This window comes from Triticum aestivum, chromosome 5D, assembly GCF_018294505.1.
Source record: "Triticum aestivum cultivar Chinese Spring chromosome 5D, IWGSC CS RefSeq v2.1, whole genome shotgun sequence".
Taxonomy (NCBI): domain Eukaryota; kingdom Viridiplantae; phylum Streptophyta; class Magnoliopsida; order Poales; family Poaceae; genus Triticum; species Triticum aestivum.
Window position 1 is genome coordinate 393,482,320 of NC_057808.1, and position 72,089 is coordinate 393,554,408.

General features: G+C 44.8%; 2 protein-coding genes and 1 pseudogene across 4 annotated transcripts; 2 read left to right on the top strand and 1 right to left on the bottom strand.

Annotated features, from left to right (window-relative positions):
- Window positions 1-9,701: 9,701 nt before the first annotated feature.
- LOC123125098 (FBD-associated F-box protein At3g49020) lies at window positions 9,702-13,848 on the top strand. Its single transcript, XM_044545632.1, has 5 exons — window positions 9,702-9,963; window positions 10,500-10,600; window positions 12,182-13,054; window positions 13,163-13,315; window positions 13,395-13,848. Exons 1-5 carry the CDS (start codon window positions 9,903-9,905, stop codon window positions 13,803-13,805), a joined length of 1,599 nt encoding a protein of 532 aa, XP_044401567.1. The 5' UTR covers window positions 9,702-9,902; the 3' UTR covers window positions 13,806-13,848.
- Window positions 13,849-21,161: 7,313 nt separating this feature from the next.
- On the top strand, window positions 21,162-25,991 carry LOC123122066 (uncharacterized). 3 transcript variants are annotated; one of them, XM_044542199.1, is made up of 6 exons: window positions 21,162-21,593; window positions 22,783-23,613; window positions 23,781-23,887; window positions 24,315-25,127; window positions 25,243-25,395; window positions 25,480-25,991. In XM_044542199.1, the coding sequence occupies exons 4-6, from the start codon at window positions 24,696-24,698 to the stop codon at window positions 25,852-25,854; spliced, it is 960 nt and encodes a 319-aa protein (XP_044398134.1). In that variant the 5' UTR covers window positions 21,162-21,593; window positions 22,783-23,613; window positions 23,781-23,887; window positions 24,315-24,695; the 3' UTR covers window positions 25,855-25,991. The 3 variants fall into 3 exon arrangements, with proteins under 3 accessions (XP_044398134.1, XP_044398135.1, XP_044398133.1); XM_044542200.1 differs by lacking the exon at window positions 22,783-23,613 and having other exon boundaries at window positions 24,315-24,459; window positions 24,589-25,127; XM_044542198.1 differs by lacking the exon at window positions 22,783-23,613.
- Window positions 25,992-53,644: 27,653 nt separating this feature from the next.
- LOC123126401 (uncharacterized) lies at window positions 53,645-53,783 on the bottom strand (annotated as a pseudogene).
- Between the last annotated feature and the right edge of the window lie 18,306 nt (window positions 53,784-72,089).

The window sequence follows — 72,089 nt, forward strand, 5'->3', positions numbered from 1 at the left end:
CTTGCAAGTCATATGCACCTATTATGTGTTATGATCCGTAAACCCCAATGTGACAACAATTGGGATACTTTTCGGTGATGTTCGTAGTTTGAGGAGTTCATGTATTCACTATGTGCTAATGCTTCGTTCTGATTCTTTATTAAAAGGAGTCCTTAATATCCCTTAGTTTCCTTATGGACCCCACTGCCACGGGAGGGTAGGACAAAAGATGTCATGCAAGTTCTTTTCCATAAGCACGTATGACTATTTACGGAATAATGCCTACATTATATTTATGAACTGGAGCTAGTTCTTTGTCGCCCTAGGCTATGACTGTTATATGATGAATATCATCCAACGAATTCACCGATCCAATGCCTACGAGTTTTCCACATATTGTTCTTACTAAGTTACTATTGCTATTGCTACTGTTATAACTACTACAAAACTATTACTGCTGTTACCGTTACCACTGCTATGGTTATTACCACCATCAAACTATCATATTACTGTGCTACTAATCACTTTGCTGCAGATATTTAATCTCCGGGTGTGGTTGAATTGACAACTCAACTGCTAATACTTATAAATATTCTTTGGCTCTCCTTGTGTAGAATCTATAAATTTGGGTTGAATACTCTACCCTCGAAAATTGTCCTCGAAAACTATTGTGGTCCCTTTACTTGTGGGTTATCAAGACCTTTTCCTGGCGCCGTTGCCGAGGAGCATAGCTATATTTGTTGAGTCACTTGGGATTTATATTTATTGATCACTATGAAGAATCTGAAAGATACCAGAACCAAGATCGTTCCCTCTAAGACGAGGGGAGGTAAGGAACTATTATCACACTCTGCACTTGATTCACCTCTGTTTTGAGTAGACTTGCAACACCACCACATGCTATTAATCCTGATATGTCGCAAGTTATTGATGATGCCACTTCTGGTATGAATCATGCTAGTACCTTGCTTGATGATAATGTGCCACTAGGTGAATTTCTTGATGAACAACTTGCTAGAGCTAAAGATATTGAGAATGTTGAAACTGATGAAATTACTGAAACTGATGAAGTCTTTGAAACTAAAATTTTGAAACACCTATTAGACCTAGCTCTCCTAGATTTGAAATGCCTAAGATACCTGAGGGTTATGTTATGGATGGAGAAGTAGCTAGAGACTCTCTTGCTTGTAAGCATAGAGATGATCTAAAGAAACTACTATGCAAGTTGAAAGAAAAATCCCCGAATGCTAGAATGAAATGTGATCCTAAGTTTGCTACTTCACCGATCTTTGTTATTGATAAGGATTATGAATTCTATGTTGACCCAGAATTAATAACTTTGGTTGAATCTGATCCTTTCCATGGTTATGAAAATGAAACTGTTGTGGCACATCTTACTAAATTAAATGATATAGCCACCCTTTTTGCCCATGATGAGAAAACTCGCTACTATTATATTCGTATGTTATTTCCGTTCTCATTAAAGGTTGATGCTAAGATATGGTAAAATACTCTTGCTCCTGGTTGTGTGCATTAGTCCCCAGGATATGATTTATTACTTATCTGAAAAATAGTTTCCTGCTCATAAGAAACAAGCTGCCTTACAGGAAATATTTAACTTTGTGCAAATTGAGGAAGAGAGTCTCCCACAGGCTTGGGAGAGGCTTCTCCAATTGCTTAATGCTTTGGCTAATCATCCTCTCAAGAAAAATGAAATACTTGATATCTTCTATAATGGACTAACTGATGCTTCTAGCTAGGGACTTCCTAGATAGTTGTGCTGGTTGTGTTTTCAGGGAACGAACTGTTGAACAAGCTGAGGAATTATTAAGGAATATATTGAAGAATTATGATGATTAGACTCTTCCTGAACCACCGCCTAAACCCACTCCGAAGAAGAGAGGTATCTTATTTCTCAGTCTTGAAGATATTCAAGAGGCAAAGAAATGTATGAACGAAAAAGGTATTAGAGCTGAGGATGTTAAAAATTTACCTCCCATTGAAGAAATACATGGACTTGACACACCACCGCCACCGGTGGTAGAGGTAAATTCTTTATTAAAGTTTGATGAAGGTGATATCCCTCACAATAAATATCCCAGTCAATGCTTATATGAATTTGATAACTACATTATGAAACTAGAACACTTCAATGCATATGTTATGAAACAATTGAAACAAAATTCTAATATGATTGCTCGCTTGAGTGACTTGTTAATTAGAATCACAGATGATGTTAGAGGTGTAGGAAAGCATACCTCTATGGTTCAAACTCAGTTAGAACAAGTTGCTAAATCTCAAAGAGAATTGCTTAGTGAAATAAACAATAATATAAATGATTATGCTGTTAGAGTAGCAACTAGAGGAGGTAAAATGGCTCAGGAACCACTTTATCATGAGGGACACCCTAAAAGAATTGAACAAGACTCTCAAAGAATTAATATTGGTGCACCTAGTCCTTCTGAAAGAAAGAAGAAAAAGAAAAATGATAGGACTTTGCACACTTCTAGTGAACCCGAAAAAGAGAAACCTCCTGAAGATAATAATGATGTCTCATCTTAGATGCTGAAACTCAATCTGGTAATGAACATTCACCTGGTGATAATGAAAAAGATAATGATGATGTTCATGAAGTTACTCAACAAGACAATGATAAAGAACCAGATAATGATGTTGAGATAGAACCTGTTGTTGATCTTGATAACCCACAACCTAAAAATAAAATATATGACAAAATAGACTTTGTTGCTGGAAAACATGGTAAAGAAAGAGAACCATGGGTTCAGAAACCCATGCCCTTTCCACCTAAACCATCTAAGAAAACAGATGATGAAGAATTTGAACACTTTGTTGAAATGCTTACGCTAGTCTTTTTGCGCACTCGCTTGACTGATATTTTAAAGATGGCCCCTTATGCTAAATATGTGGAAAAAATTGTCACTAATAAAAGAAAGATACATGAAGCTAAAATCTCCACCATTCTTGCTAATTATTCTTTTAAGGATGGAGTACCTAAAAAACTTGGAGATCCAGGAATACCAACTACACCTTGCTCTATTAAAAGAAATTATGTCAAAACTGTTTAATATGATTTAGGAGCTGGTGTTAGTGTTATGCCTTTCTCTTTATATAAAAGACTTGATTTGAATAAACTCACACCTACTGAGATATCTTTGCAAATGGCTAACAAATCAACTGCATACCTACCGGTACTTGTGAGGATGTGCCCGTTCTTGTTGCAAATGTTACTATCTTAACAGACTTTGTTATACTTGAGATGCCCAAGGACGACAACATGTCGATTATCCTTGGTAAACCCTTTTTGAATACTGCAAGATATGTTATTGATTGCAATAAAAGCAAATTCACTTTTCATATCAATGATAATGAGCATACGGTGCACTTTCCGAAGAAACAATTTCAAGTGAATGGTATTAATGTTATTGAAAAGTCTCTGACAATTACTATTGGAAGTTTTCAAATCCCATTACCTACTGCCAAAATGAAATATGAAATATTTATTGTTGGGGATATGCCTATCCCTGTTGAGGTAACCTCGTGTTTTATGAAAGTTCTTCGGGTTCATGTTAATCGAGAGTGATTGTTAATAAGACTTGATCAACCTTATTAATGGATTATTTTCGAAAGGCATGTGGTCGATAAATTTAGTACGCACAACCTTCTGTCCCTACCTTTTGTTTTCTGTTTTTCTTAGTTAATTAAAATAAAATGCCATGCTTAGTCTGTTTTTTGAATTTCCAGTGCAATAAAAAAGTGGTCAAAAATAAAAAGAGCTTAGAATGACCTGAAATTTTGACACGATTTTTTCCTGAATATTTGAGAATATCTGGCACAAATAACATCAGAGGGGGTTCCCCTGGTGCCCACGAGACACCAGGGCACGCCAGCCACCCCAGGCGCACCCTGGTGGGTGGTGGGCCCCATGTGGGTCCCCTTACTTATCTCTTTAGCCCATGTCGTCACCTACCTCCAAAAAAATCACCATAGCTCTCTCTCTCTCTCTCTCTCTCTCTCTCTCTCTCGTGTTCTTGAGCTCAAATCCACGGATTTCGATCTCTTAGCTCGAAGCTCCGTTTCTGAAACTGTTTTGCGGGATTGCTACTTGGTATGTAGTTCCTCCATTGCTCCAATTAGTTTTTGCTCTAGTGGTTTATATTTTGAATAATTAGCTACTCTTGGTGCTGCTGTAAATGGGCTTGCATGTTGAATTCTTAGAGTTCTAAGTAGTTTAAATGCTCAATATAGCCTCTAGGCATCCATATGAGTAGTTGCTATCAATCTTGCGAAGTTTTGTTGACAAATTTTTGCGACCCAAAAATTTCAGAAATTCGTACGCGAATAAATTGTACCTTTTTGGAAGGAGTTCTTCACGGAGGAGGTCTTCGGAGGCATCATCGAGTAGTGGCTCGATACGACGGTCTTATGTTGAGCCAAGTGCAAGCTCGATGCTGGATGCCGCTACCAAATCATGCATATGGATGTGTAACGATTTCATGGTAGGTGCATGTATTAAGGAAGAATTTGAGCAATATGTTCAAAACACCGAGCTCGGCCCCTACATCGAAGATAAGTGCATTCCATTCGCAAAAAAAAGAAGATAAGTGCATTCAACATCTCAACCTCACAAAGACGTTCACTAAAAAATTAAATATTATCCTCGTGAGTCTAGAGTTTCATTTAGTCTTTATGATTATCCCTTTACCATGCCTCTAGAAGCTTTCTGTGATGCTTGTAAAATCCCATATTGGGGTTCGCTGGACGAACCTCCAAAATCTGAGTATGAGTCATTTTTGATTAATCTTTGCTATGGTGAGGGTAGAGGAGTGACACATGGTAGAATAAAAAGTATTCATTTCCCATCAATTCATTACTTTGCACTCTTTGATGGAAAATGCATCATGGGCAAGCAGGATTGTAGCACACTATGTGCCCCTGACTTGAGCCTCATACACACAGCTCTGACCGGAATTAAATGTTATAATCTTGGAGCGATCGTTGCACAAAGATTGCAATGCAATGCTGAAAGTGGTCACTTTTATGGTGGGATATATGCATCTCGTTTAGCTAAGGAGTTTGGTGTGTCACATTGGCCTAATGATCCCATCCTACCTACTCGGTACTTAGACTTTGAGGCCATGAAGCGCCATAAGTTCCTTAAGGGAAACCCTATTGATTATACTTATAACTTGAGGTTCAATAAAGATCTCATTGTACCTGTTAATTTTGCCTACACCTGCTCTCTTTCATTATTACAGTAAAAGAAGATATTACATTCTTGAGAGTGAGGCCCGCTCGTACAATGCGAAGGTCGAGGCTGCTCGGCGGGCTGGGGAGGCTGCACCAAGAGCCTCCATGAGCTATCACTCAGATTATTATCCAGGCCGCGGATGGTGATTACCAAGCTAAGCCAAAAGCCTAAACTTGGAGGAGAACGTATTACCACCGACATTACACATTTCACTCCAGTTGTCGGTGTCCATACTTTTTCATTGTATTATCCATGCTAGATTTATTTTCTCGCTTTCTTCTTGTGTGTTTAAAAAACTCTGAGAAAATCCAAAAATATTTCTTACTTCTTTTCGGTTTTTCTTGCTAGTTTAATTTAGCTGTAGTATTAAAAATACAATCCAAAAAGAGTTCTCAATTCTTCTTTTGCTTGTTGGGAACTTTCCCGTGTAAATAGTTTTCTCATTTTTTGTTTTCCCTTCTTTAATTTGCTTCCTTCATGAAAAACTAAAAACTCCAAAAATATTTCAGTATGTTTCTCTGAATTTTGTTTCTTTTTCTTTTGTTGAGTCGTGCCTAGGGGAAGACTATGATGAAAATGTCGAGTGGCTTTCATATACATTATTGTTGATCTAACAAAGAGCCCATATTATTTTGTCTTTCCCTCTCAATAAAATGTTGCAGATTCCAGCTTAGTCCACGACACTCTTGCACTATTATTTTCATATCATTCGGTCGTGCAAGTGAAATGCAATAATGACGATATTTTCATGAAGTGACTGTGGCAGAGGAAAGCGGACGGATGCAGGAGGAAATTTGCGGCTTGCTGTTGGAGATGCCCTTAATGCACTATACTACGATACTCTATTCTTATGTGACAGGTTCTACAAAATTCTTACCTACTAGTTCAATTTGATGGCTATTATTTCCATGTTTTGCTCCAGGCAGTTACTCATCCTCTCGCAGTACGTAAACATTTCATGGTGGCTGCAAAGATCACTGCCTATCCAGCCGTTTGATTAGGATTACCTAGCCCGTCTGACTAGAGCGAACACAACCCGTTGTCTTTCTCCTTTCTCTCGCATTTCATCTCCTCTGTAGCAGCGAAGAAGATTGCAAGAAACAAGCGACTACAGTACCAGGACACATGCACCCCCTGATGAAGCTCCATTGCAACCCCTGGTGGCGAGACAAAGCGGCGGCGCAGCACCGACGACGCCGGCGAAGCTCCATTGCAGCACCAAGGGCGCTCCAGTGCAGCACCGGCGGAGCTCCATTGCAGCCAAAGGACTGCAGCGATGCATCGGCGAAGCTCCATTGCAGCCATGGGCGACGCTTCATTGCAGCCCCCGCGTCGCGACGAAGCTCCGACGCAGCACCGGCGGCGCATTGAAGCTCCACTGCAACCGAAGTTGAAGGAGACGCCCCGTAGCAACAACAGCGTCTGCGTCCATGGCGAGGATGCAAATAGCAACAGCTGCTTCGCTGGAGGAGGAGTGGCAGAGCTCGCCGAAGGAGTAGGATTGGCACGAGGATGCAACAGTAGAGGAAAAAATTGCTTGTAGCAGCGGGTGGCATGTGTTGGATTGCATCAGCTTTCGGCGGCGGGCTTTGCAACGTCCTTGACATGGGTGGGAGGGTGGGGGGAGGAGGGGGAGCAAGCAGTCGACAGTGCGGCTGTGCTTCGCCCCGAATGGAGAGGAAAAAGCAAGAGGGAGAAGACGACCCGCGGCTCGATCTAGAGAGGATAAGGTTGCAGGGATAAAGGCTCGGAGGAGATGCAGTGGACCCAAACACGTGTCAACCAGAGGAGGCGGCTTGACGGGAGAGAAAATCATCCGGTTTAAAGAAAGAGTTTTCCATATTTCATAGGAATATGATTTCTCTGCTCCTAATCAGAGCGGACAACCTGTAACTTCTCCCCAGTAAAAAAAATGCAATTTCCCCCAAAAGGTAGATCAAGTGCGTTGCGCACGTATGCCTCGTGACTCGCGTGCTATTTTTTCGTTGTTTTGTTAGAAACCATTCTTTCCATAGGGATTTAAATGATCTGATTTGCTGAGATCGCGAGGCATAAAAAATTCTTATACTAGTCTTAACGATTTTTTCTTCCCCCCCCCCCCAAATATACATGGCCCGATGCCTCCAAGTGAAATGCAATGCATCCCAGTAGTGTTAGCCCTCTAATTACTAGCTACTTCTCTACAAAATGCAAACATATCTTTATAAAATTTGGTGAAAGAACTGACATGACAACCTATAGACCTATCTCTTTTTTTGGAAATGGAGGCTTGCCCCCGGCCTCTGCATCATGATGATGCATGCGGACCACTTATTAACAATCCAAAGAGTATCGTCATAAAGGTCTTACAGCTCGCAAACGGAGCAAAAAAAAGTAAAAAAAGGAAAAATACATGCGGACAATGACCACCGATACGGTGATAAGAAGGATAAGCTCCCTAGACTACTCCTACCCTGTTATGCGAGCGCCATCCGAACCGGTTGAATATAACCTGAGCTACCATCTCCCATTTATTGCACCCAGTAATCAAAGGCTCCCTGGAGTCCATAGCAGTGAGTAAGGACCACGTACGGATCCAAGGTGTAGCTCTGAAGATAACCTGCAAAAAAGTTAAAGTGTGTTGTCTGTTAAAAATCATATCATTCCTGCAATTCCATATAGCCCATAATAGCGCACATATTCCAATCCGAATACGAGCCGCAGTAATCTGTTCAACCCCAGCTAACCACGTCCCAAACAAAGACGCAATATTTACTGGAGGATTAATATTAAAATCTATATGAATCGTTCTCCAAAGTAACTTGGCAAGTGGGCATTCAAGAAATAAATATTGTATTGTTTCATCTTGATGACAAAAACAACACCGCGAATTGCCTACCCATCGCCTCTTAATTAAGTTGTTCTTTGTGAGTATCACTTGCTTGTGGACAAACCACATGAAGATTTTAATACGCAAAGGAACCTTAACTTTCCAAATGTGTAGTGACCTTGAGAGGGGGCCAAAATTAATCAGATCCATATAGAATGATTCCACCGTAAACATCCCATTCTTAGTTTACTTCCATTGTGTTGAATCCGGCAGGTCGGAGAGTTGAACTTCTATCAATCTCCGAACCAAGTGCATCCAGGCGGCCCATCTCTCACCAACTAACACACGTTTGAACTGGATGTTTAAAGGAATAGTTTGAAGGACGGTGCCTACGTAATCCTCCTTACGTTGCACAATATTATATAGGGTAGGATATTGTACGGTCAGGGGCGTCTCTCCTAACCACGTATCCTCCCAAAATCTTGTTAACATCCCGTTGCCAACCAAGAATTTGACCCTACGAAAGAACAGATCCTTCGTTCTCATAAGTCCCTTCCAGAATGGCGAGTCAGTCGGTCTCATGGTAACCTGGGCTAGCGTTTTCGAGTGCAAATACTTATTGCGCAGGATTTGGGACCACATGCCCTCCGGCTCTGTCTTTAATCTGTACAACCATTTGCTCATAAGACATTTATTCTTAATTTCTAAGTTCTCAATGCCGAGGCCCCCTTGGTCTTTAGGTCGGCAAAGGATATCCCATCGCGCGAGGTGGTATTTCCTCTTGGCCTCATCAGATTGCCAAAAGAAACGAGATCTAAAGAAATCAAGTCGCTTTCGGACCCCTTTCGGAATTTCGAAGAACGAAAGTAGAAACATCGGCATACTAGTCAGTACTGAGTTAATCAGAACTAGCTGACCTCCATATGACATAAGCTTGCCCTTCCAGCAATAGACCTATCTCTTGACGTTCAAAGAAATAAATTGAAAATTTTGGTTTCCCTGATGACCTATAGTAGTTTTAATTCAAAATTAAATTTACACTAGCCAGTTTTGCTGCCCATAAGAAAGGTGAAGAGTGCACTTTACACCCTTTAACTAATGTCTGAGATTAATTTACAACTCCTAACTCATGCATTTAATTTACAATTCTCAATTCACGCATCCTCGTACTGTCAGTACTCATAAAGAGCCAGTCCTCCATGTCATAGTAAATTTTAAGCTCAAGATTTGTCGGCTCCGATATAACTATCAATTGGTTGACTGCTAATTTTTCTTTCTGACCTTCAAAAATTACTAGTGAAATTTTGAGGACTTTGGCTTTACCTTTTTTTAGGACTCTTGTCTCTAGTCAACATTCGCTAGTAGATGAGTGGCAAACGAACGCGGTACCCTGACAATTTTCACTGCATTTGAAGGGTGTGGGACTGGCAGTTTTTAGAAATTGCCATGGCAGTTCTTTCCTTTAGGGGACTTTTTGGCCAAAAACTGCCAGCCGTGGGATGGCGATCATGCGACCCTAGGCGCGTTTGCTAGGGTTGGCCTCCCAGGAAGCGTAAGCCAGATAGTATTTCCGTTCTTTAAGGGCCTTTGATATTGGCTTGCCAAAATACTGGAATCCTCTCTTCATCAAAAAATAAAATAGAAAATACTGGAATCCTTGAAGCCACTTCAGCACCTCGTCCTCAGCGAAGTCCGGACCAAACTCCTTCCTAGCTCCGCCGGCGCGATCTCCTCCACCTCCCCTCGCGTCTTGGGTCGAGGCCCGGGCTTGAAAAATCTCGATTGCCCTTCCTGGTCCCTGCCGTCTCGGCCCCTAAACATCGCTTCACGCAGGATTCGACACTGATGAGGCTCCTCATGTCCAAGAAGCGGCACAGGCTGCGCTGCCGCCGGCGAATCCGAGACCGTAAGGCTCCTGCTTGCACTCTCTCCCTTTTTATGCCTCTCAGTTCTTTATTTGCTTTTGTTTTGTATATTCTCTTAGTGTGTTACATATATCTGTTGGCAGAGGAAAAACTGTTTATTTGTGTGTGTGGCGGTATAGGTGGGGATTCTATTTGGGTGGGAATTGGACGAAGCTCGATCACTTGGATGATCTAAGTCGGCTAGCCTATGTTTGCTTGGGCACAAAATTGGGGAATATGAACGAAAACTGGACACCAAATCTCTGTCCTAGTCCCCTCTTAAGTGCCAATGGCGAGTTCTGCCTGAAGAGATTACCCTGCCGGGAAATTACAGTAGAAATAATTCAAAAGCTATTTTGACTGGAGGGGAAGGCAGCATCCATTAAGTGTGCTGAGTCAAGGATGCAATCCTCTCGGATAACCTGCACCTAGAGGGGAATCTTCTTGATCTTCACAAATAGGATCTGATGCGCTACACGCGGTATCCTTGAGCCTGCATTCTAATGCCTGTTCTCACCATAGCTGTGGTCTATTGCAGGTGGACCGGTTGCTTTGGTGGCTAAAAGAAACAGTCTGCGCTGCCAGCAAGATGATGACTATCATGTTGACAGAGGAATATCTTGTCCCGGTCTTCCAGAGGTACATGATGCTGATACTTAAAGAATTCCACCTGTTTCAAGTAAAATCACACTTCCTCTGTTCGAAACCACAGGCAAGCTTGTGCTTGCTGGATAACAATGGACATGTATTGTGGCGCTTCTTGGTATGTTTGGTTCCTGAGGGTTTACAGGCAGGATGTTGAACGGAAAGTGAGTGAGTGGGGGCTCTCAAGGCACTGTTTCGTTTGGTTACTATATTAAGCTGTAGGCATGTGTACTTGTTGTGGCTTATGAATAGTAGTAGTTCTTTGTAGTTTTCTATCACTGCGATTATATCTAAGGACTCTGGCTTGTCTCCACTCTGGATTATGTTTTGGAGGGTTTGCTGGGGATTTGGGTAGGTGTCTGGTTTGGGTTGAGATATTTTTGCTTTCGAATTTTGTAGCCCGCAGTATCTGTCAATGTAAATTAGTGGAAACTGTATAAAAAGTACATGGAGTTTGAGAGGAAATCAACTATTGAAGCTAAATTCAGTAGACTTACTAAATTTCTGCCAAGGAGAGAATGGCAGGATCTGGCTCGAATTCCACCAGCCAACTCCATCCAACAGCCCTCCAAACAAGATGTTTCTAATTTTCTACTGCTACAGTTTGTAATAAGAGGAAAGTCCTTTCTAATATTAAGACACATTTGGCTATGGTGCAAGCACCAGCCTCGTAATGCTGTCATACAAGAATTCAGTTGAAAGAAACGACACCCAAAAACCTGGGACCTATGTTATACCCAAGAAAACACCGATACTTCCCCGATACCTCTCAGGCTCTAGTAGTGCCCGTGGTGGGCTCCTTTCCCCGGTGCTCCCGCTCCCCTTCCCTCCACTATCCTGTAGAATTCTGTCTAATGGAAGGCTTCTGATTTCCTCCTCCTCCCTTTCTCTCTAACTGAACTTTTATGTTTGGTAAATTGCTGCTACCCTTTGGCTGCTGGTTCTTGATTTTGTTGGAATCATGGATAAGAAGATAGAAGATAATGGGCTGCACTGACTAAATATATGCTAAATGGCTTGATGCTTAATTGATAACATATTCTTTATATTATTTTCAAAAATATTCAAACCTATCCTCGTATTGACGCTTTTCAGAAATGATGTATTTACGTATCCGTATCGCCCCGATACTGATACACGTATAGATGTCGCTGCAATCTAGGTTGTACCTCTCCCTGGAGTAGAGGCAGGAAGATACCAACTAATAGAGTATACCCAGAATTATAGCCAAGCTTAAAATGCGGGGTGCCACATTCGGACTAGAAGGATGGGGGTATAAACACTTTTTACTACATAATCATTTCCTCTGAATACTTCATTACCTTCCTGAGGTGTCGAGCAGCCCTAATCAGTGTTCTCCTTTCTCCAATTTTCTTTTTATCCATGCTTACATGCACGTCTTCACATCACTGGTTGCACTGTTCCCTTTATGATGTCTAATTCAAACATATAGGCAGGCTGAATCACCATTTATTCTTAAGGATTGCTATTTTATGATTTTATCTGAGTTTTTCAATCTATTTTCTTGCATCTATAATTCTAATGTGTGTATTCTCCTATGTCTACTGCATGCAGGATATCTTGCGGCATATTCATGCAAAAATGACACTTAGAGATGCTGCTCGTGCTGCTTGCGCATCGCGCACATTCCGACACAACTGGATATGCCGTCCCCACCTTGCATTCAGTCTGGGAACACTTGGCTTGAATAGAAATGCGTCTAGGGATGTAATAACAAGAGATCTTATCAGCAAGATTGACCTGATTATGCAAAATCGCTCAGGCATCGGCGTGAAGACACTAGACATTGATCTCTATAGTTGTGACAACATCGACTTCGCCTATCTTGATAGTTGGCTCCGTATTGCTGTTACTCCAGGGATTGAAGAACTGATCCTGACGCTGCCTCTACCCACCATTGTTTTCGAGAATGCTGTACCCATCATTTCAGTGTATAACTTCCCATGTTCACTATTATCTAACGGGAGCGGAAACTCAATTCAATATCTCGACCTGTGTTACTGTACCTTGCGTCCCATGGCTGATCTTGGTTGCCTAAGAAGCCTGACAAGACTGCATATGAGTTGCACGCGGATTACTGGGGATGAATTATGGTGTCTCCTTTCCAATTCTCCCGCTTTGGTGTGCTTGAAACTCCTGCACTGCGAGGAGATATTTTCCTTGAAGATACCTTCTCTGCTGCAGCGTCTCCGTTTTCTGGAGGTGGCCTATTGCGATAGGCTGCAGGTGGTAGAGAGCAATGCTCCAAATCTCACCACTTTTTACTTTGCAGGTTTCGTAGGTCAAATCTCACTTGGGGGCTCACTGCAAGTGAAAACCCTACGCATGATATGCTTCCACCAGACCAACATTGTCTGTTATGCTCGGCAAAATCTTTTGGCTATTGCGCCAAATGTTGAAACACTTACCATATCATCACTGAATGAGGTATACTCTGAAACTTTAGATGATTATTATGGACTTGCTATGCCCGGCGATAAAAGTAAAGTAGTGATACATTGGAATGCAATTAAGGTCTCAGATGTCTTTATGCAGATGGTGAACACACCGATGCTATCTAGCAAGTTTCTCCACCTCAAGCTCTTGCAGATTTCATTAGTGGGAATGGCTTTTTCAGGAGCTTATGATTATCTTTCTCTGGTTTCTTTTCTCGATGCTTCTCCTTGCTTGGAAACTTTCGTGTTAGCTGTAAGTTATTTCACCCTTCCTTGTATTTGGTATCTTGGTTTCTCTAGAGAGAAGTGGCATTGATATTGGTCCTATGCAGATATCCCAGCATCGCATGCAGCATGCTTCGATTCTCGGAGAGCCCTCACATGATCTGAGGCAGATTCCGGAGCAGCGCCATGACAAGCTCAAGAGTGTGACAATCACTGGCTTTTGCTCGGCAAAGAGCTTGGTTGAGCTAACATGTCATATCCTCGAGAACACAACATCACTCGACTGCCTTACGCTGGACACCACATGTCATCCTAGTTGCTCTGTCACGAAATCTGACAAGTGTCACCCCCTCATCCTCATGGATGGGGATAGCCTGGTGGAGGCACAGAAAGCGCTCTTGGCCATCAGAAAATACATTGTTGGGAAAGTCCCCCCTATGGTCAAGTTAAATATCTTGGAGCCTTGCAGCCGATGCCATGCTGTTGAATCTTTGGTCTCAACTGCAGGTTCTTCATAATTGTACAGTTCATGCAGTTTGGTTAATTCATGCAGCTACCCTTTTGCAAGTTGAAAAGCATGCGACGTTTTACAAGGAGCATTGCTATGCATACGACGATTTTCATAGGACACTGTACATCGAACCGTCCTTGTGTCGGTGCAAGCTGCAAGGCACCACAGGCCACGTACAAGATCGTATCACCAGGCATCGTACGTGGGAAGCTTGCACCGACACAAGGACGGTTCGATGTACAGTGTCCTATGAAAATCGTCGTATGCATAGCAATGCTCTTACAAGTTCTAATTCGGACCAAGCAAGAAGAAAAATGTAAGAATCAGTGATCAGACAAGCACGCCAGCTAGTTTGTTCCAATGCACAACGAAATAAGAAGAGATTGTAAGGATAAAAAGATCGGACAAGCACACCTGCTGGTTGTTGGCCTTTATTTCAGTCAATTTTTCAGAAACAGAAAAATAATAGACCAGAAAAATGGTCACATGATCCTCATACTATAGCCAACAAAATGTTTCTAAAATTTGTTCAGTTCCTACACAACAGAGACACCAAATTCAGAATCCTCGTCATCTCGACAACTGGCAGCGTCTAGGTCTGATATTTCCAGATTCAACTATGGCCTAATTATCTTCGTGCCCAAATGCAAGGAAGCCAAGAGACTAAATAAAAATCAACCCATTTGTTTACTGAATGTGAGCTTAACAAAGTTGCTAGTGATGTCATCTCCCTTGTCCAAAAGGCATTAATTAAAGGTAGATATATCATGAAAGGAGTTTTGATTTCGCATGAAGCTTTAAATTTTGTACATGTCAAAAAATAAAATGTTGTTGTGTTTATTGTTGACTTTCAGAAATATAAAATAAATGATCTTTTTATTGAGCAGATGCTTACGATAAAAAGGCTTCCCTTATCACTATTGGGTCATGTACGCCATGGATGTGTGTGTTGGGGCGGGGCGGGGGGGGGGGGGGGATGATTCGCTCAGGCGCGTCTGCCACGTTGGATCCGACAGCTCGACCTGCTCCAAATTGACCTCTCTCCTCCCGCGCCCGTCATCCATTTTCTCGTGTCAGAGTCGTTGCCCTCCTTCACCCTTGCTCCCCGTCCACGCCGCCGTCCTTATCCATTGTCCTAGATGATGTCGAGTACCTCGTCGCCATGGACGATGCCTCAATGGAGTCCGTGTGTGTGTGTGTGGGGGGGGGGGGGGGTCCTAATTGCCGTCTCTTGCAAGGTGGAGAACATCGCACGGAGGGATAGCCGTGCCTGGGAAGTGACAGAGAAGGAATCCCCAGAGGCTTGGCATGGACTTGGGTGCGTCCGATTTGGCAACCGCCTCCGCTTCGTCTATCGAGATCGGGAGGAGGAACAAGCCGCCTGTCAAGCCTGACTCCATTCGGGCCTCCTAGTGGTCGGACATTCCGGATGGCTGGACGGAAGAGGACGTGTCACATCCCAAATTTCCCTAAATTTAGGATGTGCATTTAGAAGCATTCGCATCCATGATTTCCTTGCACATTTGGTTTTGAGAACAAACATGACCAATTCTTGAACCCTAAACCATTTAGAGTTTAATTAATGGCCATGGAGTTTCTCTGAATAAATGGTTTTATCAAAACAAATGCATAAGGGCAGGAAAGAAATTTCCTAACATAAATATTTGCCCTATTTTCTTGAGTGAGCCAGGGTTTGGAAATAGTTTAAATATGGGAAGTTTGAACTATTATAATAACCTGGTTAAAATAATAAAAAAACAAAAAATAAATGGTGGAAATACTTTGCCAAAGGGCCCAATAGAAGTTGACGATAATAGTTTGTCAAATTCCACAAAGAAAATGTTCACCCAACCAGAAATATTCCAAAGTGAATTTAGGACAAATTTTCAGTTGACAAATAATCAAATTAAAATTAAACTTGAATTCAAAAGAGGGCAGAAGAGAAAAGAACAAGAAAAGAAACGGCCCAGCCAGGCCGACGAAGTCCCAGCTAGCGCGCATGTGCTCTCTCTCTCTCTCTATCTCTCTCTCTTTCTCTCTCTCTCTATCTCTCTCTGACAGACAGGACACACCCGTCAGGGTGGCCCCTAACCTCCCGCATATGTTATCTCAGCTCTTATCTAGGCTATCCAACCAAGATTGCAAGCCTAGGACGGGAATGTTCAGATTTGCAGTAAACTAATATTTTAACTAGGTATGTTGCCCTTGCCAATATTCAGATACAAGATGCCTTAGGTTACTATTTCAGATTATCACAGAGATTGTTATAACCATTTATAACCTTTTGTTTGCTTCCAATCATCTCTAGTATGTACCATAAAACGGTCTCTACACAACTTTTTGGACTGCATTTTATTCGAGTAAACAAATTTCGAAGAAACATACCCTTTGCTTGAAGGATGTTAGTACTCTGTACACCAACTCTTCGATAGCAGCAATCTTGGCTTGTCGCTTCAAAGTTGTATACTGAGTTAGAAATGTCAGAAAGAAAATCAACTCATTTCAGCACAGCAAGCTTAAAACTAAACATAGCACAACGTGACAAACTCATGTATATTCTTCTGACATGACACTGAAACAATATTGTTACATTTTCAATAAATTGTTTTGTTTTCATTAGTTTAAGTATCTGAACAGTAATGTTTGATCTAATTTCAAAATTGTGAAACACAAATATATTTCAAAATTGTGAAACACAAATATATTTCAAAATTGTGATTTTTTTAAAACACGAACAATCTTTGAAAAACTGAAACACATTTTGAAAAACAAAAACAAAATTGAAATTGCTGCTTTTTAAAAAAAATGAATAATTTTTTAAAACATAGTTTTGTTTGAAACTTCGATTCTTTTGAAATTTAAAATTCTGATTTTTTTCTAAAACATGAACAAAATTTGTAAACACCAAACTTTTTTTAAAACATGAAGAAAACTTCAAACTCTTAACATTTTTTGAAAATACGAACATTTTTTTGATAGAGTGAACAAAATTTGGAATTTCTGAACTTTTTTGAATATGTTGAACATTTTTATGATTTTTCTATTTTTAAAACAGAAAAAGAAAAAAAAGAAAAAACCCGGCTCATGAACCTGCTTGAAGGTTCCAAACCGATAAAAATCAGTGTGAAACCTTCTAAAAGATTTCCAAGACCGGGATTTGTAGAGGTAACAAACAGATTAGAATGGGCCGGCCTATGGTCACTCGTCTCGCTCAAGTCTGTGCGGATAGGGTTTTCTAAAACCGCGACGTGGGCCTACTGCTCGATGTTTCCTAAAAAAAGGTACAGTAAAAGAGGCAGGCCCCTGTTTCCTGGGCATCCCTATTTCTCGCTTTAAGCGATCACAGGTTGATCTCTCGCTGAAGCGACCTCGCGAATGGGCCGACCCGCGAGTTTTTTATACGACCAAAAAAGAAACACTGGGTACCAGGATTCGATCCCTGGTCGCTCCACTGGGAGCAGATGACGCTGGGAGCACCTATTTGACACATTCTGCATCAAAAAGTCATCCGTTCGCACAGGATTCACGCGACTGGTCTGGCCCATTGGGATTGAACTCGCGCGAGCAAGAAAATGTAAAAAGAAAACTGCGCCCGAGCTAGAGATTGAACGACGGACCTCTCCTGTGCATAAGCATCTTGCTAGCCACCACACCGAATGAGCCTTCGTGGCAAATGAACTGAAACAAGCGGCGTAAATTGAGCATTACTTAAAAACTATAAACACTGTTTTGAAATTATGAATACTTTTATACAAACGTGAACCAAATTAAAAATTTCCAAGCAACTTTTGAAACTGCAAATAAATCTAAAATTCCCGAACATTTTTTGAATTTGAAAAATTATACATCTTTTGTAAATCCGAATAATATTCTATAAAGCGAACTTTTTATACATTTTTCGAATAGTATTTTGTAAAACGCAAATAATTTTCCATAGTCCAGAACTTACTTTGAGAAAGCAAACGTTTTTTAATAGGTGAACAAAAATTTGAAAACAGTTACTGCTTTTGAAATGCAGAATAGAATTTAGAATTTTAGAACAATTTGAAAATCCTGAAGATTTTTTGTGCACGTGAACGAAAAATTGAAAATGGAAACATTTTTTGTAAAACGCAAACAAAATAGCTAATTCCAGAACATTTTTTGAAAATGCAAACATTTTTAAATTGGTGAACATATTTTTGAAAACAGGTACAACTTTTGAAATGAAGAACAAATTTTTTACCTGAGAACAATTTTAAAATCCTGAAGATTTTTTGTTTTCTTGAATTTTTTTGTAAAACTTGAACAAATTTTGAAATTCCAGAACAGTTTTGGAAAATGCAAACATTTTTAAACTGGTGAACATATTTTGAAAACAGGTACAGCTTTTGAAATGAAGAACTAAATTTTGAACCTGAAAACAATATTAAAATCCCAAAGCTTTTTTGTATATGTGAACAAAAAATTGAAAATGGAAACATTTGTCTATAACTTCAAACATTTTTGTAAAACATGAAAAAAAAAATTCCAGAACATTTTTTGAAAAAATGCAAACTTTTTATAAATTGGTAAGTAAATTTGAAAATGGGTACAACTTTTCAAATGCAGAATTGTTTTTTGAATCTGATACAATTTGAAAATCCCGAGGATTTTGTGTGTACACGATTTTTTTTAAAATGGAAACTTTTTTTAAAATTTCAAAAAACAATTATGTAACACTAACAATTTTTAAAACTTCGAAAAAAATAGAATATAGAAAGAAAATTGGAAGCGATAACAAAAATCGAATATTTGTAATAATCTGGAAATTGTACAATTACTAGTATGCATGCACGCGCAATGCGCGTCTTTACGTTGCAGAGTGATTTTTGGGAAAGTAAGTCATGAAAATTACTGACAAATGAAACAAATGTCCATTGTGCATGTAATCGGAATTAGCATAAGAAAGCTTCTCGTGTTCTTACGGAATCACTATAACATGAATATGTAATTTGCACAAAAATTGGGGTACCTATTGGAGAAAATACATTGATGAACCCACTTCAAAAAACACAGTTCTAAATGACAAAAAAGTCTGAAAAGGTACATATGAGCACACTTCGGAAAACACATTCTGAAAAAAGTATATATGAACCCACTTCGAAAAACACATTTCTAAATGACAAACATTTCTGGAAAAAAAAAGTTGCACGCATTCATCCCCACCATGTTATACGTGCCAATGGAAAATTTCATGGAAGAATTAAACAATTTTTTGCTTTAGAAAAAAGACAAAAAAAATGTGTTGTGAAACGCTATTTAGAAGCACTAAAATTATATTTTATATGGAGGCGAAATAAAAATGCAATTATTCTTAAATTTTTGTTTCCCGCACATATTTTGTGAAGATATACGCGTGAAATTTTGTTTTGTACTTTGACATTTTCAAACATGTTTAAAATGCATTTTGGAAAAACGGGTTTATATATACCTAGGTTTAGGTAGTGCCGACCCTACCAATTGCTATGTTTCACTGTAGTGAGGCCATGTATCGTATGTGCATGCTGAAAAAGAAGTATATGGGCGCTGCACCTTGTTTGATTTGTTTACTTTTTATTTTTTTATCCTTTCACTTTATCACCTCTTGCCGGACTTGTTTCTCTGACCACAGAGGCCATGTAGCTCTGCGGGTGTCAGTACTACTAGTATAAAACAGTTTGTTAGCAATGTGAATATGGCATGGTGACTGTTTGCTCGAACAAACTGACATGCAGTGGGGTTCTTTACTCGGAGCTAACCCATTGATGTTTCTAGAACGACCCAGGCAACACCGAATGACACTGTAGCAGCGAATCCCTGCGCTATAAGCCGTCGGATGGAGCCCAATGAACGGTCAGAAATGCATTTCAATGCGTGAATTCAAACATTCAAAACTCGTACATATAGTAGTATAGAAAAGAAACAAAAAAGAAGAAAAGAAAAAGGAAAGAGAAAAAGAAAAAAAGAAAGAAACAGAAAAAAAGGAAAAAGCCGGTTCAGGAACCTTCTAGAAGGATACCGGAAACAGGAAAACCGGCTAGGAATCTTCTCGAAGGTTGACAAAACCGGAACTGCCAGCTGTGCGTGCATGTGTAGATGGGCCGGCCCAAATAATCGCGCATGTGTGCGTTTGGTCGACACTTTGACGCAGAGAGCGTCAAATAGGGTTTCCCCGTGACGCTAGCCATACCGCGATGCGCTTGGAGCATGTTGCATTAATAGACAGGGGAAACATGAACCAACTGTCAGTCAAAGTAAAAAACATTAAAGAAATGTAAACTAAGCATTTGGAAAAAATGTTGAATGCATACAGAAAAAAAATCTTTCTCATCTATACACAAAATTAATATAGTAAAATACAAATGTGTATGAAAAAATTTGATCATGTATTGAAAAAATATTGAACAAGTATTTGAAATACGTTGAATAGGTATTAAAAAATGTTGAACCAGAATTTGAAAAATGTTGAACAAGTATTAAAAAATGATTAAAAAGTATTTGAAAAATATTGAATAAGTATAAAAAATGTTTAATGAGTATATTGAAATTTTGAACGATTATTTGAAAATGTTGAATAAGTATTAAAAATTTTGAACTTTGAAAAATGTTGAATAAGTATTAGAAATGTTGAAGGAGTATATGAAAAATCTTAAACATGTATTTGAAAATGTTGAATACCTATTATGAAATTTGAGCAAGTATTCAGAAAATGTTGAACGAGTATTTGAAAAATGTTGAATAAACGTTCGAACGATGTTGAACGTGCATACAAGAAATGTCGATTAATTATTGAAAAAATGTTTTTGACGTATAAAAAATGTAGAATGAAAAAGAAAAGAAACGAAAGAAAACCAGAAAAAGAAACATATTAAACCCCAAAGAAATGAAAAATAAAAACCATAGAAACAAAACGAATTATACTGAAAAAGAAATGAAAACAAAGAAAAACAAAAACCGGAGAAGAAAAAAGAAAAAGAAAGAGAAGAAAACGAAAAAGCATTGAAAACTGAGAAATCAAAAGAGAAAACAAAAAATGAGAAAAATGAATTATATAATGACGAAAAAAACAAAACCGGAGAAAACCAAAGAAAATAAAAAATAAATAAAAACAGAAAATAAAAAAACTCCGGTTGTTTACCTCAAGTGGTATGTGCCTCGTGCGTGAGCACGAAATTAAAGTGGCGCAGCGGTCGGTTTCCCCAAGCTCCTTCGGATAGTCCACTGTTCGAATCTCCTCAAACCCTCGTTTTCTTCCTTAATTTTTTGTTTCACTGTGCGCTAGTGGGCCGGCCCGATTGATCGAGACGAATCTTCGGTCTCGCTGAATGCGATAAATAGCGCTGGCACTGTTTCCCTAACCCTGTTGCCCATCCATATATGGATTTTTTGGTTTCTCCTCCGCCTTAGGGTTTGGCTGTTCCTACTGCGATTCCGTCTCTCCGAGTAGAAGGCGACTTTGGTTTCCTCTCTTCGCGCCAGCTGATTGAAACACGGATTCGTATTTGAGACAGAGCGGGATCTCCTACCGCTTAAATTGAAGTACCGCAGAGAGAGAGAGAGAGAGAGAGAGAGAGACCCTTCAACAAAAAAGTAACAACGCAGAGAGAGAGAGAGAGAGAGAGAGAGAGAAAGAGAGAGAGAGAGAGAGAGAGAGAGAGAGAGAGAAAGAGAGAGAGAGAGAGAAGAGAAGAGTTGGAACATCGTCGAATCATGGGGCTGATGGCGCTGAATCGGCTCATGTCCAGGCAGCGGGAGCAGAAGCAGAAGCGAAATCGTGGCCGTATCGAAGCCAATAGTAAGTCCCGCGCGACTTACTTATTTTGCTTTTGCGGCTCCTCTGCTATTAATTCTCCTGTTTCTGGAGCCTGTCCGCATTGGGGATCTCAGTGCGTGGTATTATCCGGTTTTATTAGACCAAAGGAATTCGACGAGCCTTGGGGGCAATTGCGTCGTTTTCCTAAAATATTTGTCCTCTGTTGGAGTTTGATTTTCAGGTTGACACAACTTAGTCTTGTAGATTGTAGATTTCTTTTGCGTTCCTGCAAAAAATTGGACAAAAGATCCAACTTCTATGAAAAAAACAACAACTTTTTTGGAGCCCTGTCCGCAGTGGGGATCTCAGTAGCTGATGAGATCCAGTTTTATTAGATCGAAGGAAGTTGACTGGACTTGGGCAATCCCGTCGTTTTGCTAAAATACTTGCGCTCAACTGGAGTTTGATTTTCAGATTGACACAATTTGAGTCTTGTAAATTCTAGGTCTCTTTCATGTTCCTGCAAAAAATTAGACAGGAGATCCAACTTCTATAAATTTTTTTACCTTTTTCTTGGAGCCCTGTTTGCAGTGGGGATCTGTTGGGACCCTGAGTAATTGTACAAGAAATATATGCAAGATCCTAACTAAAGCTACCGAATAACTGCAATTACTGGAGGAAAACAGGGATAAGATAAAGTAATCACAGGGAATTGTTACAAAAGATACAAGAATGATATAGCGGAACAAGATAAATTAGGCTTTTTGTTCTTGGGTGTTCCTAAACAAGGCAAGCAACTAATACAAAGATAACCCTTCTACCCTTACATCTAATATTCTCTTAATATCTCATAATACTAATACCCTGACATTCACCCTCCTTGAGATCCTTGTTCAACAAGGGAAATCAGCAACTCTCCAGAATTCTTCAGCCATATTAAGGAGGCTGAAAATTGATCAGCCAAAGAGTGATTCCACCCAAGTTCATGTGTTGTTGTGAATAATTCTGAGCGCATTGCATTTCTGAATAATCTTGCAAGAGTACATGGAATTGAACCGTGAGCTGCATAGTAATTCCAATCCTTTTTCCCGTCTCAAGTAACAGCAGGTGCCACTTTGGATGTGCACTTTCTGTACTTTTCCTTGCTCAGACAGTATAGATGCAGGTTGGATGGGCTTCCCGTTTGTGAGCTTGAGTACTGCATTTGTTGACACTGTTTACCAACATGCAGGAATCAGATCATTAAACTTCCCGTTGTCCTTGCCAGGGTCCCACTGCCATTGTGCATCCTTTTCAAATGAGTATTCCCACAAGGAAAAAAATGCTCTTGCCTTGTATCTGCTGTTGTGCAGGGATTATAGCATCACATCCAGTTACGGGGAAAATATGCAGAATCCCATGTATTCAGAGAGTGCTATCTAACACATCAATGAAGCCAATTGAGTTGCCACTCATTTTATCATCATGTACATCATATTCTAGCATATCCTCGAACACGTTGGGCGTGGCGTGAACTGTTGGTGTCAGTTCCACACTGGGAAGTCGGATGTCGGGCTCAGGAGTTTGTTGTGCTGTTGGCATTGGTGTTTCAAGTGACCGTGGAAGGATAAGTGATGGAGTTTGGAACAAGGCAGAGGCTTGAGATTGTTCCAGTGAGCCGTTGTCAGGCGCACATGGCTGCTTGCTAAGGGAGACTGCAAGTTGTGAAACCATCGATGCGAGCTTCACAAGCTCACCTTCGATACTGTCAAAGGAGGTTTGAGTCTGCACTTGTTGGTGTTCCAAATGGGCAGTGATGTCTAGAACCTCGTGTGGAAGCCTCTTTGGCTTGAGCTTGCTGGTGTGCCGCCCTCATCAGAGTAGCCTTCTTGGCTTGAGCTTGGAGGTGGAGTTGCTGCTCCTCTGTGGCTTCTTGACATCACATCAGTGGTCATGGTGTCCAGCCGGAAGCACGGGTAGTCGCATTTGGCGCCAGATGCGAATGTGTAGTCCAAGGCCTGCTTGGTCCGCTAATGAACACAGAGCTGGGGAGGACGGCCGGCGTCATCAGGCGGAGGAAGAGGTGCCTAGTGTGTGGAGTCTTGCTAAAATATTTGTGCCAAGCTTTGACTCTTGTAGTCATTGATGTCCCTGCAAAAAATTGGACAATGATTCTAACTTTGTGTGTGTGCTTGAACTTGTTATATCCTTCTGTTGGTGTCTGTACTAAAAGTTATACTAATGTTTCAGATGGATGGATCGCTTCATTTTCTAAAAGAAACAGATCACCCTGCCGACAGGATGTTAATTCTCATGGTGGCAAAAAAGTAAGATATCCAATGCCAGATCTTCCAGAGGTATGTTCTGGTAATGCCAGACTTCTATCAGCAGCATAGCTAAGTAAAAATTATGAACATATCTTTCACCGCAGCAAGCTTTGCTTTGTTTTGTTGCGGCTAACTTTCCAGCACAAAACTGTTCCATGAGTTTTAAGACCCATTTTTCTAGAAAAGGAGGATGACCCCCAGCCTCTGCATCTGGGCGATGCATGCAGCCACAGTTTTAAGACCCATTTGATAGTTATGAACCTAGAACCTTTTCCGTGTGAGCTGTGTCATTGTTTTTATTTGCCACGATCGATGTACTTTACATTTAGATTGCCATCCTTTCCCAGCTTAAGCCAACATTATACAAAGCAAGTCTTGTACAGTATTATTCCTTATGAGACTTCCATAGTACTTTACCTCAAATTCTAATGATGATCTTCTGTACTTCTGTATGCAGGACATCTGGCGTCATATACATTTCCTACTGCCAATGCAAGATGCTGCCCGTGCTGCCTGTTTGTCTAGGTCCTTTCAAAGCTCCTGGAAATGCTACCCCAATCTTACCTTCACTAATGAAACAATGTGCTCCAAAGAAAATTCATGTAAGAGAACAACGGGCTCAAATGTTATATGAGACTACAACAACAAGATTGACCGTGTTTTAAGAAACCACTCAGGAGCTGGTGTGAAGAAATTGAGGCTTGAACACTATGTTATTCCTTGTGATGCAGAACCGTATCATCATCTCACCAGTTGGCTCCAGATTGCGGTTACACCAGGGATTGAACAACTCCACCTTACATTATCCCCGAAGGATGCAACATTTAACTTTCCATGTATGCTTCTATCTGAGAGATGTCAAGGCTCGATGCAGTATCTTCACCTTGCCAATTTGGACTTACATCCCACATTTGAACTTGGTTTGAGAACCCTAAGAACGCTGCATCTGTGTAATGTGCATATTACTGGGGATGAGTTAGGGTGCCTTCTGACCCATTCCTTTGCTTTGGCACATTTGAGACTTCAATATTGTCATGACATCATTCGCCTGGAGATACCTTGTCTGCTGCAGCGGCTCAGGTTCCTGGAAGTGCTTGAATGTAGCCTTCAGGTGTTAGAGATCAATGCCCCAAATATCTTCAGATTGCGCTTATTAGATTTTAGTGTGCAACTCTTGCTTGGAAAGTCATGGAAGATGAAGAACCTGATGTTGAACAATAGCTGTGTCATCAGTTATGCTATTAACAACCTTCCTTCCTGTGCACCAAAAGTTGAGACTCTTACCATACATTCTAGTTATGAGGCATTCTCTCACAATTAAGTTGGTAAGTTACATAACAGTAGCCATATTTCGGAAATAATTAGCCTGAGTCATCTTTATGCAGATACTTAATGCACCAGTGGCATCTAGCAAATTTCGCCACCTCAAGTTCTTGAATATTTATCTTGCGGGACTTCATTCTCATCGGGACTATGATTATTTATCCTTAGTTTCTTTTTTTGACGCTTCTCCTTTGTTGGAGAAGTTTGTCTTGCTTGTAAGTCACTGTTCACCCTGCAAAGATTATCTAATTGCCATGTTTGAATCATGAATTTAAATGTCTTGGCCTTTTTATCTTCAGGTATCACGAGTGCAGTCCAAGTATGACTGGTTTGAGGGAGATCCCTCATCTCTGAGACAAATGTCAGAACACCGCCATCGCAACCTCAAGAGTGTGAAGATCAGTAGTTTCTGCCCCCAAAAAAGCATGCTTGAGCTAGCACGTCATATTCTTGAGAATGCAACATCACTTGAGTGCCTTACATTGGACACCACTCCTATTAGTCACCGATGTTCTGGCGATATGTTGGACAGGAAATGCCCTCCACTGGAAACTGAATGTATAAGGGATGCACATAAATCAAACTTGGCTGTGAGAAAATACATTGAGGGGAAAGTTAACTCCACAGTCAAGTTAAACTTACTAGGGCCTTGCAGCCGGTGTTATGCTTTGTGAAATTCAGATCTCAAATCACCTTGTGAAGTTTAGTTGTTAAATGTTTGCCTTTGAGTTCTTTGTTTGGGCTTCGTAATAGAACTCCCATAATAACTTATTAGCAGACTGTCAAATTTATGTATTATTTACTTGATTCACCAGTTATTGTTGTGGAGTTCATTTATTTTTACTTGCACCTGCTGAACAGTTGTACTCCCGTTGTAAAGAAATGTAAGATCGTTTAGATCACTAAATATTAGTGATTTAAATGATCCTACATTTCTTTAAAGAGAGAGTATAAGAAAATGATCTAAATGATCTCATATTTAGTATAAGATAATCGATCGTGATGAAGAAATTCTGGCAATTTTATTTGTTTCAATGTTCTAGCAATACTTATGAAAATCATGAGTTGCTGAGATAAGAACCATGAAAAGCAAGATCCCAAATAGGCAAAGATATTTTCTTTCTTGTGGTGCAATTTCATCCAAGCTGAAAGTAGCATTTGAGTAAAAAAACATCTTTCAAAGTTCGCAAGTGGAGTTTCCTGTAACCTTTTTTTTTGCATTGAATTTCCTGTAACCTTTAGGCCCTGACTGGAAAGTCGTTTTGAAGCTTACACCTGTCAAATACGCCCCTCGTAAAGAAAATCCCTGGGATGATTGGTTGTGAGATTACACCCGGTTTTGGCTGGTATTGGAAGCTTTGGCATCGGCTATGACCCTCACAGCACCTTGTAGGTCGTCCGCTTCTTCTTCCGCCCTAGAGAACCCGTCCTGATGGGCAGTTACCACCACAACTTTGGGATGGAGGTTTTCACCATGAGGGTAAACAATGAGCCTGATGGGCAGTTACCACCACAACTTTGGGATGGAGGTTTTCACCATGAGGGTAAACAATGAGCTTGATGGGCAGTTACCACCACAACTTTGGGATGAAGGTTTTCACCGTAAGGGTAAACAATGAGCCTGATGGGCAGTTACCACCACAACATTGGGATGGAGGTTTTCACCATCAGGGTAGACGAGCATTGGTGTGAGACGGTATGGCGACCCTACCCCGCTCACATTACAGGAACCCCGGCCTTCTCCACAGGCACATTGTTTTGGACCGTACCAAACTTGTTGTGGGTGGAGAATCCCCATCAGGGTTTCTCTGCTTTAGGCTAGAGGACGAATCGTTCAGTGGCTTGTATACGAGATGTCCTACTAGGACGAGCTGCGCGGGGAGCTAAGCGGGCTCATCCTCGGCCCAAGTGTGAGTGGATTGTTGTTGATTGGGAGATATTGTCATGGCTTCGGTGTGATCAACTCGCTGTAACTGATAGATATCCGAGAATGGATTTGCTTTTGAGGTCTATTATAGGCTTAGTGTATTGCCGTCTTTTTTCCGCTCTGCTCCGCATCCAATTTTTGTACTGTTTCTAAGGCATTTTAATAGGGCAAATTTAGGGATTCTGTTTCCGGAGAGTTATAGAATCAAGCCAAACTTGAGTATCTTTCATGTGTTGTTCTTGGTCAGTCTGGGACCTAACTGTGCGACTTGCGGTAAACATCTTGCCTTTCCTGGCCGGATGTGTTGCGTGTTAAATAGCTGGGTTGTGAGCCCGGATACGCGTACAAGTTGTTGGAGTATATCTTGGATAGAAAGAATGCTAGGGATAAGAAGATAAAGATTACAAAGTATCCTAGCTAACTAACTACTCCACGGTTGATGATCCTCCTTGTGATACACGCATCTCCTTGTTGTACACGCAGCAACAATATCATGTTTGACACCCTCCCTTAATCACAACTTCATCAAGTTGAGATTATGTTTGAAGTCTTCAAAACTTCTTGTGGGTAGAGCTTTGGTGAAACCATCCGCAACTTGGTCTTGAGAATGAATAAACCGAATGTTTAAGAGTTTATTTGCAATCCTTTCTCGGATAAAGTGAAAATCTATCTCAATGTGTTTAGTTCTAGCATGAAAGATTGGATTTGCTGATAGGTAGGTAGCACCTAGAAGATTATCACACCATAGACATGGAGCTCTAGTGTTTTTCATACCTAGTTCCTTCAAATTTGACTGCACCCATATAATCTCTACTGTTGCATTTGCCAATGCTTTGCACTCTGCTTCCGTGCTGGATCTGGAAACAGTGGCTTGTTTTCTTGCACTCCAAGATATCAAATTAGGTCCAAAAAATGCAGCAAACCACCAGTTGAGCGTCTGTCATCTAGACATCCTGCCCAGTCTGAGTCAGAGAAAGCACTAATAAGTGTAGAGGATGACTTGCTGAAATTTAGGCCAATACTCAATGTGTTCTTCACATATCTTACTATGCGCTTTGCAGCAGTCAAGTGGACTGTAGTAGGTGCATGCAGAAACTGACATACTTTATTAACAGCAAAAGAAATGTCTGGTCTGGTAAGTGTTAAGTACTGAAGTGCACCTACCAGGCTTCTGTATTTTGTATTGTTTTCTGGATCCAAAAGCTCTCCTTCAGCAAGAGATAATTTTTCTGTGCTAGATAAAGGAGTGGGTGCAGGCTTACAACTTTGCAAACCAGCCTTTTTTACTAAGTCTGTTGCATACTTTTCTTGAGAGAGGTGAAGACCATCTTTGTGTTGCTTGACCTCAATACCAAGAAAATAGTGTAGATCTCCTAGATCCTTGAGAGCAAATTCTGCACTTAAATCCTTCAACAATGCTGTTATTGCTTCATCAGATGAGCTTGTCACAATTATATCATCAACATAAATGAAAACAAATATGGATATACTTGACTTGTTATAGATAAATAACGAAGTGTCAGACTTTGAAGGAACAAAACCAAGAGCTTGCATCTTTTTACTGAGGCGAGAATACCATGCTCTTGGGGCCTGTTTCAGTTCATACAGGGCCTTGTCAAGTTTGCACACATGAAGTGGTGCCTGTGCATTTACAAACCCAGGAGGTTGTTTCATGTAAGCCTCTTCTTCCAGAACACCATGGAGGAACGCGTTCTGAATGTCTAGCTGTCGTAGACTCCATCCCCTGGACACGGCAATGGAAAAAACAAGACGTATGGTAGCAGCTTTAACAACTGGACTAAACGTGTCCTCATAGTCAATACCATACCTTTGTTTAAAACCCTTTGCAACGAGTCTAGCTTTGTAACGGTCAATGGTTCCATCAGCCTTCCTTTCTATCCTGAAGACCCACTTACAGTCAATAAGATTTTTACCTTGTCGTGGGGGAACCAGGTGCCATGTTTTGTTTTTCCTAAGTGCCATAATTTCATCATGCATCGCCTTTCTCCAATTTGCATCACCAAGAGCCTCTTCGAGAGTGTTGGGTTCTCCTGGTTCACCTGTCGAACATACCATCCCATATTTTGTAATATGTTTATAATCAATAGGTTTAATTACCCCTTGTTGTAGTCGTGTGCGACGTGGAGTAGTAGCAGGAGCTACTACAGAGAGATTCGGCACAGAGGATCCCATGCCTGGATCAAGCTGATCCTCCCCCAATCCCGAGGAGAATCCATGAGCAGCTCCAGAACCGGCGTTGTCGGCAGTTGATGTCGGGTCCGGATCTTCTGCGGTCGCCAGTTGTGGTGCACGTGACAAATCGGCCACAGAGGATCTGGGCCGGGAAGCTTCATCATTGCCTCGTGATTGCCTGGGCCCCGCGTCGACAGGATCTGTCCTCGCGCCCATCAAACGAGTCGCTGCCCGCAGCTTGTATACGAGCGGTTGGGCCTCAAGCCGCGTGCGGCCCAGGCCAGCGCCGGCCTGCCATCTGTTGGGCGGCGATTGGCGCGCACGAGGGGAGGCGCCGCGGCCCGCCAGGGTCTGCCGCGTGGCTGGCGTGGGTGACTCCACGCGCCCACCCGCAGCTGTCACGACCGCCCGCCCGCCTGCGTTGTCGGGGATGTCGCGGCAGATTCGCTGATCCCGAAGCGGATTCGCTGCGCAGCAGCAGCTCCTAACCCGATCCCGAGGGGGATTTGCTCCCCAGGCCAGGGCACATGAAATATGAGTCTGCCGCATTGTTTTCTTTACCATTTGCTATGATTTACAAGACTCATGAAGGCTATTAGCAGGGTTAGTCAACATATGATCATCACAATTAGTAATGCCCCCTTGATCATAATAGCCAGAGAGATGAGATGGTAAAAGCAAGATTTCCTTGCGAATTAGAGCACCGGCGTTAGGATGTAGATCCGCGAAGGGAAACTTGGTCTCATAAAAAACAACATCGCGTGAGATGTATACCCGACCGGTGGAGATGTCAAGGCACTTGACACCTTTGTGTTGGGCACTATAGCCAAGGAAAGCACATTGTTTTGATCTAAACATGAGTTTATGATTGTTGTAAGGACGGAGATTTGGCCAGCAAGCGCAGCCAAAGACACAGAGAGATGTGTAGTCTGGTTTGACATGGAGGAGACGTTCCATAGGTGTTTCATTGTTGATGACTCGGCTAGGTAACATGTTGATGATGTGGACGGCCGTAAGAAACGCCTCGTCCCAAAACTTGAGAGGCATGGAAGCCCCTGCTAGAAGGGCCAAACCGACCTCAACAATGTGCCTATGCTTGCGTTCGGCCGACCCGTTTTGTTGGTGAGCGTGTGGGCATGATACATGGTGAGATATGCCTATGTTTTGGAAGAAGGAATTAGAGTTTCTCGTATCCCCCCAATCGGATTGGACAACTATAATCTTGCTGTCAAACTTCCTTTCAACGAGTGCTTGAAAGTTTTTAAAAACTTGAAACACATCGGATCTTTTCTTAAGGAGACGGATCCATGAAAATTTGCTATAGTCATCAATGAAACTGACATAGTATGCGTGTCTGCCAACGGAGGAGGGAGCAGGGCCCCACACATCAGAAAAGATCAATTGCAAAGGCTTAGTGGAGACGCTAGTGCTACCTCTTGAGCACAGCGTTGGTTTTCCCTTGAAGAGGAAAGGGTGATGCAGCAAAGTAGCGTAAGTATTTCCCTCAGTTTTTGAGAACCAAGGTATCAATCCAGTAGGAGGCCACGCTGAAGTCCCTCGTACCTACACAAACAAATAAGAACCTTGCAACCAACGCGATAAAGGGGTTGTCAAGCCCTTCACGGCGACTTGCAAAAGTGAGATCTGATAGAGATGATAAGATAATATTTTTGGTATTTTTATGATAAAGACTGAAAGTAAAGAAAGCAAAATAAATGGTAATGGAAATTGCTAGTTGACGGGAGATTAATATGATGGAGAATAGACCCGGGGGCCATAGGTTTCACTAGTGGCTTCTCTCAAGATAGCATAAGTATTACGGTGGATGAACAAATTACTGTCGAGCAATTGATAGAATTGAGCATAGTTATGAGAATATCTAGGCATGATCATGTATATAGGCATCACGTCCGCGACAAGTAGACCGACTTCTGCCTGCATCTACTACTATTACTCCACACATCGACCGCTATCCAGCATGCATCTAGAGTATTAAGTTCATAAGAACAGAGTAACGCATTAGGTAAGATGACATGATGTAGAGGGATAAACTCAAACAATATGATATAAACCCCATCTTTTTATCCTCGATGGCAACAATACAATACGTGTCGTTTCCCTTTCTGTCACTGGGATCGAGCAACGCAAGATTGAACCCAAAGCTAAGCACTTCTCCCATTGCAAGAAAGATCAATCTAGTAGGCCAAACCAAACTGATAATTCGAAGAGACTTGCAAAGATAACCAATCATACATAAAAGAATTCAGAGGAGAATCAAATCTTGTTCATAGATAATCTTGATCATAAACCCACAATTCATCGGATCTCGACAAACACACCGCAAAAGAAGATTACATCAAATAGATCTCCAAGAGAATCAAGGAGAACTTTGTATTGAGATCCAAAGAGAGAGAAGAAGCCATCTAGCTAATAACTATGGACCCGAAGGTTTGAGGTAAACTACTCACACATCATCGGAGAGGCTATGGTGTTGATGTAGAAGCCCTCCGTGATCAATGCCCCCTCCGGCGGAGCGCCAGAAAAGGCCCCAAGATGGGATCTCACGGGTACAGAAGGTTGCGGCGGTGGTAATAGGGTTTCGTGGTGCTCCCGGATGTTTTCGGGGTACGTAGGTATATATAGGAGGAAGAAGTAGGTCGGTGGAGCTACGAGGGGCCCACGAGGGTGGGGGGCGCGCCCAGGGGGGCAGACGCGCCTCCCTGCTTCGTGGCCTCCTCGTTGATTTCTTGACGTCCACTCCAAGTCCTCTGGATCAAGTTTGTTCCAAAAATCACGTTCCCGAAGGTTTCATTCCGTTTGGACTCCGTTTGATATTCCTTTTCTGCGAAACACTGAAATAGGCAAAAAACAGCAATCTGGGCTGGGCCTCCGGTTAATAGGTTAGTCCCAAAAATAATATAAAAGTGTATGATAAAACCCATTAAACATCCAAAACAGATAATATAATAGCATGGAACAATAAAAAATTATAGATACGTTTGAGACGTATCAAGCATCCCCAAGCTTAATTCCTGCTCGTCCTCGAGTAGGTAAATGATAAAAACATAATTTTTGATGTGGAATGCTACCTAACATATTTCTCAATGTAACTTTCTTTACTGTGGCATGAATGTTTAGATCCGAAAGATTCAAGATAAAAGTTTAATATTGACATAAAAACAATAATACTTCAAGCATACTAACAAAGCAATCATGTCTTCTCAAAATAACATGGCTAAAGGAAGTTATCCCTACAAAATCATATAGTCTGGCTATGCTCTATCTTCATCACACAAAATATTTAAATCATGCACAACCCCGGTTTTAGTCAAGCAATTGTTTCATACTTTAGTATTTTCAAACTTTTTCAATCTTCATGAAATACATGAGTGTGAGCCATGGACATAGCACTATATGTGGAATAGAGTGGTGGTTGTGGAGAAGACAAAAAGGAGGCAGATAGTCTCACATCAACTAGGCGTATCAATGGGCTATGGAGATGCCCATCAATAGATATCAATGTGAGTGAGTGTGACGCCCCCGATTCAATCGTACGCTAATCATAGACGCAAACGTGTACGATCAAGATCAGGGACTCACGGGAAGATATCACAACACAACTCTAAAATAAAATAAGTCATACAAGCATCATAATACAAGCCAGGGGCCTCGAGGGCTCGAATACAAGTGCTCGATCATAGACGAGTCAGCGGAAGCAACAATATCTGAGTACAGACATAAGTTAAACAAGGTGCCATAAGATGGCTAGCACAAACTGGGATACAGATCGAAAGAGGCGCATGCCTCCTGCCTGGGATCCTCCTAAACTACTCCTGGTCGTCGTCAGCGGCCTGCACGTAGTAGTAGGCACCTCCGGTGTAGTAGGAGTCGTCGTCGACGGTGGCGTCAAGCTCCTGGGCTCCAGCATCTGGTTGCGACAACCAGGTAGAATGGGAAGGGGGAAAAGAGGGAGAAAAGCAACCATGAGTACTCATCCAAAGTACTCGCAAGCAAGGATCTACACTACATATGCATGGGTATCTGTGTAAAGGGGCAATATCGGTGGACTGAACTGCAGAATGCCAGAATAAGAGGGGGATAGCTAGTCCTACCGAAGACTACGCTTCAGGCCACGTCCATCTTGCAGCATGTAGAAGAGAGTAGATGGTAAGTTCACCAAGTAGCATCGCATAGCATAAACCTACCCGGCGATCCCCTCCTCGTCGCCCTGTTAGAGAGCGATCACCGGGTTATATCTGGCACTTGGAAGGGTGTGCTTTATTAAGTATCCAGTTCTAGTTGTCATAAGGTCAAGGTACAACTCCAAGTCGTCCTGTTACCGAAGATCACGGCTATTCGAATAGATAAACTTCCCTGCAGGGGTGCACCACATAACCCAACACGCTCGATCCCATTTGGCCGGACACACTTTCCTGGGTCATGCCCGGCCTCGGAAGATCAACACGTCGCAGCCCTACCTAGGCACAACAGAGAGGTCAGCACGCCGGTCTAAATCCTATGGCGCAGGGGTCTGGGCCAATCGCCCATTGCACACCTGCACGTTGCGAGGGCGGCCGGAAGCAGACCTAGCCTAGCAGGCATTCCAGTCCAATCCGGCGCGCGCCGCTCAGTTGCTGACGTCACGAAGGCTTCGGCTGATACCACGACGTCGAGTGCCCATAACTGTTCCCGCGTAGTTGGTTAGTGCGTATAGGCCAGTGGCCAGACTCAGATCAAATACCAATATCTCATTAAGCATGTTATTTGATGTAACCGCGGACGCCGACCAGGGCCAGGCCCACCTCTCTCCTAGGTGGTCTCAACCTGCCCTGTTGCTCCGCCACAAAGTAACAGTCGAGGGCCGTCGGGAACCCAGGCCCACCTCTACCGGGATGGAGCCACCTGCCCCTTCAGCCCCCATCTCCGAACAGTATCATAAGTAATGTAACAGTATAAAGTATATAGCATATGCCCGTGATCACCTCCCGAAGTGATTACGGCCCAGTAGTATAGCATGGCAGACGGACAAGAGTGTAGGGCCACTGATGGAACGCTAGTATCCTATACTAAGCATTAGGATATCAGGTAAAGGTAACAATTGTAGCAACAACGACAGGCTATGCAGCAGAACAGGATTAACCGAAAGAAGTAACATGCTACACTACTCTAATGCAAGCAGTAGAGAGAAGGAATAGGCGATATCTGGTGAACAGGGGGGGGGGCTTGCCTGGTTGCTCTGGCAAGAAGGAGGGGTCGTCAACAACGTAGTCGATCGGGCACCAGCAGCGGCGTCAGTCTCGTAGTCTACCGGAGAGAAGAGGGGGAAGAAACAATAAATACGGAGCAAACAAAGCATCACAAAACATAACGAGGTAATACGCGGTGCCAGGGGTCATCTAACGCGGGGATAGGTGATACCGGCGAAGGGGGGAAACATCCGGGAAAGTATTCCCGGTGTTTCGCATTTTCGGATAGATGAACCAGAGGGGGAAAGTTGCGTGTTTGCTATGCTAGGGATGTGTGGCGGACGAACGGGCTGCGTATCCGGATTCGTCTCGTCGTTCTGAGCAACTTTCATGTACAAAGTATTTTCATCCGAGTTACGGATTATTTTATATCATTTTTCAAAGTTTTAATTCATTTTCAAAATTTAATTGAATTCGAAAATAAATGTGAATTGCTAGGTGCACCCAACTCTGGTACACTTGGGCTGACATGTGGGACCAGGGAGACCTAGTTGACCAGTCAAACTTTGACTGGTCAAAAGGGGTAGGGCCCCGTGTCATTGTCTGTCTAATTTAACTAACAAATTAATTAGATTAATTTAGGTTTAGTTAATTAAATTAATTAACTAATTAACTAATTAATTAATTATGCTTGAAAATATCTTCCTTTTTCTTTTTTTATTTAAACAGGGGCAGGGCCCAATGTTAGTGGCTAACTAGGAGGGGGTTAGTGCTAATCTATCCCCCAATTAGCAGGGGCCTGCCCAATCTGGCAGAGGCGCAGCCGGCAGGGGCTACGCCCGCTCACAGACGGGGGGTCGCCGGCGAGGCAGGCCGGCCGGCCGGAACGGCGGCGAGCGGCGCGGCATGGGAGCATGAGGGACGGGCGCGGGGCGGTGTGCGGCACGACGGCGCGCAGGGCAGAGGCGGCGGGGCGAGGCCCGCACGGGTCGGCCGGAGCAGCAAGCGGCGGCGGGCCCAGCCCCGCGTGGGTGCACGACAGGGCTGCAGCAGGGGGCGCACGAGGCGCTCACCGCGGGCGCGCTGGTGTGAGGCGCGGGCGGCGGCAAGCGCACACGCCGCGGGCAGGGGGAGCGTGAGCGCGCGCGAGCGTGGCGCATGCCTAGGACGAAGCGGGGCGGCGGTGAGCGCGGACGGGCGCCGGCGAGATGTGAACGTATGTCGGGGGCAGAAGGGGAGGGGGAGCGGAGCTCACAGCGTTGCCGAGGTGAGGCCTGGTGTAGGCCATTGGGGAGGAGGTCGGGGAGGCGACGTGGGTGGCACCGGCGATGGCGAACGACGTCGGCGTCAGGGCGCTGCGTCTCCGGTAACGGTGGCTGGAGCCAGACGTGGGGTAAGGGAGGTGACGAGGCGGTCCGGCGGGGAGGTGGCGTCCGCGAGGTGGCGGGACGAGGCGGCGGCGCCGGGGGCTGGCGCAGCGGCGACGGCGGGGTCGGGCCCCCGAGTGCCCCGATCCAAAATCGGGAGGGGGAAGGAGGGAGACGTGGGGTGGGGATCGTGGGAAGTGGGGACTGGGGTGGTTAGGGTTACGGGGTGTGGGAGGGTTAAGTGGTGGGGGGTGGGCCGGCCCGTTCGAGCGGCTGAGGCTAGCTGGGCCACTTGGCCCGGGGGGTTCCTTCTCCTTTTTATTTTTTTATTTTTTTGTCTTTTCTTTATTTATTTATTTTACCTATTGCTGGTTTATTCATTTTAGAGTATTTAAGCATTTTCTAAAAATGTGGTTTCTTCACTATAATTACCTATGCAACATTTGGTTCACTCCGAACATTTAGTTTTAATAATTGGAAACTTTTATTGTTTGTTGGATTTTGAATTTGAATTTGAATCGGTTTTGAACTAACGTGAGAGTAGCAACAATAATTGAAGTGACATGGCATCATTAGCAGAGGGTTGCTGTAGCTTAATTATCCGGGTGTCACAATTCTCCTCCAGTACAAGAAATCTCGTCCTAAGATTTAGGAGCGAGAGTAAGGGGAAAGTTCTAGTTACGAAATTCTAACGAATCTTCTCGGTCTTGGTTGCTCTTCTAGAAGAGGACGATCCATTATATTGATGTCTTCATTTCTCTGCTTTAGGACATCATGATGAAGTCGTCACCTTTTCTTCGGAGTCTTCATCGTACGTATGAAGGACAAGGGGTAACTTCGGAAGAACGGACCGCTAGAATGTTGCTTGTCTGGTAGATAACATCAGTGAAGGTGGCGGGAAGCAACCCTCGATTTGAAACTTAAGAAATTATCGAGAGCAAAGTAAGAAGGTGCAAAATAGAAGTTTCAAGCGCATAGGCAATCGTTCGTTGCGTGATACAAAATGTGAAAGGGGTTCAGAGCAATGGGAAAGTACTGCGTCTGATTCCAGAATAGATCACTAGGAAGGTGGCCCGTGAATTACATACGAAGCCAAGCGAGTGGAATAACTTTGGAAATAGGGGTGTACAGAAGAGTCAGGTTTCGATCCTATGGAACTGTGGATTATGGGCCCACCATGTGGGTTAAAAGTATGAAGGGCAATGACATCTTGCACGATCATGTGAGCAAGGCATGTCAGAGGATAGTCTGTCGGTTATGTCGGCAACAACATCGGTACCAAGGGTGAGGGACGAAGAGAACTATTTTCCTGCTCGTTGAACGAGGCGGACCAGTAGGCAAAGTTCTCGTCCATCGGTGGTTACCGGAATGTCATCAACAAAAGTAACAGGGTCTTTCTACAGAATTGTACACCGAGGTGTTTACAAAAGCAGGAGAATATTACTGCTTAGATTATATAGATGACATGAAAGGTTAAACCAAACAATGGAAAGGAAAATATGATTATCAGGTTTAAGCAGAACAATGAAAAGGAAAATGTGTTTAAACACATATTTCAAGGGTATATCCTTCCCAAGGACAAGCAGAGCATGATATCCATGACATGATATAATGTAGAAAACTCTTTAGGTAAGGGGAGAGAAATTTCATGACATTACCCATACAATGGTGTTTGGATAATTGAGCAAGAAAACATTTAGCATTGGGCTTCAAATGTTCTTGTCGAAAATCGGAGTATCACATACATGCTTCGAGATAGCATTGACATGGTCTTCAAGCAAAGGTCGGACTTGGGTACTTAATGGATTCATCAGGAATAACTTGTAGAATAAGTCTTACAATTTCCTCATGGAAGAATGGATAGCCTTGCTAAAAGGGAAGCTATAACAATAGGGCCTTCTGTCAGCTGTGCTAGGCATGACATCAGCTTACCGGGTCATATAAAGACCAATAGTATAACTTTTGAAAATATGTTCCAACCATCATATCTGACCGAGTTTCAGATCTAATTGGGGTCAGGATACCTCAGACTCAGGATGCCTGAGAAGAAAAGGTGCAACACAAATTGACGAGTTAACATAGCAAGATTCTCGGAAAATAAAACTATGGAAGCGAGTTCCGAAACAAGAGTTCATCATTAAACCAAGGAGAGAATGAGGAGGTGGCTGATGGTCTCAGCGACAATTCATCGAGATTTCCAACAAGATAGATTTCCACAATATGTGAACAATGAGATAACATTTGTCAGATCAAATGGTATAATGATGTATGCTCAAGGAAAACATACACAATTAACCATTGGTTGAAAGGTGCACCCGAAATATGGGCTTAGGTAGCAAGATCAATGTTAGAATGGTGATTTGATAACCAATGGTCTAAGAATGAAATATCGACCATTAACTTCAAAGCAATAGGGTTGCTAGAAGTTTTGAAGTCGCACATTATAGTTCAATTGTCGGTTTTTCGGTTAGAAACAACATGGGGACCAAGGGAATGAATGGATATGGCAAGAAGTATCTCCTGTATCAAGAATCCTTAAGAGGTGGTGAAATGCTCACGACATTCTTGACATCAAAGATGGCAATACTCCGCGGTAGAACATAACATAAGTTGGATAGCAAGGAACTCAAGGTACAACACAAAACAAGAACAAGTTTTTGTGTTGGAGGGAATGCATAATGTTGTCGATGATAACCCAAATCATCGAGGGCAAAGGATGGTATTTCTCATCAAAATTCGATAGATCTCTTGGAAGAGCTCAGAATGTTGATGATATTCACGACACATTTGTCGCCAGACTTCATGAAGATGTAATCGATCGGCGACGACATCAAGTCAAAGGAATGATGAAGCGAAAGGTTATTGGAACCAAGGGTACGGCACAAACTCGAAACCAAGCTTGTTGTTCAAGGCGAAATGATATGACGAGGAGGATCGACGTAAGGTTAGTTCATCGTCGAAAATTGTGCTCCAGGAAGAAGGACCGGGTAGCACAGTTAAAATTTAGCATGGTAATGATATAGCCGATCAGGCTAGGGATGACGTGATCGAGTAAAAACTCGTAAGCAAAGAATATTACTAAGAGTTGTTTAATCGCGATGCGGGCTCGATTCAGTTATCAATGTCCTTGAGTGTTTAATAACTCGAAGCCCGTGAAAAATTGGAATCAATGAGAATGTAGTACTTGATGGAGAACTCATAAGAAGTTATGCAGTTCCGTGATAATCTCGAGATACCAGGGGGGTAATACTCGACGACAAACCAAAGTAGAGGTTGGACTGGGGTATTGCTCTGCAGAAGACAAGTGCTTAAACTTGTACGAGAAATGGTATTTAAAGGAGAACATGGTCGGAACCACGATTGCAAAAGGCCAAATCCCAGATATAAGATGAACTTATACCAAGGGAATAATTAATTTAAGAGAAGCTTTTAATGATAGGATCTACATCGTGTCCATGGGCATGAACACAAAGTTCAAGGTCGACTCCCACTTCTACAATGCATAACCTTTCATTCACTGCTCTACTAAAAATGATTTGAGTGCGAAGATCTACCTGGTGAATTACCAGAGGAGTATGAACCTTGGAAAACTTTCGAGTTCACACAGATTAAGGAAGGCATAAGTTCAACCCATCGGGGCATCTTAGAATCATATACCACAATCTTTAGGAGTAATTAACTCAAGCTCGAAGGCAGAGCATGGTTGAGAAAGCAGATGATACAATTTACCAAAGGCATTATGTATCTGAGGAAAGGCTCACAAGGTTATTGAATATGAAGGGTGTTGTCAGATAAAATCCAACAAAGGATCTGGTGGTCCATAAGGGATCTGATGTGAGCATCGGTACTCAACCAGAAGAAGAAAGAATGCAAGGAGATCATATGATAGAAACAACTGACTAATTCAAAGCTCAATCGCAAAGGAATTATGAATTCCAAGACAAGGGGTCAGAAGCAATGCTCTGATTAGGGATGGATAAGTTGAATAGCCTTAGGGGTACAATCGATGGCACTTTGATTGGTCGAGATCTAGCTCATGTTTAAAATGATGTCTGAGCCGGAAGGATGAATTCTAGGATCTGGTTGAGGATTGCAAGCATTCGCAACATATTGAATCAACAGACTCAAAATGACGGTGACAAAGGATGCTCGTGAATATTGCTAGACATATGGAAAGTATCCATAATGCAAGCAGACAAGTACTTGGAGAGCAATAAACTGCTAAGGATTTTTGGAGGATCGAATAGTATTTCGAAGACTTTTGTGAAATACATGAATCATGGGGATAAGCGGATACTCGATAAGTGCGAGAATTATCCATAGGGGTATTCAGGCGGCAAAGATCTGTAATGCAATGGCTCAAGAGATTCTTAAAAGTCGAAGAACAATTCGATGCATCTTGTAATAACAAGAGAGCTAGGGATGAATGTAAGAATGGCAAGGGTAAGAAGTTACCATAAGGATTTATCGGTGGTCGGGAATAGCAAAAGCGGTGGCACAAAGTCTCGAGAGAACATCGGAGAGTATCTTCGGAATCTTCTGGTGCACCAACCGATCATCTGGAGTGAAGGGATCTCCGGGAGGAAGTAATTACAAGAACCTAGAGTCAGAGTTAGTAAAATCATTTAACCCGAATAGAAGAGAGATCAGAGTCCCAGAGTATAGACGAGGAATAAAAGATCCTAATACCACCCAATGGCGACGTGGGCTCATAGGCCACACAACCATGTTAGTAAAGGTTTTGCAATGACTAGACTCAACTTTGGCCAAGGAGTTGGAAAGGGGGATTCCTACAGGCAGTCGGCTCTGATACCAACTTGTGACGCCCCCGATTCAATCGTACACTAATCATACACGCAAACATGTACGATCAAGATCAGGGACTCACGGGAAGATATCACAACACAACTATAAAATAAAATAAGTCATACAAGCATCATAATACAAGCCAGGGGCCTCGAGGGCTCGAATACAAGTGCTTGATCATAGACGAGTCAGCGGAAGCAACAATATCTGAGTACAGACATAAGTTAAACAAGGTGCCATAAGATGGCCAGCACAAACTGGGATACAGATCGAAAGAGGCGCAGGCCTCCTGCCTGGGATCCTCCTAAACTACTCCTGGTCGTCGTCAGCGGCCTGCACATAGTAGTAGGCACCTGCGGTGTAGTAGGAGTCATCGTCGACGGTGGCGTCAAGCTCCTGGGCTCCAGCATCTGGTTGCGACAACCAGGTAGAATGGAAAGGGGGAAAAGAGGGAGAAAAGAGGGAGAAAAGCAACCGTGAGTACTCATGAAAAGTACTCGCAAGCAAGGATCTACACTACATATGCATGGGTATCTGTGTAAGGGGCAATATCGGTGGACTGAACTACAGAATGCCAGAATAAGAGGGGGATAGCTAGTCCTGTCGAAGACTAAGCTTCAGGCCACCTCCATCTTGCAGCATGTAGAAGAGAGTAGATGGTAAGTTCACCAAGTAGCATCGCATAGCATAAACCTACCCGGCGATCCCCTCCTCGTGCCCTATTAGAGAGCGATCACCGGGTTATATCTGGCACTTGGAAGGGTGTGTTTTATTAAGTATCCGGTTCTAGTTGTCATAAGGTCAAGGTACAACTCCAAGTCGTCCTGTTACCGAAGATCACGGCTATTCGAATAGATAAACTTCCCTGCAGGGGTGCACCACATAACCCAACACGCTCGATCCCATTTGGCTGGACACACTTTCCTGGGTCATGCCCGGCCTCGGAAGATCAACACGTCGCAGCCCTACCTAGGCACAACAGAGAGGTCAGCACGCCGGTCTAAATCCTATGGCGCAGGGGTCTGGGCCCATCGCCCATTGCACACCTGCACGTTGCGAGGGCGGCCGGAAGCAGACCTAGCCTAGCAGGCGTTCCAGTCCAATCCGGCGCGCGCCGCTCAGTCGCCGACGTCACGAAGGCTTCGGCTGATACCACGACGCCGAGTGCCCATAACTGTTCCCGCGTAGTTGGTTAGTGTGTATAGGCCAGTGGCCAAACTCAGATCAAATACCAAGATCTCGTTAAGCGTGTTATTTGATGTAACCGCGGACGCCGACCAGGGCCAGGCCCACCTCTCTCCTAGGTGGTCTCAACCTGCCCTGTTGCTCCCCCACAAAGTAACAGTCGGGGGCCGTCGTGAACCCAGGCCCACCTCTACCAGGATGGAGCCACCTGCCCCTTCAGCCCCCATCTCCGAACAGTATCATAAGTAATGTAACAGTATAAAGTATAGAGCATATGCCTGTGATCACCTCCCGAAGTGATCATGGCCCAGTAGTATAGCATGGCAGACGGACAAGAGTGTAGGGCCACTGATGGAACACTAGCATCCTATACTAAGCATTAGGATATCAGGTAAAGGTAACAATTATAGCAACAATGACAGGCTATGCAGCAGAACAGGATTAACCAAAAGCAGTAACATGCTACACTACTCTAATGCAAGCAGTAGAGAGAAGGAATAGGCGATATCTGGTGAACAAGGGGGGGGGGGCTTGCCTTGTTGCTCTGGCAAGAAGGAGGGGTCGTGAAAAACGTAGTCGATCGGGCACCAGCAGTGGCGTCAGTCTCGTAGTCTACTGGAGAGAAGAGGGGGGAGAAACAATAAATACGGAGCAAACAAAGCATCACAAAACATCACGAGGTAATACGCGGTGCCAGGGGTCATCTAACGCGGGGATAGGTGATACCGGCGAAGGGGGGGGGGGACATTCGGGAAAGTATTCCCGGTGTTTCGCATTTTCGGACAGATGAACCGGAGGGGGAAAGTTGCGTGTTTGCTATGCTAGGGATGTGTGGCGGACGAACGTGCTGCGTATCCGGATTCATCTCGTCGTTCTGAGCAACTTTCATGTACAAAGTATTTTCATCCGAGTTACGGATTATTTTATATCATTTTTCAAAGTTTTAATTCATTTTCTAAATTTAATTTAATTTGAAAATAAATGTGAATTTTTAGGTGCACCCAACTCTCGTACACAGAAGTGTACCAGAGGGGCTTGTGACGCCCCCGATTCAATCGTACACTAATCATACATGCAAACGTGTACGATCAAGATCAGGGACTCACGGGAAGATATCACAACACAACTCGAAAATAAAATAAGTCATACAAGAATCATAATACAAGCCAGGCGCCTCGAGGGCTCGAATACAAGTGCTCGATCATAGACGAGTCAGCGGAAGCAACAATATCTGAGTACAGACATAAGTTAAACAAGGTGCCATAAGATGGCTAGCACAAACTGGGATACAGATCGAAACAGGCGCAAGCCTCCTGCCTGGGATCCTCCTAAACTACTCCTGGTCGTCGTCAGCGGCCTGCACGTAGTAGTAGGCACCTCCGGTGTAGTAGGAGTCATCGTCGACGGTGGCGTCAAGCTCCTGGGCTCCAGCATCTGGTTGCGACAACCAAGTAGAATGGGAAGGGGAAAAGAGGGAGAAAAGCAACCGTGAGTACTCATCCAAAGTACTCACAAGCAAGGATCTACACTACATATGCATGGGTATCTGTGTAAAGGGGCAATATCGGTGGACTGAACTGCAGAATGCCAGAATAAGAGGGGGATAGCTAGTCCTGTCGAAGACTACACTTCAGGCCACCTCCATCTTGCAGCATGTAGAAGATTGTAGATGGTAAGTTCACCAAGTAGCATCGCATAGCATAAACCTACCCTGTGATCCCCTCCTCGTCACCCTGTTAGAGAGCGATCACCGGGTTATATCTGGCACTTGGAAGGGTGTGTTTTATTAAGTATCCGGTTCTAGTTGTCATAAGGTCAAGGTACAACTCCAAGTCGTCCTGTTACCGAAGATCATGGCTATTCGAATAGATAAACTTCCCTGTAGGGGTGCACCACATAACCCAACACGCTCGATCCCATTTGGCCGGGCACACTTTCCTGGGTCATGCCCGGCCTCGGAAGAGCAACACGTCGCAGCCCTACCTAGGCACAACAGAGAGGTCAGCACGCCGGTCTAAATCCTATGGCGCAGGGGTCTGGGCCCATCGCCCATTGCACACCTGCATGTTGCGAGGGCCGCCGGAAGTAGACCTAGCCTAGCAGGCGTTCCAGTCCAATCCGGCACGCGCCGCTCAGTCGCTGAAGTCACGAAGGCTTCGGCTGATACCACGACGTCGAGTGCCCATAACTATCCCCGTGTAGTTGGTTAGTGCGTATAGGCCAGTGGCCAGACTCAGATCAAATACCAAGATCTTGTGAAGCGTGTTATTTGATGTAACCGCGGACGCCGACCAGGGCCAGGCCCACCTCTCTCCTAGGTGGTCTCAACCTGCCCTGTTGCTCCGCCACAAAGTAACAGTCGGGGGCCGTCGGTAACCCAGGCCCACCTCTACCGGGATGGAGCCACCTGCCCCTTCAGCCCCCATCTTCGAACAATATCATAAGTAATGTAACAGTATAAAGTATATAGCATATGCCCGTGATCACCTCCCGAAGTGATCACGGCCCAGTAGTATAGCATGGCAGACGGACAAGAGTGTAGGGCCACTGATGGAACACTAGCATCCTATACTAAGCATTAGGATATCAGGTAAAGGTAACAATTGTAGCAACAATGACAGGATATGCAGCAGAACAGGATTAACTGAAAGCAGTAACATGCTACACTACTCTAATGCAAGCAGTAGAGAGAAGGAATAGGCGATATCTGGTGAACAAGGGGGGGGGGGGCTTGCCTGGTTGCTCTGGCAAGAAGGTGGGATCGTCAACAACGTAGTCGATCGGGCACCAGCAGTGGCGTCAGTCTCGTAGTCTACCGGAGAGAAGAGGGGGAAGAAACAATAAATACGGAGCAAACAAAGGATCACAAAACATAACGAGGTAATACGCGGTGCCATGGGTCATCTAACGCGGGGATAGGTGATACCGGCGAAGGGGGGAAACATCCGGGAAAGTATTCCCGGTGTTTCGCATTGTCGGACAGATGAACCGGAGGGGGAAAGTTGCGTGTTTGCTATGCTAGGGATGTGTGGCGGACGAACGGGCTGCGTATCCAGATTCGTCTCGTCGTTCTGAACAACTTTCATGTACAAAGTATTTTCATCCGAGTTACGGATTATTTTATATCATTTTTCAAAGTTTTAATTCGTTTTCTAAATTTAATTTAATTCGAAAATAAATGTGAATTGCTAGGTGCACCCAACTCTGGTACACAGAAGTGTACCAGAGGGGCTGACATGTGGGACCAGGGGGACCTAGTTGACCAGTCAAACTTTGACTGGTCAAAAGGGGTAGGGCCCCGTGTCATTGTCTGTCTAATTTAACTAACAAATTAATTAGATTAATTTAGGTTTAGTTAATTAAATTAATTAATTAATGAATTAATTATGCGTGAAAATATCTTCCTTTTTCTTTTTTTATTTAAACAGGGCAGGGCCCACTGTTAGTGGCTAACTAGGAGGGGGTTAGTGCTAATCTATCCCCCAATTAGCAGGGGCCTGCCCAATCTGGCAGAGGCGCAGCCGGCAGGGGCTACGCCCGCTCACAGACGGGCGGTCGCCGGCGAGGCAGGCCTGCCGGGCGGAACGACGGCGAGCGGCGCGGCATGGGAGCATGAGGGACGGGCGCGGGGCGGTGTGCGGCGCGACAACGCGCAGGGCAGAGGCGGCGGGGCGAGGCCAGCACGGGCCGGCCGGAGCAGCAAGCGGCAGCCGAAAGCAGCCCCGCGTGGGTGCACGACAGGGCTGCAGCAGGGGGCGCACGAGGCGCTCACCGCGGTGCGCTGGTGTGAGGCGCGGGCGGTGGCGAGCACACGCGCCGCGGGGAGGGGAACGCGAGCGCGCGCGAGCGTGGCGCATGGCTAGGACGAAGCGGGACGGCGGTGAGCGCAGACGGGCGCCGGCGAGATGCGAACGTACGTCGGGGGCAGAAGGGGAGGGGGAGCGCAGCTCACAGCGTTGCCGAGGAGCGAGGGGTCGGCGAGGCCTGGTGTAGGCCGTTGGGGAGGAGGTCGGGGAGGCGACGTGGGTGGCGCCGGCGATGGCGAACGACGTCGGCGTCAGGGCGCTCGGGCGCTGCGTCTCCGGTGACGGTGGCTGGAGCCAGGCACGGGGTAAGGGAGGTGACGAGGCGGTCCGGCGGGGAGGTGGCGTCCGCGAGGTGGTGGCGGGACGAGGCGGCGGTGCCGGGGGCCGCGGCGGCGGCGACGGCGGGGTCGGGCCCCCGAGTGCCTCGATCCAGAATTTGGAGGGGGAAGGAGGGAGACGTGGGGTGGGGATCGTGGGAAGTGGGGACTGGGGTGGTTAGGGTTACGCGGTGTGGGAGGGTTAAGTGGTGGGGTGTGTGCCGGCCCATTCGAGCGGCCGAGGCCAGCTGGGCCACTTGGCCCGGGGGGGTTCCTTCTCCTTTTTTTATTTTTGTTTTGTCTTTTCTTTTTTTATTTATTTTACCTATTGCTGGTTTATTCATTTTAGAGTATTTAAGCATTTTCTAAAAATGTCACTATAATTACCTATGCAACATTTGGTTCACTCCGAACATTTTAGTTTTAATAATTGGAAACTTTTATTGTTTGCTGGATTTTGAATTTGAATTTGAATCGATTTCGAACTAACGTGAGAGTAGCAACAATAATCGAAGTGACATGGCATCATTAGCAGAGGGTTGCTGTAGCTTAATTATCCGGGCGTCACAGTGAGTAGGGATTGCCATGCAACGGATGCACTATAGCTATAAGTGTATGAAAGCTCAAAAGGAAACTAAGTGGGCGTGCATCCAACTTGCTTGCTCACGAAGACCTAGGGCACTTTGAGGAAGCCCATCATTGGAATATACAAGCCAAGTTCTATAATGGAAAATTCCCACTAGTATATGAAAGTGACAACATAGGAGACTCTCTATCATGAAGATCACGATGCTACTTTGAAGCACAAGTGTGGTAAAAGGATAGTAACATTGCCCCTTCTCTCTTTTTCTCTCATTTTTCTCTCTATTTGGGCCTTTTCTCTTTTTTTATGGCCTCTTTTTTTTGTCCGGAGTCTCATCCCGACTTGTGGGGGAATCATAGTCTCCATCATCCTTTCCTCACATGGGACAATGCTCTAATAATGATGATCATCACACTTTAATTACTTACAACTCAAGAATTACAACTCAATACTTAGAACAAAATATGACTCTATGTGAATGCCTCCGGCAGTGTACCAGGATATGCAATGAATCAAGAGTGACATGTATGAAAGAATTATGAACGGTGGCTTTGCCACAAATACGATGTCAACTACATGATCATGCAAAGCAATATGACAATGATGAAGCGTGTCATAATAAATGGAACGATGGTAAAGTTGCATGGCAATATATCTCGGAATGGCTATGGAAATGCCATAATAGGTAGGTATGGTGGCTGTTTTGAGGAAGGTATATGGTGGGTGTATGATACCGGCGAAGGGTGAGTGGTATTAGAGAGGCTAGCAATGGTGGAAGGGTGAGAGTGCGTATAATCCATGGACTCAACATTAGTCATAAAGAACTCACATACTTATTGCAAAAATCTATAAGTCATCAAAACAAAGTACTACACGCATGCTCCTAGGGGAAGGGTTGGTAGGAGTTAACCATCGCGCGATCCCGACCTCCACACATAAGGAAGACAATCAATAAATAAATCATGCTCCAACTTCATCACATAACGGTTCACCATAGGTGCATGCTACGGGAATCACAAACTTCAACACAAGTATTTCTCAATTTCATAATTACTCAACTAGCATGACTTTAATATCACTATCTCCATATCTCAAAACAGTCATCAAGTATCAAACTTCCCATAGTATTCAATGCACTTTCTATGATAGTTTTTATTATACCTATCTTGGATGCCTATTATATTAGGACTAATTTCAACCAAAGCAAAATACCATGCTGTTCTAAAAGACTCTCAAAATAATATAAGTGAAGCATGAGAGATCAATAATTTCTATAAAATAAAACCACCACCGTGCTCTAAAAGATATAAGTGAAGCACTAGAGCAAAAACTATATAGCTCAAAATATATAAGTGAAGCACATAGAGTATTCTAATAAATTCTGAATCATGTGTGTCTCTCTCAAAAGGTGTGTACAGCAAAGATGATTGTGGTAAACTAAAAAGCAAAGACTCAAATCATACAAGACACTCCAAGCAAAACACATATCATGTGGTGAATAAAAATATAGCTCCAAGTAAAGTTACCGATAGATGAAGACGAAAGAGGGGATGCCTTCCGGGGCATCCCCAAGCTTAGGATTTTGAATTTTACCTTGGGGTGCCTTGGGCTTCCCGAAGCTTAGGCTCTTGCCACTCTTTGTTCCATAATCCATCAAATCTTTACCCAAAACTTGAAACTTCACAACACAAAACTCAACAGAAAATCTCATAAGCTCCGTTAGTGAAATAAAACAAACCACCACTTTAAGGTACTGTAATGAACTCATTCTTTATTGGTATTGGTGTTAAACCTACTGTATTCCAACTTATCTATGGTTTATAAGCTCTTTTACTAGCCATAGATTCATCAAAATAAGCAAACAACACACGAAAAACAGAATCTGTCAAAAACAGAACAGTCTGTAGTAATCTGTATCTAACACAAACTTCTGGAACCTAAAAAATTCTACCAAATTAGGAAGTCCTAGATAATTTGTTTATTGATCTACTGCAAAAATAATCAACTGAAAATCACATTTATGTGAATTATGAAAACTAATCTCGTGCGCGTAAAGTTTCTGTTTTTTACAGCAAGATCAAATAACTATCACCGTAGGTTATCCTTACAGTTTCACTTGGCATAGACACTAATTAAAACACAAAAACGAATCTAACCAGAGGCTAGATGAATTATTTATTCCTAAACAGAACCAAAAAGCAAAGAACTAAAATAAAATTGGGTTGCCTCCCAACAAGAGCTATCGTTTAACGCCCCTAGCTAGGCATAAAAACAAGGATAGATCTAGGTTTTGCCATCTTTGGTAGGCAACCCATAAGTGGCTCTCATAATGGATTCATAGGGTAATTTAATATTCTTTCTAGGGAAGTGTTCCATGCCTTTCCTTAACGGAAATTGGAATCTAATATTCCCTTCCTTCATATCAATAATTGCACCAATCGTTCTAAGGAAAGGTCTACCAAGAATAATAGGACATGAAGGATTGCAATCTATATCAAGAACGATAAAATCTATGGGCACATAATTCCTATTTGCAACAATAAGAACATCATTAATTCTTCCCATAGGTTTCTTGATAGTAGAATCCGCAAGGTGCAAGTTTAAAGGGCAATCATCAAATTCACGGAAACCTAGCAAATCACACAAAGTTTTTGGAATCATGGAAACACTAGCACCCAAATCACACAAAGCATAGCGTTCATGATCTTTAATTTTAATTTTAATTGTGGGTTCCCACTCATCATAAAGTTTTCTAGGAATAGAAACTTCCATCTCAAGTTTTTCTTCATAGGATTGCATCAAAGCATCAACGATATGTTTAGTAAAGGCTTTATTTTGACTATAAGCATGAGGAGAATTTAGCACGGGCTGCAACAAGGAAATACAATCTATTAAAGAGCAATTATCATAGTTAAATTCCTTGAAATCCAAAATAGTGGGTTCAATGCTATCTAAAGTTTTGACCTCTTCAATCCCACTTTTACCAATTTTTGCATCAAGATCTAAAAACTCCGAATTATTGGGACGCCTTTTAACTAAAGTTGAATCATCTCCAGTCCCATAATTATCAAGATTCATATTGCAAAACAAATATTTAATAGGGGACACATCAATAACTTTTAGATCTTCATCTTTGTTCTCATAAAAACTAGAAGAACACGCCTTTACAAAGCAATCTTTCTTAGCACGCATTCTAGCGGTTCTTTCTTTGCACTCATCAATGGAAATTCTCATGGCTTTGAGAGACTCATTGATATCATGCTTAGGTGGAATAGATCTAAGCTTTAAAGAATCAACATCAAGAGATATTCTATCCACGTTCCTAGCCAATTCATCAACTTTAAGCAATTTTTCTTCAAGCAAGGTGTTGAAATTCTTTTGTGAATTCATAAACTCCTTAACACGAGTCTCAAAATCAGAGGGCATCTTATTAAAATTTCCATAAGAATTGTTGTAGGAATTACCATAATTATTAGAGGAATTACTAGGGAACAGCCTAGGATTAAAGTTTCCTCTATACGCGTTGTTACCAAAATTATTCCTACCAACAAAATTCACATCCATAGATTCATTATTATTCTCAATCAAAGTAGACAAAGGCATATCATTAGGATCAGAAGAAACACTCTTATTAGCAAACAATTTCATAAGTTCATCCATCTTTCCACTCAAAACATTAATTTCTTCAATCGCATGAACCTTTTTACTAGTAGATCTTTCAGTGTGCCATTGAGAATAATTAACCATAATATTATCTAGGAGTTTAGTAGCTTCTCCTAAAGTGATTTCCATAAAAGTGCCTCCCGCGGCCGAATCTAAAAGATTTCTAGAAGCAAAATTCAATCCGGCATAATTTTTTTGTATAATCATCCACAAATTCAAACCATGAGTAGGGCAATTACGTATCATCAATTTCATCCTCTCCCAAGCTTGTGCAACATGTTCATGATCAAGTTGCTTAAAATTCATAATATCGTTTATAAAAGAGATGATCTTAGAGGGAGGAAAATACTTAGAGATAAAAGCATCTTTGCACTTATTCCAAGAATCAATACTATTTTTAGGCAAAGACAAAAACCAAGTTTTAGCGCGATGTCTAAGCGAAAACGGAATTAGCTTCAATTTAACAATATCATTGTCCACATCTTTCTTCTTTTGCATATCACACAAATCAACAAAGTTATTTAGATGGGTAGCGACATCTTCACTAGGAAGGCTGGCGAATTGATCTTTCATGACAAGATTCAACAAAGCAGCATTAATTTCACAAGATTTAGCATCGGTAAGAGGAGCAATCGGAGTGCTAGGAAAATCATTGTTGTTGGTATTGGAAAAGTCACACAATTTAGTATTGTCTTGAGCCATCGTGACAAGCAAGCAATCCAACACACAAGCACACAAGAAGCGAGCGAAAAAGAGGCGAACGAAAAAGAGGGCGAATAAAACGGCAAGGGTGAAGTGGGGGAGAGGAAAATGAGAGGCAAATGGAAAATAATGTAATGCGAGGGATAAGAGTTTGTGATGGGTACTTGTGTATGTCTTGACTTGTGCGTAGACTCCCCGGCAACGGCGCCAGAAATCCTTCTTGCTACCTCTTGAGCACAGCGTTGGTTTTCCCTTGAAGAGGAAAGGGTGATGCAGCAAAGTAGCGTAAGTATTTCCCTCAGTTTTTGAGAACCAATGTATCAATCCAGTAGGAGGCCACGCTCAAGTCCCTCGTACCTACACAAAAAAATAAGAACCTTGCAACCAACGCGATAAAGGGGTTGTCAAGCCCTTCACGGCCACTTGCAAAAGTGAGGTCTGATAGAGATGATAAGATAATATTTTTGGTATTTTTATGATAAAGACTGAAAGTAAAGAAAGCAAAATAAACGGTAATGGAAATTGCTAGTTGACGGGAGATTAATATGAGGGAGAATAGACCCGGGGGCCATAGGTTTCACTAGTGGCTTCTCTCAAGATAGCATAAGTATTACGGTGGGTGAACAAATTACTGTCGAGCAATTGATAGAATTGAGCATAGTTATGAGAATATCTAGGCATGATCATGTATATAGGCATCATGTCCGCGACAAGTTAGACCAACTTCTTCCTGCATCTACTACTATTACTCCACACATCGACCGCTATCCAGCATGCATCTAGAGTATTAAGTTCATAAGAATAGAGTAACACATTAGGTAAGATGACATGATGTAGAGGGATAAACTCAAACAATATGATATAAACCCCATCTTTTTATCCTCGATGGCAACAATACAATACGTGTCGTTTCCCTTTCTGTCACTGGGATCGAGCAACGCAAGATTGAACCCAAAGCTAAGCACTTCTCCCATTGCAAGAAAGATCAATCTAGTAGGCCAAACCAAACTGATAATTCGAAGAGACTTGCAAAGATAACCAATCATACATAAAAGAATTCAGAGGAGAATCAAATATTGTTCATAGATAATCTTGATCATAAACCCACAATTCATCGGATCTTGACAAACACACCGCAAAAGAAGATTACATCGAATAAATCTCCAAGAGAATCAAGGAGAACTTTGTATTGAGATCCAAAGAGAGAGAAGAAGCCATCTAGCTAATAGCTATGGACCTGAAGGTCTGAGGTAAACTACTCACACATCATCAGAGAGGCTATGGTGTTGATGTAGAAGCCCTCCGTGATCAATGCCCCCTCCGGCGGAGTGCCGGAAAAGGCCCCAAGACGGGATCTCACAGGTACAGAAGGTTGCGGCGGTGGAAATAGGGTTTCATGGTGCTCCTGGATGTTATCGAGGTACGTAGGTATATATAGGAGGAAGAAGTAGGTCGGTGGAGCTACGAGGGGCCCATGAGGGTGGGGGGCGCGCCCAAGGGGGCGCCTCCCTGCCTCTTGGCCTCCTTGTTGATTTCTTGACGTCCACTCCAAGTCCTCTGGATCACGTTTGTTCCAAAAATCAGGTTCCCGAAGGTTTCATTCCGTTTGGACTCCATTTGATATTCCTTTTCTGCGAAACACTGAAATAGGCAAAAAAAAAACAGCAATCTGTGCTGGGCCTCCGGTTAATAGGTTAGTCCAAAAAATAATATAAAAGTGTATGATAAAGCCCATTAAACATCCAAAACAGATAATATAATAGCATGGAACAATCAAAAATTATAGATACGTTTGAGATGTATCAAGCTAGTAGATATGGGATATGGTAATTGATGACTTTTAGCACACTGACATGAATCACAAATAGTTTCAATATTGCGCTCACCAACAAATGGGAGCTTATTTTTCGTAAGTATCTTTTCAACCAAAGAAAAAGAGGCATGTCCTAAGTGATCGTGCCATCGTGTGGACGAAAGCTTGATAGCACCACAAGCTTGTTTATTGAATCTTCTAAACTCCGGAATCAACGGGTAGAGCCCTCGAACACATCTACCTCGATAGAGAACTTTCTTCGTTGCCTGATCCTTGATCAAAAAGAAATAAGGATGAAACTCGAGAAAAACATGATTGTCAATGGTGATTCTATGAACGGATAGAAGATTTTTGTGGGCACTAGGAACATGCAAAATTCTTTTGAGATGTATTTTTCGACTAGGGGTATTAAAAATTGAATGACCAATGTGACGTATACCCATACTTTCACCACTGGCCGTGTGGATTTGATCCTTGCCACGATATTTCTCCTTCATGGTGACCTTATCGAGCTCGTTGGTGATGTGGTTGGTGGCGCCGCTGTTAACGTACCAGTTCGTGTCAATCCCATAGGAGCCATTGGCAGCTGCATCAACCTTTTCTTCATCTTGCGAGGAGTCACCATCATCTTCCTCGTAGCGGTACCAACAGTCCTTCGCCGTATGACCAGGCTTGCCACAAATTTGGCAGTGAGGCAAGTCCGGGCGAGATCTGTTGGAGCCGCCGCCACGACGCCCTTTTGAGCTGCCGGAGCGTCCGCCGCCGTGAGCGTTGGAGTTGCCGCCACCGCCGGATCCGAACCTCCCCTTGCCACGAGAGGAGGCATGAGAGCGAGAGCAGCCGGCGCGGCCTCTGGAGACGGAGTTGGCCGGTGACTTGAAGCCGCCACCGGAGCCGTGGTACTGCGCCATGCGCTGATCAAAATTGCTAAGCATGGCAAAGAGCTCGTCAAGGGTTACCGGAGTGACGCGGGCATCCAAGGCAGAGACGAGAGGCTGGTAATCTTGGTCCAGCCCGTGGATGATGTAGGACATGAGCTCATCATCCTGGATGGGTTTTCCCGCCGCGGCGAGCTCATCGGCGAGGCCCCTCATGGCGGCGAAGTAGGAGGCCACCGATTGATTTCCCTTCTGCGCGTTAATCAGCGCCGTGCGGATGTTGTTGACGCGGCTGAGTGACTGCGATGAGAACATGCTCTCCAGCGCCACCCAGAGTTCCCGCGCCGTGGTGATCATGGTCACCGTGACGAGCACCTCCTTGGAGAGGTTTTGGAGCAGGTATCCAAGGACCTTCTGGTCCTCCCTCACCCAGAGCGGATGGAGAGGGTTCGGCCTGGAGGTTTCCTTCCCGGCTGCATCCTTGGTGACGAGGGTTTTGGCTGGCTCGGTTGCCGTGCCGTCGACGTAGTGGAAGACGCCGGCGCCCCACAGCTGTGGTATGATCTGTGTCCGCCACAGAACGTAGTTGGTGAGGGAGAGTTTCTCCGGGACTCCACCGCTAAGCGTTGGCTGGAAGGAGGAGGTAGGGGAAGACATGGCTGCGCACTTTGGTGTAGATGGATTAGCTAGGGTTTAATGGAAGAAGATGGCTCTGTATACCATGTGCGACTTGCGGTAAACGTCTTGCCTTTCCTGGCCGGACATGTTGCGTGTTAAATAGCTGGGTTGCAAGCCCGGATATGCGTACAAGTTGTTGGAGTACATCTTGGAGAGAAAGAATGCTAGGGATAAGAAGATAAAGATTACAAAGTGTCCTAGCTAACTAACTACTCCACGGTTGATCCTCCTCCTTGTGATACATGCATCTCCTTGTTGTACACGCAGCAACAATATCATGTTTGACACTAACATTGTTGGTATATTTAGATTAAGCCTCAGTTTGGATACAGTAAGATTGTTGATACGGAGCATCATCGTGCACAGTCTCCAGTCACCATGCAATCTCGTTATGGTTCACTTGCTGAAAACACCCATATTTCTGAACAGACGCAATACAGAGCAAGTTCCTGAACCCATTTTGAATCACTAATGTTCTTGGTCAGTTTGAGTTGGAATGTCCTTAGTATTTTGGGTATTAAATCGTATGGTTGATGCTTGATGATGCTGCCATGTTCTTTTCTAGTAAATCAGTCAGTCTTTGATGTAGTGTAAAACGTTTAGGAATAGCAGCTGAAAACATGAGATGTACAACGAGCCAGGTAGCTCAAGATAATTGCTTAAAAACAAGAGCACTGCACCAGTAAACCAACAATGCAAACTCATGGCACCAGTCAACATTTGCTCTAAGTCACTAATTTTCACAGCATCCAAATCATACATCTGGACTTGCCCGCCCCTACAAAAGTCCTCCCAAAAGCTAGAGGTAGGTCAGTCGGGCAAAGCTAGAGATTTGGGTGTGCAACGATCTTGACAACAACCCACCACAATGGACTTGGCATTACATCTTCAACAACTATTGTCTGCAGATGGTTAAATGGTTCGAAATCACCATGTACTATCTATGCAAAGATATGTTTATCCTACAAGTTCTCAAGGATTAGTCGGACTAGATCGCTGGATATATCACCCCCATGACTCAGTGATCCCCTACATTCGAAAAGCCTCCACCCCGCGGCCGCCTCCTACACCCTCCCCTCCCCTCGCCACCACCAGAAGGCGCCGCCGGGCGAAGCCCGGTGTGCGTAAGCATCGGCGGGGCCCCTTTCCCCCTCTTGGCGTATGGCTGCAGCGCGAGATGCGACAGCGCGGCGGAGGCGTGGCACTGATGCAGGGCGGCGTCCAGACGACGGCGTGAGCGGGCGGCCAGGCCGTGGTGGCTGCACGTGGGGTTGGCTCCGGGGCAATGGCGCGGGCACAGATCCAACGCGAATCTGGTCCTGCGGGCGCGGTCTCGGCCTCCCCTGGTCGGCCGACGGGTCTTGGTGGGGGCTTCTCCTTGCTGTGATCTGGGAGCGGCGGCCTGGATCATCTAGATCCCGACAGGGATGGCGGCGGTCCATGCACAAGAGATGGAGGTTCTTCTAACAGATCTGGGTGAAAACCTGCTATCGGCTATTGCCAAGGCTGGCGGTGGTGGCGCTGTCTGTGTCTTTCCCTTCATGAAGGCATCGCCGTGGAGAAGTTCAAGGCCACTCTCTGCTACCTCTGGGAGAAACGCTAGATCAATAGATCGGATGACGGCAGCTCTCTGGTCTCGTTCCCCCCTTTGGGGTGTCATTCTTGGAGGTACACACGGGCTCGAGTGACCTGAGGACGACTTCTTTGGTGGAGCGGTACTTCATCTTACACACTGTTGGCGGCTGATCTCGGCGGCGTGGCGCTGTGGAGACTCGGCGTCCAATGCGCGGAGATGGACTCGCGCAGGAGGAGGATGCTGTCTGGTATCATTTTGGCATCGATGGCAGAGAAACCTGGCAAGGTCGGTGCGTTAGTTTGCTCCGAAGATGGATTGGTGGAAGATGGCGGCGACGACACATGAGAGTGCGTCGGACCGGTTTGTGCTACAAACCCAGTATGTGGCTTGGTTGGGGCCTCTAGCTTTAGATGTTAGGAATTTGTGCGATGTCTGTTTGGTATTAGGCTCGGACTATCAGCACCCGTTCATCATGTGGATAGGATTAGGATGTTGCTAAGATGGTGGCTTCAGACTACCAGATGTACTACTTTGTAAGGTTTTTGTGAATAATCAATAAAATGGCTGCATGCATCGCCCAGATGCAGAGGCCGGGGGTAATCCTCCTTATAAAAAAAAACATCTGAAGCCGATTGGCTCAATATGTATTGTCAGAGAGATATCTTTGTTGGGGAACGTTTCAGGGAAAACAAAAAAAAATTCTACGCACACGCAAGATCTATCCATGGAGATGCATAACTACGAGAGGGGGAGAGCATCTACATACCCTTGTAGATCACTAAGCGAAAGTGTTTATCACGCGGTTGATGTAGTCGTTGAGGGAGTCCTGGACTAAGGGGTCCTCGGGCGTCCGGCCTGTTATCCATGGGCCAGATTGGTGGGCTGTGAAGACATGAAGGCCGAAGACTCTACCCGTGTCTGGATTGGACTCTCCTTGGCGTGGAAGGCAAGCTTGGCGTTTAACTATGAAGATTCCTTCCTATGTAACTGACTCTATGTAACCCTAGATCCCGCCGGTGTCTATATAAACCGGAGGGTGTAGTCCGGAAAGGATATATACTCATTACCATAGTCATACAGGCTAGACTTCTAGGGTTTAGCCATTACGATCTCGTGGTAGATCAACTCTTGTAACACTCATATTCATCAAGATCAATCAAGCAGGAAGTAGGGTATTACCTCCATAGAGAGGGCCCGAACCTAGGTAAACATCGTGTCCCCTGTCTCCTGTAACCATCGATCCTAGACGCACAGTTCGGGTCCCCCTACCCGAGATCCGCCGGTTTTGACACCGACATTGGTGCTTTCATTGAGAGTTCCGCTGTGCCATCGGCGAAAGGTTGGATGGCCCCTTCGATCGTCGATAGTGACGCCGTCCAAGGGGAAACCTTCCTCCCCGGATAGATCTTCGTGTTCGGCGGCTTCGTACTGCGGGCCAACTCGCTTGGCCATCTGGAGCAGATCGATAGCTACGCCCCTGGCCATCAGGTCAGATTCGGAAGCTTGAACTACGTCGTGGACGTCCGCGGAGACCTGATCTTTGACGGATTCGAGACCGCGATGATCGCTCCCCCTCGCTCCGATGAACATGACCTAAATCTGTCATCGGATCGCATCCAGGAGGTGGTTCCTGTTGCTGCAACGGCCTTAGAACCGGAGCAGATTGTGCCATCCGAGGCCATAGAGTCCGCGACGTTGGAGCCGCACACAGACTCGACACCCTGCAATATTTGCATCAACGGAACTCCGGACTCGTCTCCGGCTATAAGTTCCGGACCATGTACGCCTACAGACGCCGAGCTGGATCGGTTATCGATTTTCGAATTTAGCGCCGCAAACATCTTCCAGCACTCACCTTTGGGTGACGTGCTAAACTCTTTAAAGAATTTGTCCTTGGAGAAGGAATCACAGCTGAACTATGTTCGGTTCAAGCTAGAGGCTGACGATGGAGAATTTGCTTCCCACCCGCCACCCGCTTCATAGCCACTGTCGATGACTTAACCGACGTGCTTGATTATGGCTCCGAAGACATCGACGGTATGGACGACGATGCCGACAAGGAGCAAGGCCAAGACCCGTCATTCACCGGACGTTGGACGGCCACCTCTTCGTACGATGTGTACATGGTTGACACGCCTAAAAAAGCTAGTGACGATGACAAATAAGATCCCGTTGCGAATAAACCTTCTGAGACACAGCCCAAGCGCTGGTGCCCTAAACACCGTTCTAAGCCTCGTCGCTCAAAAGATGGCAACACTGGCACCGAAGAAAATAGTACTCTGGGCAACGCCGAAAACAATGAAGACCCTGTTGGAGCAGCATCCGAATAGGAGGAACAAGACAACGGGAAAGTTAACCCTGATAAACAGGCCATGCCCATTGACCCGGATGACGATAGTTATCGTCCAGTCTCCGAGGATGAGGAGAGCCTCGGCAGCGAGGATTTCATCATGCCTGAGGCACCCCTCGAGCAGGAGCGCTTCAAGCGCCAGCTAATAGATACTGCTAGAAGCCTGAAGAAAAAGGAGCAGCAGCTCCAAGCCGATCAAGACCTACTCATTGACAGATGGACCGATGTGCTGGCAGCCGAAGAATACGGCCTCAAGCGCCCAGCCAAGGGTTACCCGAAGCGCAGACTGCTACCTCACTTCGATGAGGAGGCACCAGATCCCGTACCTCCCTCGCGCAAGGCAGAACGACCACCACGTGGTCAGGATAGTACGGCGGACCGACCACCCCTCGGTCGGGATAAAATGGCAACTCAGGCCGAACAACAGCCCGCCCCACCGCCTCGTAAAAACAGAGACAGAATAGCTCGAGACCATACATACAACCTTCGGCAGGACCTTGGATCAATCTACAGATCGCGAGGACGCTTCCCGACTCGGGATGACGGCTACCTATTCGGACGTGACAAACCTAGTCACACCCGGGCCGATAACAGCAGACGGACTTTATCGGAGGTGCACTGTGACGCGGCCTGATATAGAGGCGCCGCACACCCCCTCTGCTTCACAAATGAAGTACTGGATCACGAATTCCCCGAGGGGTTCAAGCCCGTCAACATTGAATCGTACGACGAAACAACCTATCCCGCAGTGTGGATCGAAGAGTTTATTCTCCACATACATATGGCTCGCGGAGATGACCTCCACGCCATCAAATACCTCCCACTAAAATTAAAAGGGCCAGCTAGACACTGGTTAAATAGCGTGCCTGAAAATTCCATCGGCAGCTGGGAGGACTTGGAAGAAGCTTTTCTTGACAACTTCCAAGGTAAGTCCGGCCACCAGATGCCGATGACTTAAGTCATATAGTCCAACAACCCAGAGAATCAGCCAGAAAATTCTGGACTAGGTTCCTAACCAAAAAGAACCAAATCATCGACTGTCCGGATGCCGAAGCCCTAGCGGCCTTCAAACACAGCATCTGTGACGAATGGCTCGCCCGCCACCTCGGCCAAGAAAAGCCGAATTCCATGGCAGCCCTCACAGCACTCATGACCCGCTTTTGCGCGGGTGAGGATAGCTGGCTGGCTCGTAGCAAAAACACAACCAGCGAGGCAGGCCCCTCCGAGGCCAAGAACAGCACCGGCAAGCTCCGGCGCAATAGACACAAATGCCGAAGCAATGGCGATAAAACCAATGACGCCACAGTTAATGCCGGATTCAGCGGCTCCAAGTCCGGTCAATGGAAGAAGCCCTACAAAAGGAACAATGAGGGACCATCCAGCTTGGACCGCATACTCGATCGTCCGTGCTAGATACATAGCACCCCAGACAAACAAGCCAATCATACCAACAGAGATTGTTGGGTTTTTAAATAGGCTGGCAAGTTAAATGCCGAGAACAAGGAAAAGGGATCACAAAGCGAGGACGAAGACGAAGAGCCCCGGCAGTCGAACGCCGGGGGGTAGAAGAAATTTCCCCCTCGAGTCAAGACGGTGAACATGATATACGCCACACACATCCCCAAAAGGGAGCGCAAGCGAGCAATCAGGGACGTCTACGCGGTAGAGCCAGTCGCCCCAAAATTCAATCCGTGGTCGTCATTCCCGATCACCTTATCGTCGAGATCATCCAACTAGTATCCGCCATGGCGGTTCGGCCGCACTGGTCCTCGACCCAATCGTCGACGGATTTCACATAACACGAGTCCTAATGGACGGTGGTAGCAGCCTCAACCTGCTCTATCAGGATACAGCGCGTAAAATGGGCATTAAACCCTCACGAATCAAGCCCACAAAGACTACCTTTAAAGGAGTCATACCAGGCGTGGAGGCCCGTTGTACGGGCTCAATCACGCTGGAAGTAGTCTTCGGTTCTCCGGACAACTTCCGAAGCGAAGAGTTAATCTTCGATATCGTCCCCTTCCGCAGCGGCTACCACGCACTGCTTGGACGAACTGCGTTTGCTAGATTCAACGCAGTGCCACACTATGCTTATCTCAAGCTCAAGATGCCCGGTCCACGTGGCATCATAACAGTCAATGGAAATACTGAACGCTCCCTCCGAACAGAGGAGCACACAGCCGCCCTAGCAGCAGTGGTACAGAGCGGCCATCTCAAGCAGAACCGTAATCCGGCTGTCGAGCCCCTGGACATCATTAAGAGAGTCCGGACCACACTGCAACAGGATGGTTCGACTCGTCAAGAGCTCGACTAGCAATTTGGCCTCCGTCCCGATCCTGATGAGGTAGCCGCATCCGCACCACGCGTACATAATTACGCACTCAAGATCCCATGGTCATCGACGGAGGCACAACTAGCTTGTAGTTCGGCTACACCGATCCCGGACTCACTAGTATCTCTACTATTTTATTTTTTCTTTTCTTTTTCCTTTTTTTTTCAGGTATCTTTTATACCGGCCTCCTCCGATGGCCTGACTACCGGTCCTGTCAAAGGACAAGTACACCAGATTGGCGCAGAGCACAGGCATACAGGGGAAGCCCTAGAGGACAATCCAACGACTACTCTACCTGTCTTTCAGTACCCAAATGGAGCTCTCCTCTGGTTCTGGCATGTTAAGTAGCCGGTTGCTTATCGCATTATTTGTATAAATGCGCTTCGACGCATTAACCCAACCATAATAGAAGCAGTTTACGGCCCAAGTCAAGGGCCCCCAGATACTACCTCTGCTCTTTTTCTGTTTCCCGTTGCTATTAATTACTTATATCCTCGCACCCATGCACTTTGGTACGTTTCATATTCGCCAGGGGCTCCTTATCGCCCCATAATACGACAACAAAGTCCGAACACTTCTCATAGATAAGTTCGGCACCCTGAATTTAGCATTATATGCATTGGCTCCGAATCATGTCTTTGGTCAATAGTTGGGTTGCCTGGCTCCTATGTTGCTACCCTATGTTCCGCTACATCGGCTAGGGTAGTAAAGGGAGAACTACTGCGATTGTGCCCTGGTCTAAACCGGATGAGCACCTCAATAGAGAAAGCCGAAAACTGGCTGTCATGATGCGGCGAGAGCCGGTCAGCTGCTCGGAGGTCAGAAATCATTGGAGATTTTTCCGCATTTCGCGAAGGATCGGTACTTCCCGATCAGACGCTGACAGCACTCTGGTTCGTATACCAGGGGCTCCGCCTATGTTTTATTATAAAACTCCTATGGCTAAGTGAGGGCGTTTAAGCCGCATAGTCTGATTGCCTGGTTCGTTGCGCTAAACAACTCCTTCAGGGACCATATAATTGGATCAATATTGTTTAGATTCCATCCCAAACACCTCCGTACCACCTACGTGAGGGCAGAAGCCGACGACTGGTCAACCATCAGATTCCATACAACACGGCCGCACAGGAGGAAACAATCAAAACATAACAAACATATATTACAAACCGGATTTGTTTTCATCATACAAGGCAAAAAAACGAATGTCTTCATTCGAAAATAATGTGCTGCCCGCACTGCGCTGCTGCAAGTCGAGACCCCTCCAGGACATCCGCAAAATATCGCTCGGGTGTGCGGTGCTCCTTGCCCTCCGGCGGCCCCTTGGCCACCCCGACGGCGTCCATCTTCGCCCACCACATTTTGCAACGAGCGAAGGCCATGCGGGCACCTTCGATGCAGACTGATCGCTTGACGATGTCTAGCCGCGGACAATCCTCCATCACCCGCTTCACAAGGCTAAAATAACTGCTAGGTATAGCTTCGGCTGGCCAAAGCCGGATTATTAAATCCTTCATGGCCAGTTCGGCCACCCTGTGCAGCTCGACCAACTGTTTTAGCTAATCGGCAAAGGGCACCGGATGTTCTGGCACAGCATACTGCGACCAGAACAGCTTCTCCGTGGAATTCCCTTCTCCGGCTCGGAAGAACTCCGCAGCATCGGACACGCTGCGTGGCAGATCCGCAAAGGCCCCTGGGCAACTCCGAACCCGGGTTAGTAAAAGGTACTTCTTCTCTGCATACTTGCTTTGCATGTTAAAAGCCTTACCCGCTGCGATCTTCTTGGCCTCTTGGATCTCCTCGAGAGCGCCCCGGGCTTCATTCTGTGCGGCCTCCGCGCTCTGGCGAGCTTTGGCAAGTTTGGTCTCTCGAACCGACGCTTTGCGCTCCAAAGCCTCACACTTCTTCACCGCGTCTTGGAGCTCCTGCTGGATCTCGCCGACCCGGGCCTTGAGCTTCTTACGGGCGGCTTCCTGCTGAACAGCCTTCCCCTCGGCTTCGGCCAGGGCATTTTTCAGGGCCTCGACCTCGGTCGCCGCCCCTACACATATTATGACACTTCGGTCAATACTCGCCGCTTACTCTTTCCGAATACGCAGCAAGTCGTTACTCACCTTGCTTCTCCTGGAGCTGAATCTTCACCTCGCTGAGCTCGTTCTCAGCCCGCTCCAACCTCTGCTTCAGTTCAGAGACTTCAGCAGCATGCGAGGTCGTGGCCAACAGCGGCGCCTGCTCATTCATACATATCACAGTTAGTCTCCTACAAAGGGTTGATCCTCTGTCCGGCCTTTCTTTCCGAACACCGGACAGTGTCTCGGGGGCTACTGTCAGCACGGGGTGTTCTCTTTCTACGAGACTTACCTCAAAACCTGTCAACAGACTGTTGCAGGCCTCGTTTAGTCCGCTCTTGACGGACTGAACCTTTTTGATCACCGTACCCATAAGGACACGGTGCTCGTCCACAATGGAGGCGCCTCGTAGCGCCTCCATCAGGTTATCCGGTGCCCCTGGTTGGACAGGGGCCACCGATGGAATTGGCGCACCTCCCTCCTTCGGAGGAGGGTGCTCGCCGGATTCCGGGGCCGTATCGGTCTCCGGAATTGTATTCGGCTGAGGGCCAAACTGAATACGTCCCTCCTTGCCAGTCTTCAGCGGGATCGGCTCCCCCATGTGTTCGGCTGCAGAGGTCTCGCCTCGCGGCACCTCCTGGACGGCGTCCTGGGCCCCTCCACGGCACGGAGCAGTCCTCCGGGACAACACTTCGGTGTCGTCCTTGGCCCCGGGGGAATAAGCGGGCGGCGGCGACATGCTGGCCATTTCCGCCGGATCCAACGAACCTCCAGTTGAGGATCGCTGAACGCTGTCACGGCCCGGACTACAATAGCACAATTACCCACACCAAAACAATAAAAAGGAGAGGCCAGGTACACTTGTATACGTGAGTCATAGTACTTACGATGCGGCCCGAGGCTTAGTACGGAGGCGTCGCTCCGGACTGCTGTCAACGTCCCATGTGGTGTGGACCGCAAGGGCGCCCTTCCCCTTCTTGGGTGTTCCCGCCTCCAAATTCGTGGAAGCCGCCCTCTTCTTCTTTCCCTCCTCAAGGGGAGGTTTCTTTTCGTCCTCCTCCTCCTCTTCCTCGTCATCGTCCTCAGGGACGGAGGAATGGGTTTCTTCGTCTTCGGACGTCACGTCTGACCCTTGCGACGGGGGCCACTTTTGGCCCTCTTGGCCTTCTTCTTGTCCTTCTTCTCCGGCGCGCCGGCGCCAACATCTTCGCCAGACGCGGGATGACCGGTTCTTCAGGCTGCGGAGTCGGACACTAGATCTGCTTCGCCCTCTTCGTCCAATCCTGAGAAAGCAATGATAAAAGCTCAGACATCATCCACAAAACAAGCAAGTAGGGGATGCGTTAAAAATAACATACCTCGCTGGCGGGGTGTTTACTGTCGTGCCCACGGTCTGAATCTGTGGCTGGCGGTTTCTCGTTGCCCTTAAAGAGCAATCTCCAGGCACCCTCGTGAGTGGTTTCAAAGAGCCTCACTAGGGTTTGGTGCTTCTTCAGATTGAACTCCCATAGAGGGCGGCTTCTGCGCTGACACGGGAGGATCCGGCGAACCAGCATCACCTAAATTACATCGACAAGCTTGACACTCTTGGCTATCATACTTTGAATGCGTGTATGCAGCGCAATCAGCTTGTCGGGCGAACACCAGTTTTGACTCTTCTCGACCCAGGAGGTGAGTCGCATGGGAGCGCCGGAGCGGAATTCGGCAGCCGCGGCCTAGGTGGTGCCGCGGGGTTCTGTGATGTAGAACCATTGTTTCTGCCACTCCTTTACTGTCTCCATGAAAGTACCTTTCGGCCAGGAGACGTTTGACAGCTTACTCACCATGGCTCCCCCGCACTCCGCGTGCTGGCTATCCACCACCTTCGGCTTCACATTGAAGAGTTTGAGCCATAGCCCGAAGTGGGGTTGGATGCGAAGGAAGGCCTCACACACGACAATAAACACCGAGATGTTGAGGAAGGAGTTCGGGGACAGATCGTGGAAATCTATCCCGTAATAATACATCAGCCCGCGGACGAAAGGGTGGAGTGGGAACCCTAGTCCGCGGAAGAAATGAGGGAGGAATACCACCCTCTCGTTGGGCTCCGGCGTGGGGATGACTTGCCCCTCGGCCGACAGACGATGGGCGATTCCCTTCGCCAAGTATCCGGTCGCCCGAAGCTCAGTAATGTCCTCCTCCTTGACGGAGGAGACCATCCACTTGCCCTGACCTCCGGATCCAGACATGGTTGAGTGCTAGCTCGAGTGGAAAGGAGATAAGAACTTGGGCGCTGGAGCTCAAGATTGGAAGGGCGGAGATGGAGAGAAGGCGTGGGAGAGGAAGAGGGAATCCTTATCCCTTTATAAAGGCAGTGAATAGTGAACGCCTCCCCGCTCGCCTTAGAATTCGCCTATTCCCAAGGGCTGTATAAACGGCCTGGTTGGGTTACCCATACCCACATTGATGAAAATCCGACGATAAGGGGACACGATCTTTGCTTTGACAAGACGTGCCAATGGCAACCGCGTCTCGGGACGTGGAGCGGCGGACACAGAAACGGTTCGGAATTATGGCCGGTCGAACGTGATGTCATTCTACAAAACATTTGTCGGCGGATTGGACTCGTGTAAAAACTATATTTTCTCTGTGGTTGTGTATGGTGCGTGTGACAGGTCTGGATACTATCATTGCATCTGAAGACTATCTTGGAGTTCGGCAAGAAGGGAACCCGCCTTGCAATGCCGAAGACAATCTGCGCGCCGGACTCCTGGTCATTGAAGCCAGGTTCAGGGGCTACTGAGGGAGTCCTGTACTAAGGGGTCCTCGGGCGTCCGGCCTGTTATCCATGGGACGGACTGGTGGGCTGTGAAGACATGAAGGCCGAAGACTCTACCCGTGTCCGGATTGGACTCTCCTTGGCATGGAAGGCAAGCTTGGCGATTAATTATGAAGATTCCTTCCTATGTAACCGACTCTATGTAACCCTAGATCCCCCCGGTGTCTATATAAACCGGAGGGTGTAGTCCGGAAAGGATATGTACTCATTACCATAGTCATACAGGCTAGACTTCTAGGGTTTAGCCATTACGATCTCGTGGTAGATCAACTCTTGTAACACTCATATTCATCAAGATCAATCAAGCAGGAAGTAGGGTATTACCTGTTGGGGAACGTAGCAATAATTCAAAATTTTCCTACGTGTCACCAAGATCAATCTAGGAGATGCTAGCAACGAGAGAGAGGGAGTGCATCTTCATACCCTTGAAGACCGCTAAGCGGAAGCGTTACAAGAACGCGGTTGATGGAGTCGTACTCGCGACGATTCAAATCGCGGAAGATCTGATCTAGCGCCGAACGGACGGCGCCTCCGCGTTCAACACACGTACAACCCAGGGACGTCTCCTCCTTCTTGATCCAGCAAGGGGAGAGGAGAAGTTGAGGGAGAACTCCAGCAGCACGACGGCATGGTGGCAATGGAGCTCGTGGTTCTCCGGCAGAGCTTCGCTAAGCACTACGGAGGAGAAGGAGGAGGTGTATGAGGAGGGAGGGCTGCGCCAGGGAAGAGGTGCGGCTGCCCTCCCACCCCTCCACTATATATAGGGACAAGGGGAGAGGGGGAGGCGCCCTAGGGTTTCCCCTAGGGGGCGGCGGCCAAGCAGATTGGATCTCCCTAGGGAGACTTGCCCCCCAAGCCAAGCAGGTGGAGGCTTGCCTCCCAAGCCAGGTGGAGGCGCCCACCTCCCCAAGTTACGTGGGAAAGGGTGTGGGGGGCGCACCACCCCTTAGTGGGCTGGTTTGCCCCTTCCCCTTTGGCCCATGAGGCCCTCCAACACTTGCCGGGGCTTCCGAAACACCTTTTGGTCATGCTGGCCATAGCCTGGTATCCCCGAAACAATTCCGGACTCCAATACCCTTCGTCCAATATACCGATCTTCACCTCCGGACCATTCCGGAGCTCCTCGTCATGTCCGGGATCTCATCCGGGACTCCGAACAACCTTCGGTAACCACATACTATTTCCCATAACAACTCTAGCGTCACCGAACCTTAAGTGTGTAGACCCTACGGGTTCGGGAACCATGCAGACACGACCGAGACACCTCTCCGGCCAATAACCAATAGCGGGATCTGGATACCCATATTGGCTCCCACATGTTCCACGATGATCTCATCGGATGAACCACGATGTCGGGGATTCAATCAATCCCGTATTCAATTCCCTTTGTCTATCGGTATGTTACTTGCCCGAGATTCGATCGTCGGTATCCCAATACCTCGTTCAATCTCGTTACCGGCAAGTCACTTTACTCGTTCCGTAATGCATGATCCCGTGACTAACTACTTAGTCACATTGAGCTCATTATGATGATGCATTATCGAGTGGGCCCAGAGATACCTCTCCGTCATACGGAGTGACAAATCCCAGTCTCGATTCGTGCCAACCCAACAGACACTTTCGGAGATACCTGTAGTGTACCTTTATAGCCACCCAGTTACGTTGTGACATTTGGTACACCGAAAGCATTCCTACGGTATCCGGGAGTTGCACAATCTCATGGTCTAAGGAAATGATACTTGACATTAGAAAAGCTCTTAGCAAACAAACTACATGATCTTGTGCTATGCTTCGGATTGGGTCTTGTCCATCACATCATTCTCCTAATGATGTGATCCCGTTATCAATGACATCCAATGTCCATGGTCAGGAAACCATAACCATCTATTGATCAACGAGCTAGTCAACTAGAGGCTTACTAGGGACATGTTGTGGTCTATGTATTCACACATGTATTACGGTTTCCAGTTAATACAATTATAGCATGAACAATAGACAATTATCATGAACAAGGAAATACAATAATAACCATTTTATTATTGCCTCTAGGGCATATTTCCAACAGTCTCCCACTTGCACTAGAGTCAATAATCTAGTTCACATCACTATGTGATTGTAATGAATCCAACACCCATGGGGTTTGTTCATATCTCGCTTGTGAGAGAGTTTATTAGTTAACGGGTCTGAACCTTTCAGATCCGTGTGTGCTTTTCAAATCTCTATGTCATCTTGTAGATGCAGCTACCACGCGCTACTTGGAGCTATTCCAAATAACTGCTCTACTATACGAATCCGGTTTACTACTCAGAGTCATCCGGATTAGTGTCAAAGTTTGCATCGACGTAACCCTTTACGACGAACTCTTTTACCACCTCCATAATCGAGAAAATTCCTTAGTCCACTAGTTACTAAGGATAAGTTCGACCGCTGTCATGTGATCCATTCCTGGATCACTATTGTACCCCTTGACTAACTCATGGCAAGGCACACTTCAGGTGCGGTACACAGCATAGCATATTGTAGAGCCTACGTCTAAAGCATAGGGGACGACCTTCGTCCTTTCTCTCTCTTCTGCCGTGGTCAGGTCTTGAGTCTTACTCAATACTCACACCTTGTAACACAGCCAAGAACTCCTTCTTTGCTGATCTATTTTGAACTCCTTCGAAATCTTGTCACGGTATGTATTCATTTGAAAGTACTATTAAGCATTTTTATCTATCCTTATAGATCTTGATGCTCAATGTTCAAGTAGCTTAATCCAGGTTTTCCATTGAAAAACACTTTTCAAATAACCCTGTATGCTTTCCAGAAATTCTACATCATTTTTGATCAACAATATGTTAACAACATATACTCATCAAAAATTCTATAGTGCTCCCACTCACTTCTTTGGAAATACAAGTTTATCATAAACTTTGTATAAACCCAAAATCTTTGATCATCTCATCAAAGCGTACATTCCAACTCCGAGATGCTTACTCCAGTCCTTAGAAGGATTGCTGGAGCTTTGCATACTTGTTAGCATCTTTCAGGATTGACAAAACCTCCTGGTTGTATCACATACAACCTTTCCTCAAGAAAATCGTCGAGGAAACAGTGTTTTGACATCCCATCTGCAAGATTTCATAAATAATGCAGTAACTGCTAATATAATTCCAACAGACTCTTAGCATCGCTACGAGTGAGAAAGTCTCATCGTAGTCAACTCCTTGAACTTGTCGGAAAACATCTTAACGGCAAGTCGAGCTTTCTTAATGGTGACACTTACCATTATTGTCCGTCTTCCTTTTAAAATCCATCTGTACCCAACAGCCTTACGACTATCAAGTAGTTCTTTCAAAGTCTATACTTTGTTTTCATACATGGATCCTCTCGGATTTTATGGCCTCGAGCCATTCATCGGAATCCGGGCTCACCATCGCTTCTCCATAGCTCGTAGGTTCATTGTTGTCTAGCAACATGACTTCCAAGACAGGATTACGTACCACTCTGAAGTAGTACGCATCCTTGTCGACCTACGAGGTTTGGTAGTGACTTGATCCGAAGTTTCATGATCACTATCATAAGCTTCCACTTCAATTGGTGTAGGTGCCACAGGAACAACTTCCTGTGCCCTGCTACACACTAGTTGAAGTGATGGTTCAATAACCTCATCAAGTCTCCACCATCCTCCCACTCAATTCTTTCGAGAGAAACTTTTCCTCGAGAAAGGACCTGTTTCTAGAAACAATCCCTTTGCTTCTAGATCTGAAATAGGAGGTATACCCAACTGTTTTGAGTATTCCATGAAGATGCATTTATCCGCTTTGGGTTCGAGCTTATCAGCCTGAAATTTTTTCACATAAGCGTCGTAGCCCCAAACTTTTAAGAAACGACAGCTTAGGTTTATCTAAACCATAGTTCATACGGTGTCGTCTCAACGGAATTGCGTGGTGCCCTATTTAAAGTGAATGCGGTTGTCTCTAATGCCTAACCCATAAACGATAGTGGTAATTCGATAAGACACATCATGGCATGCACCATATCCAATAGGGTGCAGTTATTATATTCGGACACACCATCACACTATGGTGTTCCAGGCGGTATTAGTAGTGAAACAATTTCCACAATGTCTTAATTGTGTGCCAAACTCGTAACTCAGATATCTCTATGATCATATCATAGACATTTTATCCTCTTGTCACGACAATCTTCAACTTCACTCTGAAATTACTTGAACCTTTCAATAATTCAGACTTGTGTTTCATCAAGTAAATATTCTTAGCATCTACTCAAATCATCTGTGAAGTAAGAACATAACGATATACACTGCGTGCCTCAACACTCATTGGACTGCACACATCAAATGTATTACTTCCAACAAGTTGCTCTCTTGTTCCATCTTACTGAAAACGAGGCCTTTCAGTCATCTTGCCCATGTGTTATGATTTGCATGTCTCAAGTGATTCAAAATCAAGTGAGTCCAAACGATCCATCTGTATGGAGTTTCTTCATGCATATCTACCAATAGACATGGTTCGCATGTCTCAATCTTTTCAAAAATGAGTGAGTCCAAAGATCCATCAACATGAAGCTTCTTCATGCGTTTTATACCAAGATGACTCAAATGGCAGTGCCACAAGTATGTGGTACTATCATTACTATCTTATATCTTTTGGCATGAACATGTGTATCACTACGATCGAGATTCAATAAACCATTCATTTTAGGTGCAAGACCATTGAAGGTATTACTCAAATAAACAGAGTAACCATTATTCTCCTTAAATGAATTACCGTATTGCGATAAACATAATCCAATCATGTCTATGCTCACGCAAACACCAAATAACAATTATTTAGGTTTAACACCAATCTCGATGGTAGAGGGAGCGTGCGATGTTTGATCACATCAACCTTGGAAACACTTCCAACACATATCGTCATCTCACCTTTAGCTAGTCTCAGTTTATTCCGTAGCCTTTTATTTCGAGTTACCAACACTTAGCAACCGAACCGGTATCTAATACCCTGGTGCTACTAGGAGTACTAGTAAAGTACACATTAATATAATGTATATCCAATATACTTCTGTCGACCTTGCCTGCCTTCTCATCTACCAAGTATCTAGGGTAGTTCTGCTTCAGTGACCGTTCCCCTCATTACAGAAGCACTTAGTCTCGGGTTTGGGTTCAACCTTGGGTTTCTTCACTAGAGCAGCAACTGATTTGCCGTTTCATGAAGTATCCCTTCTTTCCCCTGCCCTTCTTGAAACTAGTGGTTTTACTAACCATCAACAATTGATGCTCCTACTTGATTTCTACTTTCGCGGTGTCAAACATAGCGAATAGCTCAAGGATCATCATATCTATCCCTGATATGTTATAGTTCATCACGAAGCTCTAGTAGCTTGGTGGCAGTGACTATGGAGAACCATCACTTTCTCATCTGGAAGATTAACTCCCACTCGATTCAAGCGATTGTAGTACTCAGACAATGTGAGCACATGCTCAACGATTGAGCTTTTCTCCCTTAGTTTGCAGGCTTAAGAAACTTGTCGGAGGTCTCACACCTCTTGACGTGGGCACGAGCCTGAAATCTCAATTTCAGCTCTTGGAACATCTCATATGTTCCGCGACGTTTCAAAATGTCTTCGGTGCCTCAATTCTAAACCGTTTAACATTACGCACCGAACTATCACGTAGTCATCAAAACGTGCATGTCAGATGTTCGCAACATCTACAAACGACGCTCGAGGTTCAGCACACCGAGCGGTGCATTAAGGACATAAGCCTTCTGTGCAGCAATGAGGACAATCCTCAGTTTACGGACCCAGTCCGCATAATTGCTACTATCAACTTTCAACTAAAATTTCTCTAGGAACATATCTTAAACAGTAGAACTAAAGCGTAAGCTACGACATAATTTGCAAAGACCTTTTGACTATGTTCATGATAATTAAGTTCATCTGATTATTTAATGAACTCCCACTTAGATAGACATCCCTCCAGTCATCTAAGTGATACATGATCCGAGTCAACTAGGCTGTGTCCGATCATCACGTGAGACGGACTAGTCATCGTCGGTGAACATCTTCATGTTGATCGTATCTACTATATGACTCATGTTCGACCTTTCGGTCTCTTGTGTTCCGAGGCCATGTCTGTACATGCTAGGCTCGTCAAGTCAACCTAAGTGTTTCGCATGTCTAAATCTGGCTTACACCCGTTGTATGCGAATGTTAGAATCTATCACACCCGATCATCACGTGGTGCTTCGAAACAATGAACCTTCACAACGGTGCACAGTTAGGGGGAACACATCTCTTGAAATTTTAGTGAGGGATCATCTTATTTATGCTACCGTCGTTCTAAGCAAATAAGATGTAAACATGACAAACATCACATGCAAATCATAAAGTGACATGTATGGCCAGTATCATCTTGCGCCTTTTGATCTCCATCTTCGAGGCGCGGCATGATCACCTTCGTCACCGGCATGACACCATGATCTCCATCATCATGATCCCCATCATCGTGTCTGCATGAAGTTGTCTCGCCAACTATTACTTCTACTACTATGGCTAACGGTTAGCAATAAAGTAAAGTAATTACATGGCGTTTTTCATTGACACGCAGGTCATACAATAAATTAAGACAACTCCTATGGCTCCCGCCGGTTGTCA

What these genes read in the sequence shown, in the direction of transcription:
- LOC123125098 (XM_044545632.1), top strand. Translation starts at nt 9,903, where the DNA reads ATGAGGCTCCTCATGTCCAAGAAGCGGCACAGGCTGCGCTGCCGCCGG. An exon ending in CCGCCGGCGAATCCGAGACC is followed by an intron (nt 9,964 to 10,499) that starts GTAAGGCTCCTG and finishes GGTCTATTGCAG; the next exon opens with GTGGACCGGTTGCTTTGGTG. An exon ending in CTTGTCCCGGTCTTCCAGAG is followed by an intron (nt 10,601 to 12,181) that starts GTACATGATGCT and finishes TACTGCATGCAG; the next exon opens with GATATCTTGCGGCATATTCA.
- LOC123122066 (XM_044542199.1), top strand. Translation starts at nt 24,696, where the DNA reads ATGCTTCTATCTGAGAGATGTCAAGGCTCGATGCAGTATCTTCACCTT. An exon ending in TTCCTTCCTGTGCACCAAAA is followed by an intron (nt 25,128 to 25,242) that starts GTTGAGACTCTT and finishes ATCTTTATGCAG; the next exon opens with ATACTTAATGCACCAGTGGC. An exon ending in TGGAGAAGTTTGTCTTGCTT is followed by an intron (nt 25,396 to 25,479) that starts GTAAGTCACTGT and finishes TTTTATCTTCAG; the next exon opens with GTATCACGAGTGCAGTCCAA.